At 45.3% G+C, this 72,089-nt stretch overlaps 2 protein-coding genes and 1 long non-coding RNA gene across 3 annotated transcripts; all 3 read left to right on the top strand.

Annotated features, from left to right (window-relative positions):
* The first annotated feature begins 26,249 nt into the window (after nt 1–26,249).
* LOC141041686 (uncharacterized) lies at nt 26,250–27,962 on the top strand. Its single transcript, XR_012202733.1, has 2 exons — nt 26,250–26,440; nt 27,548–27,962. It is a non-coding gene; the product is annotated as an uncharacterized lncRNA (long non-coding RNA).
* A 5,272-nt stretch (nt 27,963–33,234) lies between these two features.
* Nucleotides 33,235–37,975, top strand: LOC109752620 (probable metal-nicotianamine transporter YSL6). Its single transcript, XM_020311521.4, has 7 exons — nt 33,235–33,914; nt 34,507–34,679; nt 34,793–34,890; nt 35,662–35,799; nt 36,036–36,225; nt 36,677–36,809; nt 36,902–37,975. The coding sequence occupies exons 1-7, from the start codon at nt 33,566–33,568 to the stop codon at nt 37,831–37,833; spliced, it is 2,013 nt and encodes a 670-aa protein (XP_020167110.1). The 5' UTR covers nt 33,235–33,565; the 3' UTR covers nt 37,834–37,975.
* Nucleotides 37,976–38,673: 698 nt separating this feature from the next.
* LOC109752618 (probable metal-nicotianamine transporter YSL5) lies at nt 38,674–43,107 on the top strand. The gene is given in 8 exon segments (XM_020311518.4): nt 38,674–38,846; nt 38,849–39,127; nt 39,250–39,422; nt 39,535–39,632; nt 40,331–40,468; nt 40,948–41,137; nt 41,496–41,625; nt 41,809–43,107. Coding segments are annotated over 8 exon segments (2,049 nt in total). The 5' UTR covers nt 38,674–38,749; the 3' UTR covers nt 42,753–43,107.
* The last annotated feature ends 28,982 nt before the right edge of the window (nt 43,108–72,089 follow it).

A 72,089-nucleotide genomic window follows, 5' to 3' on the forward strand; every position in this document is an offset into this window, starting at 1 on the left:
ATTAATTTGCATTCATATCTGGTTCAATAATTGATGTTGTCAAAATTCATCATTTGCAGTGTGCTCGCATTGTGGAAAACTAAACCAGGGAGCCTGTTCAAGAGGGGACTGCCTCTGCAGCACGAGATCGTTTCTCCGGTAACACACCGAAATCCGTTATTTTCGAAAAATTTATCCAATAGTCTGCAAATATCTTTCCTTACGCTAGTCAAATGTTCAAGCTTTCAAATAAACCTCTTTCTATTTTGTCCAAAGAAAAATAATACATCAAACACCGGTTAGATTGTTCCTAACAGGACAAATACATGACTAATTCTGTACAAAAAATTTCAGTGTCCTCAGCAAGAAGCAGGGACCAACCTTTGTGGATACTATGTTTGCAGACACATGATCTCCATCTGCAAATCTGCTGATAGTTGTGACGATTCTCGCGAATTAGTACCAGTAAGTCTATCTTAATTAATATCTTCTACTCCACTCATATGGCACATTCTGATCTTAAAAATACTGCAGCTCATCATAAAATCGAGGACCCCTGAACCGCTCCCGGCTGGTGAATTGCTGATGGTTCGGAGATTTATCAACGACTTCTTCCTGGATCGCTACATCAATCCCACTGGTGATAATGAACATTTCAGCATGCCTTCTCCTGAAACATTGAGTAAGAGTTAGCCGCTAAACATATACGCATGGATCCATTGTTTTCCATCTGATGAGGTCTTCGTATTTCGTACACTATGATTAATTACGTAATGGATATATGTGTGGACAAATCATTGGAATTCAGCTACCATATGTTCAATTGCAATTGTTGCGAAATCTGATGAATGTTCTTCCTGTGGACACTATTTGTTCAATTGAATATTGTGGCAAATTTGCTTTTTGTGTCCCGATTCAAAATGGATATTTTTGTTTATTTCTTCAATTGAATATTGTGGAGAATTTGCTTTTTGCGTGCCGATTCAAAATGTGATTTTTTTTATTTGTTCAATTGAATATTGTGGCGAATTTGCTTTTTGCATGCCGATTCAAAATGGGGTATTTTTGTTTTAACCTGGCAATTGCTCCGCACATGGTTCAACTAAATGAGTGTGTGCGATCCACATCGGAAAGCATACGTCAATCGTAGCGGAACCGTCAGTGATACACAGCAGATCGCAAACGATTTGCAGCACTACTACGTGTGCGTAGGGTCTCCGGAACCGTTTGTGATATCGCGTTATCGCACATGAGAACTCGGAGTAAACCGTGCGCAATGTAAAATACAATTCCAGTCGTAATTTTTTCAGGAACGTGTGGGATCCCAAACGAAAAGCACACTTCACTCTTGCGGCAACCGTCGGTGATACTCAACAAATCACAAACGGTCTATAGCACTTGTATGTGTGTGAAGGGGCTCCTGAACCATTTGTGATAGAATATTATCGCAGACGGTAATTCTTGGGAAACGTGTGTGATGGAGTCTTGCATGGCAGACGGGTTACGCAGAAAGCTCGTGTGCGATGGGGCACAAATCGCACATAGTTCATATGTTGGCCCGTATGCCTTACATACTGTTTCCCAAACAGTTCATTACGACGGACTGTATGGTTTCACTGCGTCATTAGAAACGTTTAATCACCGATACCACACGTGCGAAAGAATTTAGTGTGTGCTGCATCGCACACGATTACATTTTGGAAGGCCTCTGGATCACTGCTCCATATCCCCGACGGTTTCTGGGTCGTGTGGGAAGGACACCCTATCGCCCACACTCACTTGGCGACGGTCCCAAATGTCGTCGTGGAAAGGGGTTAAAAATCGTTTGTATAGCACCAACGCATACCGGTGTTCGATTATGAAATCCTGGTTGCCGTTATACGGATATGAAATATCTGGTGTGTTTTATAAGAAATATCAATTTGATTAGTACATGGATTATCAATAATAGGCTAATTACCATGCTTATTGGGGTTTTCTATTGCGACGGTTACTCAGACAGCACTGTGGGCGATGAACTCAAACAACCCACACGGTTTCTAGAAAGTAGGCGTGTTCGATCAACTAACAATCACACACGGCTTACGGCAAAGAACTGTTTGCGTTAGGCCACCTTGCATAAACGTTTCCACACAAAAAACTGTGTGTGATATACATATGAACGGAAATGTTTTTCTTGGATTCGCCGTGTGGGATGTACATACGAACGGAAACGATTGGGTTTCGATGGCTCACCAGATCACACACGAGCTCATTTTGCCCCATCCTATGTGCCAGGTGGGCCGATCCCCGAGGTTTTTGGGACATATGGGAAGGACCCCCCTATCGCCCACACTCACTTGGCGATGGTTCCAAACGCCATCGCGGAAAGGGGTAAAACCCTTTTTGTATAGCAGGTCTCTGCACCAGTGCATCACGAGAAAGCCGAGCATAAAAATTCTGAATGATTATTTCTCTTGAGAGCTCATGATTGGGGCATGAATATAACATTGACTTAAGCTTCCCCCAAGCTAGAGCGATACTTTCTCCTTCACAAGGCCAAAAATTATATATGTAATTCCAATCACGATGAATTAGATGCATATGATATTATTTTGGTGAAACTCCAGCTTCAAACGATTCCAATTCTAAGATCCAATATCATCGCATAACCTATACCATGTCAATGCTTTTCCCTTCAAAGATAAAGGGACTTCTTCCTAGCTTCATCTCCGGGTAAACCTGTGATGCGATCTTATCTGCTAGGGCTGGTCAAGGACAAAAGGAGATATATATCGTACCAGCTAGACGTCGGGCGAAAGGTATACATGCAAATATTATTGACACTCGTGCGAACGACAAAGTTCAGATTGCACCATCGGATGAAATTGAGCCAAGGTTCAGGACTCCATGCACAAGTCTACAAGACTCCATGCACAAGTCTGCACGTCGATGCAATTAAGATTGAGACGTACATGCTCAATACGTACGTGGGAGGTAGTACTATTAGTTCGTTTTGGCTTCTTGTGATCAGCGTTGCCAGATTTTTAAATTAGTTAATTCCTAGTTAGTTAAGATATGAGAGAGAGTACTTGCTTAAGTCGGTATGGAAACCAAATCATGATCGAGACGGTCTTGCCCTTGTAACGTACGTGTGCCTGCGCGCACCAATAAAAGGAGGCTGCACCTCATGTAATCGGGTAGTTTTTGTTATCTGGATATTTTCCATCGCATGGACAGAGTCAAGTCGGGGTATCTTCCCGTGACAAGTTGATACAAGTTGAGAAGCTGAAATCTTTGTGTGTTTAGGCAAGGAGATTGGAGGCGAGGCCTCTAGTTTGCTGCTGGTTCTTTCAGAACCGTCCACATTCTTCCTACATGGGGTGTGCGTGTTGTTTGATTAGGTTTGCATCTGGTAAATCTAGTTTCTGATTTGTTCGCTGTTGTTTTGCGGCTTGATTGTTTGGAAAGTTAGACGATGAAGGGTTGCATCTGAGATCAGTGTACCGTGAAAGATTGGGAAACTTATTCGCGTCGTCGTTTTTCTGTCGAGTGTCAATAATATTTGCATGTATACCTTTCGCCCAACGTCTAGCTGGTATGATATATATCTCCTTTTGTCCTTGACCAGCCCTAGCAGATATGATCGCATCATCCTCCCTTCCTTGAAGGAAAACCGTCCTCGGTTTCGACCGGTGTCTTGTAGATTTTATTTTAAACACCTCGATGGTACACTTTATATCTTTTGCATCTTTGGGAACAATAGCATAGAACTCGCCCTTATGCATAGAAGTGTACCTATTTGTTTGCCCATGATGAAGAGCGTTAACATCATGCTGCCACGGACGCCCCAAAATAAAATGACAAACATGCAGTGGCATAACGTCGCATTCCACTTTATCCACATAGCCATCAACAGAAAAAGGAACCTTCACCCTGTGAGTGACCTTCACTTTGCCCACATTATTGATCCACTTCATATAGTATGGTTTTGGGTGCTCCCATGTTGGCAAAGAAAGAGACTCCACCACATCCTTGCTAATCATGTTGCTAGCACTGCCACCATCAATTATCAGTTTGCAAACCTTTTCCTTGATGATACACGCAGTTTGAAGAATACTCCGCCGTTGTCCTTGTTCAACAATGGTCTTGTCATCTCGCTGGACCTTATGTGCTAGCAAACTCTCCATATCAGGATCATCTTGAGGATAACATAGTATGGTATCACCATGACCTCTTTCAATTCCATCCTCTAACTTAGGCGTCTCATCTTCAGATTCTGAAATATATTCTGCATCAACAAGTAGAACCCTTCGTTGATTGGAACATTCATGCTTCATGTGTCCACGTCCTCCACACTTGTGGCAAATAATATTACATGATGAGATGAAGACGCATTAGATAAAACCTGAGAAACCTCCTTTGGCGCAGCCGCCACTTTGCTCTGTTCAATGCTTCCCGACTTATAAGAAGGAGTCAGTTTAGCACTAAACCCACCATCAATGGGAGAAGAACCACGTCACCCACTGTTGTAAGTTGGACGAGTCTCTGAAGCTTGCTTCTCCAATACCCAACATTCAGCACGCTCCGCTTGATGAAGCAACTCATGAATATCATTATATTGCATTAAATCAACACGGTCGCGAATCTTTTCTTCTAACCCCTCAAAGAAACGTACCATGGTCGCCTCCGCAGACTCACGCACAGCTGTACGGATCATCAAACTTGCATCTCCTTATAGTACTCATCAACTGATTTCGTACCTTGCACTAGACGACGCAGTCTACTATGAAGTTGGCGAGTGTAGTAAGCAGGCACAAAACGTTCCCTCATGATTCGCTTCATGTCAGCCCATGTCGTTGGTCGCTCATTAGTACGGTTCTTATTATCCCACCATACAAGAGCATACTCTGTAAATTCCATGATGCAACACGAACCTTCTTCTCTTCGGAGTAGTTGTGACCGTCAAAAATCTGATTTACGCGCATCTCCCACTCCAAATATTTCTCCGGGTCAGCACAACGTCCCGAGAATTCAGGTATGGTTATCTTGATTCGACCCAAACCATCATCCTCGTGGGCACCAGTGCCGCCATAGTCACGGCGCTGCCCAGCATGGCGGTGAGCCCCAGCATCATGTCGTGGTCGGTGAGGTAAGCCTCCACGGGCATCGGAATCCTTAGAAAAATCACCATCATCGTCATTTTCGCGGTCATGACGTCGTCGTGGTGAGCGGGGCTGTCGGGGTGCCACATCTCTCGCCTGAAGGCGCTGAACTACTGCGGTGAGCTGATTAAGACTCGCAGTCACCACCTGTAGACTATCAGTGCGCTGTCGGTCGCTGGCAGTCAAACGCTCATTCAACATGTCCTCGACGCCAACAATATTTGCAAACAACTCCTCAACCCTTGTCCCAAGCTTCTTGTTCGCTCCCTTGATCGACATCAGATGGATACGTAAATCATCACTTATATTCAGATCCTTCGAAAGTTCATCGCCCTCCTCATGATCAGATATCTCATGCTACGAGTTCACCATCTTTCAAACAATTGAATCACATAGCCGAGGAAAAAAATTGTACCGTGATCAACCTTGCTCTGAATACCACTTGATTGCAACCTTCGACAGAAAAACGACGGCGCGAATAAGTTTCCCAATCTTTCACGATACACTGATCTCAGATGCAACCCTTCATTGTCTAACTTTCCAAACAATCAAGCCGCAAAACAACAGCGAACAAATCAGAAACTAGATTTACCAGATGCAAACCTAATCAAAAAAACACGCACACCCCCTGTAGGAAGAACGTAGACGGTTCTGAAAGAACCAGCAGCAAACTAGAGGCCTCGCCTCCAATCTCCTCGCCTAAACACACAAAGATTTCAGCTTCTCAACTTGTATCAACTAATCATGGGAAGATACCCCGACTTGACTCTGTCCATGCGATGGAAAATATCCAGATAACAAAAACTACCCGATTACATGAGGCGCAGCCTCCTTTTATTGGTGCGCGTAGGCACATGTACGTTACAAGGGCAAGACCGACTCGATCGTGATTTGGTTTCCAAACCGACTTAAGCAAGGACTCTCTCTCTCATATCTTAACTAACTAGGAATTAACTAATTTAAAAATCCGGCAACACTGATCACAAGAAGCCAAAACAAACTAATAGTACTACCTCCCACGTACGTATTGAGCATGTACGTCTCAATCTTAATTGCATCGACGTGCAGACTTGTGCATGGAGTCTTGTAGACTTGTGCATGGAGTCCTGAACCTTGGCTCAATTTCATTCGATGGTGCAATCTGAACTTTGTCGTTTGCACGAGTGTCAATAATATTTGCATGTATACCTTTCGCCCGACGTCTAGCTGGTACGATATATATCTCCTTTTGTCCTTGACCAGCCCTAGCAGATATGATCGCATCAACCTGCAAGCTTAAATAATCCACAAATTTCATCCACATATATCAAGTGCATATCAGGATGTTCTGTTCCATCTCCTGCATAAGGACTAGCTAGCAGTTGTTCTATCATACCCGAAGGAATTTCATAAACAATATTTTCATTAGGTGCAGTAGGTTGAGAGGAAACTAATTGGGGCTCTGGTAGAGGTGAAGATACCCCGAACAAACCCCTCAAAGGATTGTTCTCCGTAGTAACAAGTGACAATAAATTTCAGCATGTAGTAATAATTTTTTCTTCCTGATTTCCACTTAACAAGAGCGCTTCACTCCCCGGCAACGGCGCCAGAAAAGACCCTTGATGACCCACAAGTATAGGAGATCAATCGCAGTCCTTTCGATAAGTAAGAGTGTCAAACCCAACGAGGAGCAGAAGGAAATGACAAGTAGTTTTCAGCAAGGTATTCTTTGCAAGCACTGAAATTATAAGTAACGGGTAGTTTGATAGCAAGATAATTTGTAACGAGCAAGTAACGGTAACGGTAACAAAAGTTCAGCAAGGTAGCCCAATCCTTTTGAGGCAAAGGACAGGCCAAGACGGTCTCTTATGATAAGCAAAACGTTCTTGAGGGTACATGGGAATTTCATCTAGTCAGTTTCATCATGTTGGTTTGATTTGTGTTCGCTACTTTGATAATTTGATATATGGGTGGACCGGTGCTTAGGTGTTTTTCTTACTTGAACAAACCTCCTACTTATGATTAACCCCCTCTCAAGCATCCGCAACTACGAGAAAAGTATTAAGATAAAATCTAACCATAGCATTAAACTTTGGGATCCAAATCCTTTACGAAGTAGCGCATAAACTAGGGCTTAAGCTTCTGTCACTCTCGCAACCCATCATCTAATAACTACTTTGCAATGCATTCCCTTAGGCCCTAATAAAGTGAAGTGCCATGTAGTCGACATTCACATGACACCACTAAGGGAATCACAACATACATACCATCAAAGTATCAAACACATATCAAGTTCACATGATTACTTGCAACAAGATTTCTCCCGTGACCTCAAGAACAAAAGTAACTACTCACAAATGATAATCATGCTCAAGATCAGAGGGGTATTAAATAGCATAATGGATTAGAACATATAATCTTCCACCAAATAAACCATATAGTAATCAACTACAAGATGTAATCAACACTACTAGTCACCCACAAGCACCAATCTAAGATTCCGGTACAAAGATTGGAACACAAGACATGAACTAGGGTATGAGAGGAGATGGTGTTGTTGAAGATGTTGATGAGATTGCTCTCCCCAAGATGTGAGAGTTGTTGGTGATGATGATGACGATGATTTCCCCCTCCGTGAGGGAAGTTCCCCCGGCGGAATTGCTCCGCCGGAGCGCAAAAGTGCTCCTGCCCAAGTTCCGCCTCGAGACGGCGGCGCTTCGTACCGAAAGTCCTCCCCTTATTTTTTCTAGGTCAAAATGACTTATATACGAGAAGAGGGGCACCAGAGGTGGGCGGAGGAGGGCACAACCCACCAGGGCACGCCTGGGGGCCCTGGCGCGCCCAGGTGGGCCCCCTCTAGTAGTTATTTGCTCCAATAATTCTTATATATTCCATAAAAAATATCCATGAAGTTTCAGATCATTTGGAGTTGTGCAGAATAGTGGCCTGACGTAGCTTTTTCAAGTCCAGAATTTCAGCTGTCGGTATTCTCCCTCTTTGTGTGAACCTTGCATATTACTAGTCAATGTGTACGTGCAACGCATGTTAATTTGGAAGTATATTAAGTGCATGCGGATATTAAGTAGGATATTATTTGGGTGTTATTATGTGATTAGCACTATATTAGGCATGAAATTAACTGCACGCTAAACGTGTTGAGCGCTCGGCATTGAAGCAGTCTAGGTCGTTGGATTGACATGATTTGATGGCCGAGATTAATTGGATCTGCCCCTTTGGGTCTTTTTATAATGGTATAGATGAGATAAAAGGCATTAGAATTACTCCAAAAAGCATTATTATGCATAAAAACATTATAAACAACAGTATGTAAATATGAGGCAAAATGGACGTATCAGGCATCAACGGGCGTTCCGTGAAGGTCATCATTGACGGAGGAATTTGCCACAATTTGGCAAGGGAAGTGCTATGTTCCAAGCTACAATTGGTCAAGAAGAAGCATACTCGTCCCTACAAGGTCCAATGGCTTAGCGACTCCGGCACTATTCAAGTGGAGCGCACGGTGCAAGTTTCCTTCAAGATCGGCGCCCACGAGGACACCTTGGAGTGTGACGTGGTTCCAATTCGTGTTTCATCTTCTCTTGGGAACACCTTGGCAATTCAACCGCGCGTCATCCACAACGGAAGAATAAACCACTATAGCTTCAAGATGAAGGGAAAGGAGTACGTGCTACAACCTATTTCTCCAAGTCAAGTGATCACCGACAAGCAAGCGTCCACCCATCATGGAGAGACTAGCGAGAGAGTGAACCACCACAAAGAGAGTGAGTGCCACAAGCCCAAAATGAGTGACTCTTCACCGAGAGAGAAAAACTTAGTCCTCCTAGCCACCAAAAGAGAGATGAGGGAAGTGTGTGAGAACCCATCGAGTCTCCTCCATTATGTCCTACTATGCAAAGATGAGGTGGCAAAAACTAATCCTTCTGATCCTCTCCCTCTAGTGTTCTCTAACTTGTTACAGGAATTCGCAGATGTCTTCCCCGATGAGATACCTCCGGGTCTTCCTCCTCTACGTGGCATTGAACACCGAATCGACCTCATCCCCGGTGCACCTCTTCCGAACAAGGCTCCATACCGCGTCAACCCCGAAGAAACTAAGGAGATACAAAGGCAAGTACAACAACTCATCGACAACGGCCATGTACATGAAAGATTAAGTCCTTGTGATGTTCCGGTTATTCTTGTGCCTAAGAAAGACGGTAGTTTTCGCATGTGTTCCTATTGTAGACCCATCAATGTTGTCACCGTTCGCTGTAGGCATCCCATTCCACGCCTTGATGATATGCTAGATGAGCTTAGCGGTGCCACCATTTTCTCAAAAATTGATCTTAAAAGTGGCTATTACCAAATATGCATTCAAGAAGGCAATGAATGGAAAACCGCTTTTAAAACTAAATTTGGCTTGTACGAGTGGTTAGTTATGCCTATGGGTTTATCCGAAGCTCCTGGTACTTTCATGCATGTTATGCATTTAGTGCTTCGCCCGTACATTGGAGTGTTTGTTGTGGTCTAGTTTGACGACATACTTGTATTTAGCAAATCCCTCAAAGATCATGTAAATCATCTTAGGGTTGTTTTACAAACTCTTCGAAAAGAACGTCTTTATGCCAATATGGAAAAAATGCATGTTTGGCGTTGACAAGCTTGATTTCTTGGGTTTTGTTCTTTCTTCCAAGGGTGTTCATGTTGACAAGTCCAAAATTGAAGCAATTAAAACTTGGCCACAACCCACTAATTTGCAACAACTGCGTAGCTTCCTTGGTCTAGCGGGTTTTTATCGTCGCTTTGTGAAAGACTTTAGCACTATTGTTGCACCGTTACATCCTTTGAATAAGAAAATGTTGGGGAACGTAGTAATTTCAAAAAAAATCTACGCACACGCAAGATCATGGTGATTCATAGCAACGAGAGGGGAGAGTGTTGTCCACGTACGCTCGTAGACCGAAAGCGGAAGCGTTAACACAACGCGGTTGATGTAGTCGTACGTCTTCACGATCCGACCGATCAAGTACCGAACGCACGACACCTCCGAGTTCAGCACACGTTCAGCTCAATGACGTCCCTCGAACTCCGATCCAGCCGAGTGTTGAGGGAGAGTTTCGTCAGCACGACGGCGTGGCGACGATGATGATGTTCTACCGACGCAGAGCTTCGCCTAAGCTCCGCTACGATATTATCGAGGTGTAATATGGTGGAGGGGGCACCGCACACGGCTAAAAGATCGTTGATCAATTGTGTGTCTAGAGGTGCCCACCTGCCCCCGTATATAAAGGTGCAAGGGGGAGGCCGCCGGCCAAGAAGGAGAGGCGCGCCTAGGAGGAGTCCTACTCCTACCGGGAGTAGGACTCCCCCCCCCTTTTCCATGTTGGACTAGGAGAGAGGGGGAAGAGGTGGAGGGGAGGAAGGAAGGGGGGCGCCGCCCCCCTCTCCTTGTCCTATTCGGACTGGGGGGGAAGGGGCGCGCGGCCCTGCCCTGGCCTCCTCTCCTCTCTTCCACCTAGGCCCACTAAGGCCCATTAAGTTACTGGGGGGTTCCGGTAACCTCCCGGTACTCCGGAAAAATCCCGATTTCACCCGGAACACTTCCGATGTCCAAACATAGGCTTCCAATATGTCAATCTTTATGTCTCAACCATTTCGAGACTCCTCGTCATGTCCGTGATCACATCCGGGACTCCGAACAACCTTCGGTACATCAAAACATATAAACTCATAATGTAACTGTCATCGTAACGTTAAGCGTGCGGACCCTACGGGTTCGAGAACTATGTAGACATGACCGAGACACCTCTCCGGTCAATAACCAATAGCGGAACCTGGATGCTCATATTGGTTCCCACATATTCTACGAAGATCTTTATCGGTCAGACCGCATAACAACATACGTTGTTCCCTTTGTCATCGGTATGTTACTTGCCCGAGATTCAATCGTCGGTATCTCGATACCTAGTTCAATCTCGTTACTGGCAAGTCTCTTTACTCGTTCCGTCATACATCATCCCGCAACTAACTCATTAGTTACAATGCTTGCAAGGCTTATAGTGATGTGCATTACCGAGTGGGCCCAGAGATACCTCTCCGACAATCGGAGTGACAAACCCTAATCTCGAAATACGCCAACCCAACAAGTACCTTTGGAGACACCTGTAGAGCACCTTTATAATCACCCAGTTACGTTGTGACGTTTGGTAGCACACAAAGTGTTCCTCCGGTAAACGGGAGTTGCATAATCTCATAGTCATAGGAACATGTATAAGTCATGAAGAAAGCAATAGCAACATACTAAACGATCGAGTGCTAAGCTAACGGAATGGGTCAAGTCAATCACATCATTCTCCTAATGATGTGATCCCGTTAATCAAATGACAACTCATGTCTATGGCTAGGAAACATAACCGTCTTTGATCAACGAGCTAGTCAAGTAGAGGCATACTAGTGACACTCTGTTTGTCTATGTATTCACACATGTATTATGTTTCCGGTTAATACAATTCTAGCATGAATAATAAACATTTATCATGATATAAGGAAATAAATAATACTTTATTATTGCCTCTAGGGCATATTTCCTTCAGTCTCCCACTTGCACTAGAGTCAATAATCTAGATTACACAGTAATGATTCTTACACCCATGGAGTCTTGGTGCTGATCATGTTTTGCTCGTGGAAGAGGCTTAGTCAATGGATCTGCAACATTTAGATCCGTATGTATCTTGCAAATTTCTATGTCTCCCACCTGGACTAAATCCCGGATGGAATTGAAGCGTCTTTTGATGTGCTTGGTTCTCTTGTGAAATCTGGATTCCTTTGCTAAGGCAATTGCACCAGTATTGTCACAAAAGATTTTCATTGGTCCCGATGCACTAGGTATGACACCTAGATCAGATATGAACTCCTTCATCCAGACTCCTTCATTTGCTGCTTCCGAAGCAGCTATGTACTCCGCTTCACACGTAGATCCCGCCACGACACTTTGCTTAGAACTGCACCAACTGACAGCTCCACCGTTCAATGTAAACACGTATCCGGTTTGCGATTTAGAATCGTCCGGATCAGTGTCAAAGCTTGCATCAACGTAACCATTTACGATGAGCTCTTTGTCACCTCCATAAACGAGAAACATATCCCTAGTCCTTTTCAGGTATTTCAGGATGTTCTTGACCGCTGTCCAGTGATCCACTCCTGGATTACTTTGGTACCTCCCTGCTAAACTTATAGCAAGGCACACATCAGGTCTGGTACACAGCATTGCATACATGATAGAGCCTATGGCTGAAGCATAGGGAACATCTTTCATCTTCTCTCTATCTTCTGCATTGGTCGGGCATTAAGTCTTACTCAATCTCACACCTTGTAGTACAGGCAAGAACCCTTTCTTTGCTTGATCCATTTTGAACTTCTTCAAAACTTTGTCAAGGTATGTGCTTTGTGAAAGTCCAATTAAGCGTCTTGATCTATCTCTATAGATCTTGATGCCTAATATATATGCAGCTTCACCGAGGTCTTTCATTGAAAAAATCTTATTCAAGTATCCCTTTATGCTATCCAGAAATTCTATATCATTTCCAATCAGCAATATGTCATCCACATATAATATTAGAAATGCTACTGAGCTCCCACCACTTTCTTGTAAATACAGGCTTCTCCAAAAGTCTGTATAAAACCAAATGCTTTGATCACACTATCAAAGCGTTTATTCCAACTCCGAGAGGCTTGCACCAGTCCATAAATGGATCGCTGGAGCTTGCACACTTTGTTAGCTCCCTTTGGATCGACAAAACCTTCCGGTTGCATCATATACAACTCTTCTTCCAGAAATCCATTCAGGAATGCAGTTTTGACATCCATTTGCCAAATTTCATAATCATAAAATGCGGCAATTGCTAACATGATTCGGACAGACTTAAGCATCGCTACGGGTGAGAAGGTCTCATCGTAGTCAATCCCTTGAACTTGTCGAAAACCTTTCGCAACAAGTCGAGCTTTATAGACAGTAACATTACCGTCAGCGTCAGTCTTCTTCTTGAAGATCCATTTATTTTCAATGGCTTGCCGATCATCGGGCAAGTCAACCAAAGTCCATACTTTGTTCTCATACATGGATCCCATCTCGGATTTCATGGCCTCAAGCCATTTTGCGGAATCTGGGCTCACCATCGCTTCTTCATAGTTCGTAGGTTCGTCATGGTCTAGTAACATAACCTCCAAAACAGGATTACCGTACCACTCTGGTGCGGATCTTAATCTGGTTGACCTCCGAGGTTCAGTAATAACTTGATCTGAAGTTTCATGATCATTATCATTAACTTCCCCACTAATTGGCGTAGGTGTCGCAGAAACTGGTTTCTGTGATGATCTACTTTCCAATAAGGGAGCAGGTACAGTTACCTCATCAAGTTCTACTTTCCTCCCACTCACTTCTTTCGAGAGAAACTCCTTCTCTAGAAAGGATCCATTCTTAGCAACGAATGTCTTGCCTTCGGATCTGTGATAGAAGGTGTACCCAACAGTCTCCTTTGGGTATCCTATGAAGACACATTTCTCCGATTTAGGTTCGAGTTTATCAGGTTGAAGTTTCTTCACATAAGCATCGCAACCCCAAACTTTAAGATACGACAACTTTGGTTTCTTGCCAAACCATAGTTCATAAGGTGTCGTTTCAACGGATTTTGATGGTGCCCTATTTAGAGTGAATGCAGCCGTCTCTAAAGCATAACCCCAAAACGACAGTGGTAAATCAGTAAGAGACATCATAGATCGCACCATATCTAGTAAAGTACGATTACGATGTTCGGACACACCATTACGCTGTGGTGTTCCGGGTGGCGTCAGTTGCGAAACTATTCCGCATTGTTTCAAATGTAGGCCAAACTCGTAACTCAAATATTCTCCTCCATGATCTGATCGTAGAAAGTTTATTTTCTTGTTACGATGATTTTCAACTTCGCTCTGAAATTCTTTGAACTTTTTAAATGTTTCAGACTTATGTTTCATTAAGTAGATATACCCATCTATGCTCAAATCATCTGTGAAGGTGAGAAAATAACGATATCTGCCACGAGCCTCAATATTCATCGGACCACATACATCTGTATGTATGATTTCCAATAAATCTGTTGCTCTCTCCATAGTTCCGGAGAATGGTGTTTTAGTCATCTTGCCCATGAGGCACGGTTCGCAAGTACCAAGTGATTCATAATCAACTGATTCCAAAAGTCCATCGGTATGGAGTTTCTTCATGCGCTTTACACCGACATGACCTAAACGGCAGTGCCACAAATAAGTTGCACTGTCATTATCAACTCTGCATCTTTTGGCTTCGACATTATGAATATGTGTGCCACTACTATCGAGATTCATTAAAAATAGACCACTCTTCAAGGGTGCATGACCATAAAAGATATTATTCATATAAATAGAACAACCATTATTCTCTGATTTAAATGAATAACCGTCTCGCATTAAACAAGATCCAGATATAATGTTCATGCTCAACGCTGGCACCAAATAACAATTATTTAGGTCTAAAACTAATCCCGAAGGTAGATGTAGAGGTAGCGTGCCGACCGCGATCACATCGACTTTGGAACCATTTCCCACGCGCATTGTCACCTCGTCCTTAGCCAATCTTCGCTTAATCCGTAGCCCCTGTTTCGAGTTGCAAATATTAGCAACAGAACCAGTATCAAATACCCAGGTGCTACTGCGAGCATTAGTAAGGTACACATCAATAACATGTATATCACATATACCTTTGTTAACCTTGCCATCCTTCTTATCCGCCAAATACTTGGGGCAGTTCCGCTTCCAGTGACCAGTCTACTTGCAGTAGAAGCACTCAGTTTCAGGCTTAGGTCCAGACTTGGGTTTCTTCTCCTGAACAGCAACTTGCTTGCTGTTCTTCTTGAAGTTCCCCTTCTTCTTCCCTTTGCCCTTTTTCTTGAAACTAGTGGTCTTACTGACCATCAACACTTGATGCTCCTTTTTGATTTCTACCTCCGCTGCCTTTAGCATTGCGAAGAGCTCGGGAATTGTCTTATTCATCCCTTGCATGTTATAGTTCATCGCGAAGCTCTTGTAGCTTGGTGGCAGTGATTGAAGAATTCTGTCAATGACGCTATCATCCGGAAGATTAACTCCCAGTTGAATCAAGTGATTATTATACCCAGACATTTTGAGTATATGCTCACTGACAGAACTATTCTCTTCCATCTTGCAGCTGTAGAACTTATTGGAGACTTCATATCTCTCAATCCGGGCATTTGCTTGAAATATTAACTTCAACTCCTGGAACATCTCATATGCTCCATGACGTTCAAAACATCGTTGAAGACCCGGTTCTAAGCCGTAAAGCATGGCACACTGAACTATCGAGTAGTCATCAGCTTTGCTCTGCCAGACGTTCATAACTTCTGGTGTTGCTCTTGCAGGAGGCCTGGCACCTAGCGGTGCTTCCAGGACGTAATTCTTCTGTGCAGCAATGAGGATAATCCTCAAGTTACGAACCCAGTCTGTGTAATTTCTACCATCATCTTTCAACTTTGCTTTCTCAAGGAACGCATTAAAATTCAACGGAACAACAGCACAGGCCATTTATCTACAATTAACATAGACAAGCAAGATACTATCAGGTACTAAGTTCATGATAAATTTAAGTTCTATTAATCATATTACTTAAGAACTCCCACTTAGATAGACATCCCTCTAATCATCTAAGTGATTACGTGATCCAAATCAACTAAACCATGTCCAATCATCACGTGAGATGGAGTAGTTTCAATGGTGAACATCACTATGTTGATCATATCTACTATATGATTCACGCTTGACCTTTCGGTCTCCGTGTTCCGAGGCCATATCTGCATATGCTAGGCTCGTCAAGTTTAACCTGAGTATTCCGCGTGTGCAACTGTTTTGCACCCGTTGTATTTGAACGTAGAGCCTATCACACCCGATCATCACGTGGTGTCTCAGCACGAAGAACTTTCGCAACGGTGCATACTCAGGGAGAACACTTTTATCTTGAAATTTTAGTGAGAGATCATCTTATAATGCTACCGTCAATCAAAGCAAGATAAGATGCATAAAAGATAAACATCACATGCAATCAATATCAGTGATATGATATGGCCATCATCATCTTGTGCTTGTGATCTCCATCTCCGAAGCACCATCATGATCACCATCGTCACCGGCTCGACACCTTGATCTCCATCGTAGCATCGTTGTCGTCTCGCCAACTATTGCTTTTATGACTATCTCTACCGCTTAGTGATAAAGTAAAACAATTACATGGCGATTGCATTGCGTACAATAAAGCGACAACCATATGGCTCCTGCCAGTTGCCGATAACTCGGTTACAAAACATGATCATCTCATACAATATAGCATCATGTCTTGACCATATCACATCACAACATGCCCTGCAAAAACAAGTTAGACGTCCTCTACTTTGTTGTTGCAAGTTTTACGTGGTTGCTACGGGCTTAGCAAGAACCGTTCTTACCTACGCATCAAAACCACAACGATAGTTTGTCAAGTTAGTGCTATTTTAACCTTCGCAAGGACCGGGCGTAGCCACACTCGGTTCAACTAAAGTAAGAGACACAGACACCCGCCAGTCACCTTTAAGCAACGAGTGCTCGCAACGGTGAAACCAGTCTCGCGTAAGCGTACGCGTAATGTTGGTCCGGGCCGCTTCATCTCATAATACCGCTGAACCAAAGTATGACATGCTGGTAAGCAGTATGACTTATATCGCCCACAACTCACTTGTGTTCTACTCGTGCATAACATCAACGCATAAAACCTGGCTCTGATACCACTGTTGGGGAACGTAGTAATTTCAAAAAAATTCTACGCACACGCAAGATCATGGTGATGCATAGCAACGAGAGGGGAGAGTGTTGTCCACGTACCCTCGTAGACCGAAAGCGGAAGCGTTAACACAACGCGGTTGATGTAGTCGTACGTCTTCACGATCCGACCGATCAAGTACCGAACGCACGGCACCTCCGAGTTCAGCACACGTTCAGCTCGATGACGTCCCTCGAACTCCGATCTAGCCGAGTGTTGAGGGAGAGTTTCGTCAGCACGACGGCATGGCGACGATGATGATGTTCTACCGACGCAGGGCTTCGCCTAAGCTCCGCTACGATATTATCGAGGTGTAATATGGTGGAGGGGGGCACCGCACACGGCTAAAAGATCGTTGATCAATTGTGTGTCTAGAGGTGCCCCCCTGCCCCCGTATATAAAGGTGCAAGGGGGAGGCCGCCGGCCAAGGAGGAGAGGCGCGCCTAGGAGGAGTCCTACTCCTACCGGGAGTAGGACTCCCCCCCCCCTTTTCCATGTTGGACTAGGAGAGAGGGGGAAGAGGTGGAAGGGAGGAAGGAAGGGGGCGCCCCCCCCCCCTCTCCTTGTCCTATTCGGACTGGGGGGAAGGGGCGCGCGGCCCTGCCCTGGCCTCCTCTCCTCTCTTCCACCTAGGCCCACTAAGGCCCATTAAGTTACCGGGGGGTTCCGGTAACCTCCCGGTACTCCGGAAAAATCCCGATTTCACCCGGAACACTTCCGATGTCCAAACATAGGCTTCCAATATATCAATCTTTATGTCTCGACCATTTCGAGACTCCTCGTCATGTCCTTGATCACATCCGGGACTCCGAACAACCTTAGGTACATCAAAACATATAAACTCATAATGTAACTATCATCGTAACGTTAAGCGTGCGGACTCTATGGGTTCGAGAACTATGTAGACATGACCGAGACACCTCTCCGGTCAATAACCAATAGCGGAACTTGGATGCTCATATTGGTTCCCACATATTCTACGAAGATCTTTATCGGTCAGACCTCATAACAACATACGTTGTTCCCTTTGTCATCGGTATGTTACTTGCCCGAGATTCGATCGTCGGTATCTCGATACCTAGTTCAATCTCGTTACCGGCAAGTCTCTTTACTCGTTCCGTAATACATCATCCCGCAACTAACTCATTAGTTACAATGCTTGCAAGGCTTATAGTGATGTGCATTACCGAGTGGGCCCAGAGATACCTCTCCGACAATCGGAGTGACAAATCCTAATCTCGAAATACGCCAACCCAACAAGTACTTTGGAGACACCTGTAGAGCACCTTTATAATCACCCAGTTACGTTGTGACGTTTGGTAGCACACAAAGTGTTCCTCCGGTAAACGGGAGTTGCATAATCTCATAGTCATAGGAACATGTATAAGTCATGAAGAAAGCAATAGCAACATACTAAACGATCGAGTGCTAAGCTAACGGAATGGGTCAAGTCAATCACATCATTCTCCTAATGATGTGATCCCGTTAATCAAATGACAACTCATGTCTATGGCTAGGAAACATAACCGTCTTTGATCAACGAGCTAGTCAAGTAGAGGCATACTAGTGACACTCTGTTTGTCTATGTATTCACACATGTATTATGTTTTCGGTTAATACAATTCTAGCATGAATAATAAACATTTATCATGATATAAGGAAATAAATAATACTGTATTATTGCCTCTAGGGCATATTTCCTTCATAAAAACGCACCCTTTGTTTGGGGACCATTGCAATCTACCGCATTTGATGAGCTCAAACCTTACTTACACATGCTTTGATTCTTGCTTTGCCTAATTTCAACAAAACTTTGGAGGTCCATTGTGATGCTAGTGGTAATGGAACTGGTGGAGTTTTGATGCAAGAAAAAGCGACCCATTGCATACTTTAGTGAAAAACTTCCCGGTGCTCAACTTAACTATCCCATCTATGACAAAGAATGGTATGCTTTAGTGTGTGTATTGCATGTTTGGGAGCATTATCTTTGCCCACATGAATTTGTCATACATACCGATCATGACACACTTAAGTACCTTAAAGGTCAAACCAAGTTGAATAAACGGCATGCTAAACGGAGTGAATTTATTGAATCTTTCCCTTATGTGATCAAGTACATTAAGGGCAAAGAAAATGTTGTGGCGGATGCTCTTTCCGCAAATGCATGTTAGTTACTCAACTTGAATTGAATGTTGTAGGATTCGAACATATCAAAGACTTGTATGAGCATGATTCTACTTTCGCTACTCCTTATGCTAAGTCTGTGACGCATACATCTTGGGAGAGATATTATATCACAAATGGTTATATAATGAGAACTAACAAACTATGTATCTCCGAGTATTCTCTTTGTTTGTTACTTTTGCAAGAGGCTCATGGAGGAGGACTTATGGGACATTTTGGACGAGACAAGACCTTTGCCATGCTCTCCAAGAACTACTTTTGGCCCAAGATGTTCCGCGATGTCTCACGCTTCACCAACCGGTGCTCTACATTCCGCAAAGCTAAGTCACGATCTCAATCCCATGGTTTACATATGCCACTCCCTATTCCACATCAACCATGGGAAGATATTAGCGTGGATTTTGTGCTTGGATTACCTAGGACTCAAAATGGCAAGGATTACGTATTTGTTGTTGTGGACCAATTCTCTAAAATGGCACATTTCATCCCATGCAATAAGATAGATGATGCTTCACATGTTGCAAATCTTTTTTGTAGGGAAATCTTGAGGTTACACGGAGTGCCAAAGACAATTGTGTCAGACCGCGACGTCAAGTTCCTTAGCTACTTTTTGGAAGACGCTATGCGCCAAGCTCGATATCAAGCTACTATTCTCGACGGCCTATCATCCTCAAACCGATGGCCAAACGGAAGTCACCAACCGGACGCTCCCCACTCTCCTACGCGTGTTGATCAAGAAGAACATTAAGGAGTGGGAGGAGTGCTTACCCATCGCCGAGTTAGCCTACAATCGCGCAAGACACTCTACTACCGGCAAGTCCCCCTTCGAGGTTGTCTACGAGTTCAACCCTTTGTCGCCCTTGGACATCCTTCCTCTACCGCTCCAAGAACGAGTGAACATGGACACTAGTGCAAGAGCCACCTACCTCAAGAAGATGCATGAAGAAACAAGGTCCACGATCGAGCGTCAAGTACACCGCTTCGCCACCAAGCTCAACATCAACAAGTCAACGATGGTGTTCCAGCCGGGCGATCTCGTATGGTTACATCTCTGCAAGGACCGCTTCCCCAAGGAGTGCAAGTCCAAGCTACTTCCGAGAGTCGATGGACCCTTCAAGGTGCTCGCACGCTACAATGATAACGCCTACAAGATCGACATTCCACGTGACAAGTATAATATAAGCGACATCTTCAACGTCAAGGACTTGGCCAAGTACCATGGTGATGAAGATCACGATCCGCAGACGGATCTCTCCCGGGGGGGCAGATGATGCGGAGCATCCCTCGACCATCCCCATGGACGTCCCCTCACCACCACAAGCACTAAGAGGACCAATGACGAGAGCTCGCGCACGTGCCATCGAAACCGAGGTTAACTCCTTCCTCTTCAAACTCCATTTGAATTCACACGAGAGTTGGGTCCTACCTCAAGCGGAAATGTTGTGCATTCTTAGGTACCAAGAAAACGACCGTGACGAGGCTAGGACGGAGACCCAAGCACCTAAGGAGAAGCAGGAGGAGGGAAGCCACGAAATGCGTGAAGGAACGAAGGCTCTAGGCACTTCGGGCGTCCGGCCCCAGCTGCCCGAGCCTTCGACCGCTTCCTGGGCCGGCCCTCTGGTCACCCCGGGTGCCCGGCCAGAGCCTAGGCATTGCCCCAGCCAGCCCTGGGTGCCCGGCCAGAGCCTGGGCATCGTCCCAGCCAGCCCTGGGTGCCCGACCCCTCGCCTGGGTGACAGCCACCCACCCCAGGTGCCCGGCCCCCTTCAGCTCCGAGGCTGCGGCCCTCTGGATAGTCCGAGTGCCCGGTCCCCCGCACCCGGGTGCCCGGACCCCCCTGATGCATCTTCCTCCAGGTGCCTGGGCCCCTTTACCCCGGGTGCCCGGACTCCTCCATTATGCCTGTGTGCATTTTGGGTTAAAAAGACCCTTGTACCCCTTTTCTCTCTTATTTCGTCCCTAGCCTATATAAACTCTTCCCCTAGCTCATTCTTGAGGTTAGCGAAGTACTTGATAGACACTAGAGAGCTTTGCTCCTTGTATCCCCTCCTCTGGGAGATCAAGCCCCCACTTTGGGAAGAATCCTTGTGGATTAATAAGGCCTCCTCTTGGAGAAGATCAGCATCAAAACCTCATCTCCTTGGAGTGAGAAGAACTTTACCCTAGTGCTATTTTCCTTGAATTGTTCTTGTATGCTTGTCGATCTCATGTATGCTACTCTAGTGGATGTTTTATTTGGGTTTGTTTGAGTGATTTCCCCCTTGTGTTCTTGTGTGTTCATCACTTTTCCCCCTCCAAGTGTGAAAAGATTCCCTCTAGGGTTTCACCCTACAAAAGGAAGTATATCTAATCGAATAGCCGTGTCCACAGTAACAAACGCTCGGAGTTGTGTCCCGATCTACTACAACTAGAACTGGATACTTGTGACACTAAATGGATATGATATCTCCGGGATCGCTTTCTCGTAGGGAGTCGAGGAAGGATCTTCGGGTGAGGCTAATACATACTTGTTACTATATGTATGTTACTCTACTCTCTTCTGTTGCTGCAAGATGCTGCAAGATGCTAGTCTTCGATAGGCTAGGCCTTTCCCTCTATTCTGGCAATTCTGCAGTATAGTCCACAAATACAACCCCTTCCCTTTGATACTAATGCATACTTAGCATAGATCTGATGTAAGTCTTGCGAGTACTTTGGATGAGTACTCATGGTTACTTTGCTACCTCTTTTCCCCTCTACCCGATTGTTGCGATCAGGTGACGGAGCCTAGGAGCCAGCTGATCCCGCCCACGACTACTACTACCCCGATAGAGCCTACTACTACGTGGAGACCACCGACGATCAGGAGTAGTTAGGAGGCTCCAAGTCAGGAGGCCTGCGCCTTTTCGGTCTAGATGTCGTTGTTTTGCTCAGCCTTCTTAAGGCAAACTTGTTTAATTATGTTTGTACTCAGATATTGTTGCTTTCGCTGACTTATGTATTCAAGCCTTTGTGGCCCTGGCTTGTAATATAAAACTTTATGTTTGAATTTGTGTCTTGAGTTGTGTTGTGGTATCTTCCCGTGAGTCTCTGATCTTGATCGTGCGCATTTGCATGTATGATTAGTGCACAATTATGTCGGGGGCGTCACAACACCCTGATGAGTGATGTGACCCAGGCATGTCTCGCCCTCAAGGCTCAGGAGTATCCTTGAAAGAGCTGCATTGGACCTTCATTTAGAAGGATGGATTTTTTACTTGAAACAACCTGAAACAACTTATTCATCCCTCCCCTTTGATGATTCGGTCATGTGCATACTGTTTTAATAGTGGGTTTGGATAGGATATTAGGATTTTTTTTTTCAAAATAGGCTTTCGCCCCGCTTTATAGATAAAGCATTGGTCCATACAACAAGCATCCAAGTCTTAGTCGAGAAACGACGGCTGGGGCCACAACACAGATATGCCCAAGAAAGCATAAAAGAAATCAGAAAAAAAGCCACCTAGTGGTAGCCGCCAAGCGGCACTAAGATGACGAAAGCCAACGCGCTGTATCCAGGAGCACATCCACCATGAGGCCGAGACGGTCGCAGTCACGCTGCCTCGACAGCAGGTGCCAGTGCTACAGAAAAGCAAGAATTTGAAGGAGTCAGATGCCTTCCGCGGGAAGACCTTCTCAATCACCATTTTATTACGAGTCGTCCATAATGTACAACACATCGCTGCAAAAATGAGCCAAAAAATGCGACGATGTTGCGACGCCTGCGTACCCTATACTGGAGGAAGTCCACAAGGTTCAGGACCTTCCAGTCGGGACCCAACGCCTCATGTATGAACGTCCACATCACCCTCGCCGCCGTACAGGAGAATGGGATATGGGTCTCCATCTCCTGTACCGCGCAGAGGGGGCACAAGTCGTTCCCCAGGCCGTGTCGCTTAAGTGCCTCTGTCCCCGAGGGGAGGCAATTGTGCAGAAGCTGCCACACAAATATCTTAATCTTTAGGGGGCGGGAGCTTTCCACATTGGTGCTAACCAAGGGGTGGCAGGTGACCGACATAGAGCATGATATGTCGTTCTCACCGAAAACTCCATCATCGGGGCGAGCCTCTAAGAAACAATGCTCGGATACTCTGACAACACTTGTGGTAGAGCAGCCCGCAGTCTAGACCAATCGTCACTCTCTGCTTGCCCAAAGATGCGGCAGAATCGGACATTCCACCGTCCATCGCATAGCGTCGAGGAAACAAGGGAGGATGGGTCCACACAAATCAAGAACATGCCAGGGTAACTCACGCGTATCGGCTTGGTACCCAACCTGGGATCCTACCAGAGTTGGGTCCCATTTCCATTCCCTATGGAGAAGGAAATCCCTAGGCGGATTTCCTCCTTGATCATCTGAATGGAGCGCCAAACCTGTGACCCTCCCATCTAAGAGCATGTCAAAAGAGGCTTGCCCCTAAGTTATTTTGCCTGAATGAGCTGGAGCCATAAGCCTCCCTCACCGTGCAGTATCCACCAAACCCATCTCAGCATTAATGCGACATTCATACGATCGGGAGGCCACAATTCCCAAGCCACCTTGGTCTTTATGATAGGAATTTATGATACATAAATGTGTGCAATTTCTTTCTTGCAGGGAGACAACTATAGAAGTTGACCAAACTTGGTATTTTCAGTGAGATTGATATGCTTTTTTATGACCCACATAATTACATGAATTATTATGCTGCAGAATATCCATTTAGGTCTTCATTTCCTGCACGTACCTTGTGACCGATTGTGAGCGTCCAAAAGAGCTATTGTCAACTCGGTCTTGCGGGAAACAATGGCAACATTGTTTACCCTCAAAAGTATTGATTTTCTTTGCCTTCATGTACAGCGTTTAAGGATGCTAACACCGCTCTGAGCCATTGCCTTGCTGCTTGACCGTGTCGGTAATCTTCAATTGAGCCCACGTTTGTTATTTGGATTACTAGTAAAGGGGTACCAGTGTGATAAGGGCATTTCTAACCGATCCCTAAAAGGCGCACCTAGTCGATCCCTTAAAAAGCTTAACAAAGTATTTTTTACTCCACCTCCCTATTCTCCCTGAAATCTCCCTAAGTTTACTCCATCCCGCCACGGCCGAGTAAAAGTGGTGCCTCTCTCTCTCTCGCCCCTCCCGCGTCGCACTGTCTCCCGCCGACGCAGCCGCCACACCCCGCCGCCGCCATCGATGATCGTCGGCCCGGCTGGAATGGATAGCCCGACCCCTTCCCTCACCCCGTCGGCCACCGGAGCCGACTTTTTGCCGCTGGAAACCACCCAGGCACCGCCTCCGCTGCCGAAGAAGAGTTTGGGTATGAAGAAGACTCACACACGTGTCCAAGCTCCTCCTCCAACCACTCCAATGGTCTTCGGGGTGGCCACCACCTCTCCGACAACACGCCGCACCTACCGAAGGCAAACATGCTCGAAAGCCGATGGCGGCGGCTTAACACTCGCGGAGGGGGCCGCGAAGAAGAAGATGAAGAAGGCCAAAGTGGTGCCTCGTCCTAGGCCGGCGCCTCGTCTTGCAACTCTGGTAGCCCCTGCGGTGACTGCTCCGGCGCGAGCGGCGGCCGCAGTTGGCAACAAGAGTCGCGGCCACCAAGTGCTCGATGAAATGTCAACAAGGTAAAAATAAAAACCTCGAGTCGTGTCGGTATTCGATAGTGATTGTTGGTGATCGGTAATTATTGTTGATAGTGTTTGCTTTGATATTGTAGTTCGAAGATGAACACGGCCGAATTCATCGCGTCGTTGGAGTCCTTGTCCACTGTTGGCCTTGATGAGCTCAATTACGACTCACTTGTGGAGAGATCTTCGAAGCCTCTCTACGGAAAGTTGGTGGTGGCCGAGGGGGTGGTGTTGATGGTGGTGGCCGAGGAGGTGGTGTTGATGGTGCTGGCCGATGGGGTGATGGAGGTGATGATGTTGGTGGTGGTGGCCGAGAGGATGGCGGTGGTGATGGTGGTCGATAGGATGGTGAAGTTAATTTCTTTGCCAACGACATCGTTCCAGTGGTGGTGGCCGAGGAGGTGGCGGTGCATGCCAAATGTTGGCTCGATCCACAACATATACATGCTATATGTTTGGTGATTTTGGATCAAACATTGTGTTTGACGTGATGTATTTTGGGTGAACTTCGTATGTTTTACTTTGAAAAACGGGATGATGAAACTTTGTGTTATGACGGTTATGCTATGCATGTTTTAATTTGAATGTTTTTAAGATATGTGTTGTGTAGTGTTTGAAGTTGGCGCGGCTAGGACGCAAAATCGAGACAATTTTATTTTTACTTCACTAACATTTAGGGGATCGGCTAGGTGCGACCACCGTTAATGAAGTAAAAATTTACTCCACTAACTTTACTCCGCCGTTTACTTCCTTAAATTTTATGGGGTCAGTTAAAAATGCCCTAACCCAGGATAAGGCTAATATATTCTTTCAGCTTGCCCTTTTCTTACCTCGCTGCTCTTGTGGTTTTGAAACAGACCTATTGGCTGCTAGAACGAGACTTCAAATGGCAACACTTTAGAGCAAGCATAATAAGATGATATAGGCAGGTTGTAAGAGTTAAAATATTAGTATATTTTTGCTGAGTTGAAGGAAAGAGAAGAGAAGCGGCCTATTAACAGCCGGCTGCACCACGTGCTCCTAGTCGCTATGTAAGAGAATGAAGTGGGCCATGTATCAATAAAGTAGTACCATCTTCGTGTCAAATTACTTGTCGCTGAAATGGATAAAAATGGACGTATGCAGAACTAAAATACGTCTATATACATTCATGTACGACAAGTAATTTCAAACAGAGGGTATATATATTTATATGGATCTGCTAAAAATCAGTCGACTGAGACAAGTCTCAGTCGACCTGCCAGTCGTCCGATCTATGTTCGCATGAAGATTCGCGCTGGGGCGCTTTGTCCCTCTTTTTGGCCCGTGTAAGGCGTGGGCCGGCCCGTTTCATTTTGTCTGTCGAAGCGTGGCCGCGCGTGAGCGTTTGTGCGGGGGTGGGCTTTTTTGTTTGTTTGTTTTAACTTGTTTTTTTTATCGGGCCGCTGGGAGGGAAGGGAAGCAGGCACCGTGGTAATTAAGAGGGGAAGGGGAAGAGGCCACCGTGGTAAATATGAGGAGGGGGGGTCAGTTAACTGCAGTCATTTCATCCCTCTCCATTCTCCCTCTCCCCAAATCCAAAGAAGTGCTCGTTGCTCCTGCAGTTGTTCCCTCACGAACAGATCCGAGCGCTCCTGCAGGGATGGCCGATGCTGCTGGCCAGGCGAGTCATCCACAAGCTTGCTTGCTTTTTTTTTCATGGCACATCATAGATCTGATTGGGCTTGTATGGGTTCCAGGTTTTTTTGTTTTGTATCAAGTACTATTGGTTTATTAGTTTCAAGCAAGAGAATCGCCCCCCAGTGTGTAGCTCTTTTTTTTATTAGATTTTAATTTTTTTGTGTTCGTGTATATTAAGATGTATGCTGAATTTTTAGTGGTATATGTAGGTTTGCATGTATCCATATAATGTAGATTCGTTTTTTTTTCATGGACATATGTTTGATTACAGTAATCTAGAGTTACTAAAACTATGTTTTTTCATGGACAAAGGTGTTGGATGGTTACTGAAACTATTTTTTCTACTAGGAGTTTGTTTTTCTGTTACTAAATCTTTTTGTGTCTCAGTAGAAGTTGAAATCATGCCCATGGAAAGTAGAGCATGATGAATCTTTTTCAGTGGACCCATTTTTTTACCAGCAGTGTATGTGGCGTCTCGTTTCTTAGATTTTTTAATCCCAACCCATTTACTTGTGTGGCACTTGTTTTTTTTTCAATTTTTTTTTGTAAGTTTCTTCTTAGGAGGCTATATCAAGTTAAGATTTTTTTATAGAACTATTAGTAAAGCCAAGTAGCTATAATAGATTTTTTTCCTGGAACTAGTAGCACCACCATTTCCTATGCTTGTAGGTACTTTTCTAGAGAAGTTTGTTCTTTTCTTAGGGTTCTTTTAGCTGAGAATATTCTGGTCTAGCATTCAGCAAAAGTACTAGTCAACACTTTTATTAGTTCATGCTATGACTTTTTATTTTCTGAACACTTTAGTGGAACAGTGCACTTTTCCTAGCATGATAGCAAAAATTAATCTAGTCATGTGTCAAGGGGAACAGTGCACTTTTGTTATATGTCAATCCTGAAACTGGGATTTACTGCATTAATGAAACTGTTAGTTCTGAAATTTGTTTTTAATTTTGTTTTTATTAGTTTAACTATAACTTAAACCTTTTTTAAAATCTGTTAAATCTGGAAAGGGTTCTACTTTTTGTTGCTAGTTTTAATCTGAAACTGCTTTTTAATTTGTCTTTTTGTTAAACTTTTTTGTGGCACACAGAAAATCCCCAAGAAAGTTGTTGTTGTGCCATTTGAGGAACAGGGTGTTGTGGGTGTTTATGTTGATGGTGGGAAATTCAGAAAAATCCCATACCACACTTGACACTTCTGATGACGGTCGCATTGTGTTGGACAGCAAGAAGTGGAAGGAGTTCATAGCTAGCAGAGGCCTCGCGGTCAATTCAGCAATTCTCATTGGCTTCAAGGAGAGCATGGCCGGCGGTGTTGATGTCTTGCTCGGGATCAAGATTCTAGTCTAGGCACCCTTTGACCAGGGGGAACGAAAGACAATACATCTATGATATGTCAAGACCCGACGAACCTTTTTTTACGCTATGTTAAACTCTTTGTTAGTTAACTCGTATCTCAAGAACCGTCGTTATGTGTTGATATTTAATGCCACTCTATGTTTGTTATGCTTTTCATGGGAAAACTATGTGTATTTTCTATCCATGTTTTAATTTTTTTTGTTTCCCCCCATGATGAAGCATCTATGTTTCAGGCTGTCTTTATATCTTCTTTTTTATGTGCATTTATTGTGTTTTGTAGTTTCATTATTTTTTCAAAACGCTCCCACGAACGAGAGAAACAATTCAGAGATGATGTTCTGAAACGAAAATAACAATGCATATACGTGTTGTTCATTTTTTAAGGGTTTTTTAAAGAAATGCTGGACAATCGTTTAGATTTTGTTTTGCACAATCGTTTTGTTTAAGAATTACTATGATTTTTTTCTTTTCGTAGGGGTTTTGTTTTCCACTACTTTTTACGAAGGGACTTTTTTAACCAACATGGTTTGCAACTAGTCTTATTTGCTTGGTCGGAATGTCACACGAGCACTATAACACTGCCGTTTTCTGCCATGCCCGCTAACACAAATCAAGCATCCGATCTCACAACTACTTTGTGGTTTTTTCTTATTTTTTAAAAATCATATACAATTTATTTCCTTCTTTTGCATTTAATTTTTTGTTTTTACCAAGGATTAAGAAAAAATCAATTTTGTTTGTTGTATCTGATTCTGACAGCGGAGCTCATTTTCTCAAAAAACAAGGAGCATATTAAAGGAGAGAAGAGCAACTTGGGGACCTTTGTTTTCTCGCAGGGGGTGGCGCCGAGAGAGGGGGGCCTAATTGCATGTCCCACACTAGGCACGCAACTGCATGTCTTCCAGCATGGTTGCAACTGGGGACCTTTGTTTTGTCGGAGGGGGCGGCGTCGAGAAAGAGGGGGCCAGTTGCATGTCCCAACACTAGGCACGCAACTGCATGTCTTCTAGTATGGTCGCAATTGCATGTCTTATAACTTGGTTGCAACTCGACTTTTAGTTTTGTTGTACGACGAGAGGGGTAAGTTGCATGCCCCACAACAGGCACGTAACTGCATGTCTTTCTAACTTGGTCGCAACTGGGGACCTTTGTTTTGTCGGAGCGAACGGCGTCGAGAGAGAGGGGCCCAGTTGCATGTCTCACACTAGGCACGCAACTGCATGTCTTACAGCATGGTCGCAATTGCATGTCTTATAACTTGGTTGCAACTCGACTTTCATTTTTATTGTACGGGGAGAGGGGCTAGTTGCATGCCCCACAACAGGCACGCAACTGCATGTATTTCTAACTTGGTCGCAACTGGGGGACCTTTGTTTTGTCGAAGGGGGTGGCGTCGAGAGAGAGGGGCTCAATTGCATGCTCAACTATACGCACGCAACCGCATGTCTTTCCAGCATGGTCGGAATTGCATGTCTTATAACTTGGTCGCAACTCGACTTTCATTCTTTTTTGTACGGGGAGAGGGGCTAGTTGCATGTCCCACACTAGGCACACAACTGCATGTCTTCTAACATGGTCGCAATTGGGGGACCTTTGTTTTGTCGAAGGGAGCGGCCTCGAGAGAGAGAGGGGGCCAGTTGCATGTCCACACTAGACACACAACTTCATGTCTTCTAACTTGGTCGCAACTAGGGACATTTGTTTTGTCGTAGGGGGCGACATCGAGAGAGAGGAGGCCAGTTGCATGTCCCACACTAGGCACGCAACTGCATGCCTTCCAGCATGGTCGCAACTGGGGAGACATTTGTTTTGTCGGAGGGGGCGGCGTTGAGAGAGAGAGAGAGAGAGGGTCAGTTGCATGTCCCACACTAGGCACGCAACTGCATGTCTACCAGCATGGTCGCAACTGCATGTCTTTATAACTTTGTTTGCAACTCGACTTCCATTTTTGTTGTACGGGGGGAGGCGCCGGTTGCATGTCCCACAACAGGCACGCAACATCATGTCTTTTAACTTGGTCACAACTAGGGACCTTTGTTTTGTCGAAGGTGGTTGCGTCGAGAGAGAGGGGTTCCAGTTACATGCTCAACTACAAACACGCAACTGCATTTCTTTCTAGCATGGTCGCAATTGCATGTCTTATAACTTGGTCGTAACTCGACTTTCATTGTGTGTTGTATGGGGAGAGGGCCAGTTGCATGTCCCACACTAGGCATGCAACTTAATGTCTTCTAACTTGGTCGCAACTGGGGAACCTTTGTTTTGTCGGAGGGGCGACATCGAGAGAGAGGGGGCCAATTGCATGTCCACACTAGGCACGCAACTGTATGTCTTTTAACTTGGTCGCAACTAAGGACCTTTGTTTTGTCGGAGGGGACTAGGATTGCATGTCTTCAACGCGACTGCAACTGAGTGATGTTTTTGTTAGGAGAGGGCATTTGCATATCTTTTCACTAGACACAGTGTCGCCACGACTATAACTGCATGTTGTTGTTACTACTACTACTACAACTATTATTATTTATCATATTTTATATTTTTATGCTTATTTTATTTCCTTGTTGCATTTTGAGTTATTTTTTCTTTTCTAAACACATGGTGAACATTTTTTAAAATACATGATGCTTTTTAGGAACATTTTTTCCAACACATGATGGATAATTTTAAGAATAAACAAGTACGTTTTCCAAAATATTATGATAAATGTAAACAAATTGCTTCCATTTCTTTTTTACAGTGAGCCGATAACTAATTTTTCAAAGGAAATAAACATTTAACAGACAAGAGGAAAAACAGAAAAACAAACAAAAACAACAAAAAACGGATGGAAGGAAAATCATGCAAACTTACTAGCTACTGGGCCGACGAGTGTGCCAGAACGAGCAACATCTCCAGAAAGCAGAAACTCTCGATAGAGTCAAAAAAATCACTGGCCGAAAAGCACAGAGCGACCGGAAAAAGACAAAGGCATTAGACGCATAGTAAGGCCGGCCCAACAACACTAGAAAAATAGCAGACTAAATGACAAATTAAAAATGGGCTGGGTTGTTGTTGGATGATGTCATCTGACTGAGACTTCGCGAAGTCTCACTCAACTAAGATCTAGAGAGACCCATATTTATATCTAACTATTGTACCTGTCAATTATAAACTTGACTATATTTGACATGTCAACACCATATAACCAGCAGCTGGTTATAGTATTAACCATGCTCTTGCACCTCACAGTTGATCAGCCTCGAAACTGAGCTGATCAAGGCTCTGGAGGAAACAGGTTATGATCCAAACCATGTTACTTGTAAGGATACTACCTACATAGTACTCCAGATAATTTTCACTGGAGTATGTCCAAAGGAGTACATGAGACATTGGGTCTAGATAATTCTTTGGTATACTTTCTATATGTGCATTGTTTGACTCCCCAGTAGTATAAAATAAGGAATCTGTATGATCTTCAAGGGGATTTCTTAATCAATTTTTGTTAGAGCACCGCCTTAACTATCCCTATGTTTCGTATTCGAACCGAAATGAAAACACTATGATAGAAAATGAAAATCAGTATCAACATCTACATTCCTTTTATGTTATTAGTAATCATATACTTTCAAAAGGTATAATAGTAAAACATGTGTAAATCGCCTAATATACATGTGAATAGTATTTATTTAATTTTTCTATTCTAACCGGTTCTCCTCAACACCCTGATATAATACACGCCTCCACTACTGAGAGTATTACAGCTGCTAAATTACACCAGAGTTCAAAACTATGTATTCCATCCAACATAAAGTGGATACCGGATTAACTTTATTTTTTTCGTGAGGAAGAATACCAGTTTTAAAAACTCGGTCTCGCATGACGAGGATTTTTAGCAGATTAATTAACACTACCAAAGCAGACAACAACCATTTTGCTCAACATAACAAACTAAACAGCTAAAGGTTTATTTTCCATTTTTAAAGCCAGGGATCCTTGGGCCAAAGGAGAATGCATGGTCTGCAAGGCAGTGATGAGCATTTTCCTTAAGATCAGACATATGAACTCACTTTCTAAAAAAAATGCATTTTAAACACGTTTTAAAATGTAAAAAAATTCAAAAAATAATAATAATGCATACATCTTGTAACATGTGTGCGTGGCACAAAGTTTCGTGAGAAAAAACTATTTCTGTTTTGCCTCCACACAAAAAATCCAGTGCTTCTAAATAGTGTTTCACGACACATTTTTTTTTGCACCGGCCAATGAAAAAGTTATTTTTTTTCGTCAAACTTTCTGCATGCACATAGAATGTGAAGATGTATTTAGAAGTATCAAATGCCCATGGTTCATCGATGCACTTATCCTACCAGTACTCGCTACTTAACCAAAGTACTAGTAGTGCAACAGCTGAACAAACTTACACTACGGCCAGCTGTTCCTTGGTCAAACGTGTTGGCATGGTACTCCCTCCGTTAGGTGCGGGTGCGACGAACTCGTGCTCAGCTTAAAAATCAGGGTCAAACTCAAACACACAGTCTCCTGCTGCTGGTGGTACTGCACCCTGTGATTCACGTTGGCAACAAACCAAATCATTAGTAGTAGTAGTACATTTGTGGATGGCATTAGACCCAGCCCCACAAAATATAATACACGTCTCCCGCTGGTTCAAGCGACCGTACGTTTTTTTTTGAGAAACAAGCGACCGTACGTGTGTGGTTACACTTACATACGGGCCCACAAAATCTCAATCACGGCCCGAGTTTTTTGAGCTTGTTTATACCCTGCGTGGTTGATTAGCGTAGCAGCAACACGCAAGCGGTAGAACTGTGTGGCCACTGTTAACTACGGAACATAGATGGGCCGTCCTTCCTTTGGAGTGGTAGTATAAAAAAACTTGGGACACGAGACCCACCAGACAGCGAGCGGCCGGCCAACACCACCCGCATGTTACGGGGACGGCAGTGAAAGCGTGCGCCTTTGCACCACTCGGAAGCCGGAAGCGAACCTCACGCCACCGCACCGGATCCCGGTGCCCAACGGCCAACACCACACGCGAAACTGTCAGGCACAGCTCGTTCTCTTCTCCCTCCGAGTCATTTTTCTTTTGAGCAAACTCCCTCTGAGTCATGGCCCCAGCAGTCAGCAGATCCACCGACGCGTGCGACGAGCCAGCACGGTTGGCCGTTTTCACACTCCCACAGAAGATCTCGAGGTCCCCAAGTTCGAGCAAGATTCACCGCGCTCGTACTATTCCGCTCCTTTCGACGGCCATGACAGGCGGGCCCGGAACCTTTACCGTGGTGGGCTCAACCGCTCAACCGGCACGTTTGGGCCCCGCGTGGATCGCCGGCACGTCTCTCTCGCTCGGCTTGAACGCCTTTTAGACGAAATCAAACTCTGTATAAAATCAAAATCAAACTCTGAACGTCTGAAACGGGTGAAACGAAGAATCCAACTCGGGACACAGGTGGGTCCGCACTCGGGATAGGGTGCCACGGCCCGAAAGAAAAGGTCACGGAATCTAGGCCCCACATGTCATGGACCCCGTATCACACCAGGTGTCTGTGCTTTGCGGTGGCCATATCCGAAACCAGTTGTTAGTTTAGCAGTAAATCGGCTCTTAAATACACCCTCCCCGCCTCCGCACAGTCCTCACCTCCTCCCTCGTCGGCGTCGCCTCTCCCTCTCCCACACGAAACCAGCTATCCCCCGAATCCGTGAGATCCGAGGAGGGTCGCCTCGCCTCGGCACTAGCATCCGCGGCGTCGAAGATGGGATCGGAGGCGGACATGACCGGGCCCCTCCTCGCCGGCGGCAGCGGCGTCGCGCCGGCGGCGGAGGCGGAGGTGGTGCCGCCGTGGCGGGAGCAGCTCACGGTGCGGGGCATAGTGGTCAGCGCCATCCTCGGGGTGCTCTTCTGCCTCATCACGCACAAGCTCAACCTCACGGTCGGGATCATCCCCTCGCTCAACGTCGCCGCCGGGCTGCTCGGCTACTTCCTCGTGCGGACCTGGACGGCCGCGCTCGAGAGGTTCGGCATCGTCTCCAAGCCCTTCACCAAGCAGGAGAACACCGTCATCCAGACCTGCGTCGTCGCCTGCTACGGCCTCGCCTTCAGCGGTACGTCTTCTTCTCAACGTTACTTAGTACTCCCTCCGTCCCAAAATTCTTGTCTTACATTTGTCTAAATACAGATGTATCTAGTTATGTTTTAGTGTTAGATACATCCGTATCTAGACAAATCTAAGACAAGAATTTTGGGACGGAGGGAGTAGATTGCTTTGCTTGACTTGTTAGGTGGGAAGATGCGATTCTGCCGTGTGACTTTGGGTTGCTTATTACTTACGTTTGGTTAGACCAGTTAACTAGAAGCCTTCCTGAATTGTGGAACTATGATTCTCATTTGTTGTTTCAGAAGTACGGGGTATCTATTTTGACGCAGTGAATGCCAAATTTGCATCATGAATATCGGGTTATAGTGTTGCATTTGTACTTGTGGAGTCGGAGGATTGCCGAATGATAGTTTGCCCCCTTTTCGTCGAGCTCATACTATGCCAACTATTATGTATCTTGATGCAGGGAATGTTAAATTTTCCATCATAAATACCAGGTTTTGGTGTTGCATTGTGAGTGGGAGGGGTTGCTATGATTGCTTGCAATTGCACCCTTGTCATTGAGCTCACAATATCAATTGATGTTTCTGTTGATGCAGGTGGCTTTGGGTCGTATATGCTTGCAATGGATCAGAAAACTTATGAGCTCATCGGGACTGATTATCCTGGTAACAGGGCGGTGGATGTTAAGAATCCTTCACTGAGTTGGATGATCGGATTCATGTTTGTTGTTAGCTTTCTTGGTCTATTTAGTCTTGTTGCGCTGCGCAAGGTATTCACTCATCTTATGTTTACCTGACCACCTTTTCTTTTTGATTAAGTGGGATAACTTGGACGTGTCTAATATGAACCTTGTAAACTGAAGTCTTTTTTTGTTTTTGCTAGGTGATGGTAATTGATTACAAGCTGACCTATCCTAGTGGAACTGCAACAGCTATGTTGATAAATAGCTTTCACACTACTTCTGGAGCTGAGCTTGCAGAGTAAGAAACATACATTTGCTCGTTACTTTAGTGGAAAAATAAATTAGCTTGCAGAGATAGTTCAAGGTGCATTGTTTCTTCTTGTTGAGTATGTTGTCCTTAAATTTCCTTTCTTCCCTGTGACACAATCAGATATTCATATGCATGACACTGTTAACTGAAATGTAGTCCGCTGATGTAATAAATTGGGCTTTTGCACGAAACTATGCTGTAAAACAAATGCAAAATTAATAGTCCCAAACTAATAAAAAGAATGTACCTATGGTAGTTTTACTGCTATATCAGGTAATCCAAGTTTAGCATATATATTTCCTATTGCTATGAGTATTTTTGGCACCATCTTTCTAACCATCAATGCAACTTCTTTTAGTTATATAAGATCGATGGCACCTTTTCTCTGTACAGAAACATAAGTACTATTTGCCACAGTAATCTAACCAGCATTTAGGTGATATTGTATATGGACTGAACTTTACTGAGGAGATGTGCTAGGTAGTTTTGTCTTTTTTTTTCCTTGTAAAGCACAAATAGGAAATGCCAATCGTAAGTTTTATTTATGTATAATAGCTTATTAGGCTTGGAAAGAGAGTGCACATGAAATGTTTAACTTATGCACGGAGGGTGGAGCTGAAGATAGAAAATGACAGTTCCTCTTGTCTGTACAGCTAGTTATGCAGCATATACTTGTTAAATTGCAATGTCCTTTGATTCCTTTGTAGCAGTGTTCCAAGTTTCTTTGTATTTATACTGAACTTCTATTTATGGTTGCAGAAAACAAGTTAGCTGTCTTGGAAAGTATTTAAGCATAAGTTTTATCTGGAATTGCTTTAAGTGGTTCTTCAGTGGTGTTGGGGATTCTTGTGGCTTCGATAATTTCCCTTCTCTCGGACTTGCAGCATTTAAGAACACGTAAGATTGCTTTTAATTTGTTTTTGTCATTTCCTCTAAGGTTTACTAGTCGTAAGTGAAAATGCATATTCATTTTAGTTTTGAGCGCGGAAAGAAATTTGCGTTCTTTGCCCCCTTGGCGGCCTTTAACCACCCCTCTCACTGCTATAACTTAGTTATCATGTGGAATTTCTCATCATCTAAGATGGATTATCCTTTAGGCCATACTAAAAGTTTACCTATTCCATATTTTGTAGGTTTTATTTTGACTTCAGTCCAACCTATATTGGGTGTGGTCTAATATGCCCACACATTGTTAATTGCTCTACACTTCTTGGAGCCATCATATCTTGGGGTTTTCTCTGGCCGTATATATCCACAAAAGCTGGGGAATGGTACCCAGCTGGCCTCGGAAGCAATGATTTCAAAGGACTGTATGGATACAAGGTATACTGATTTAAGATTTTGTTTGTTCATTACATCTATAACAACATTTAATTACATACTGCAGGCTGCAGCTTGACAATCCACCTGTGATTTTTGTAGTAGATCTAGAACTAGATTATGATCACTTGTTACAAACTGTGGCTTGTTTCCACTCGATAATAATTAGCCAAGTAAATCTGTATATGCTGTTGAAGTAAACATGGAGTAATACTAATGACTCCCTTGCTGTTATGCATTTCATTAGCTGGCATTGTGATGGAAGCATTAAAAATTTATTCAATATTCAGATTGTTCGAAAAAATTTAGTTCTTAGCGAATTATAATATATAGATGGCAGCTCGTTTAACTCTGAAACTATTCTTTGTTCACAGACTCACCACTCTTTACTCATCAACTCTTCACAAGCTTATGTTTCGCGAAAACTAAATTGTCTCTCCATCCCATTTTCCAGGTTTTCATCTCTGTATCTGTGATACTTGGTGATGGTATCTATAACCTCATCAAGATCATTTATGCTACTATCAAGGAAATAATGAATGCACGATCAAAGCAAGGAAGGCTTCCCCTTGTCCGGGCTCAGGATGGTAATGTTCTTGTTGTACGCTTTACACCTACCAGGCTACCAGTATATCACATGTCATGCATCTCATCTTGTTCATGTCTTACTATTTTGCAGATGATGAAAGTTCTGAATTATCTTCTGAAGAGAAGCTTCTGAATGACGTATTTGTAAAGGACAGTATCCCTCCCTGGTTAGCAGGATCTGGTTATGTGGGGCTTGCAGCAATCTCAACTGCAACTGTACCAATGATGTTCCCACAGCTCAAGTGGTACCTTGTCCTTTCTGCCTATGTTGTTGCACCCCTACTCGCCTTCTGCAACTCATACGGCACTGGCCTAACAGACTGGAACCTTGCATCCACATACGGAAAGATTGGCCTTTTCATTTTTGCCTCATGGGTTGGCCAGCATGGTGGTGTGATCGCCGGCTTAGCAGCTTGCGGTGTCATGATGTCCATAGTATCCACAGCTGCTGATCTCATGCAGGACTTCAAGACTGGTTACTTTACCCTCTCTTCACCAAGGTCCATGTTTGTGTCACAATTGATTGGGACTGCTCTTGGCTGTGTCATTGCTCCTCTCACCTTTTGGCTTTACTGGTCGGCCTTTGATGTTGGCAATCCTGATGGCATGTTCAAAGCTCCATACGCTGTCATCTTCCGTGAGATGGCAATTTTGGGAGTCGAAGGATTCTCGGCCCTCCCCCAACACTGCCTAGCAATCTGCTCTTTCTTCTTCTTTGCAGCCATAGCGATCAACCTCCTGAGGGACGTCACTCCAGACAGCGTGTCCAAATTCATCCCACTCCCAATGGCCATGGCTGTTCCCTTCTACATTGGAGCGTATTTTGCGATTGACATGTTTGTTGGGACGGTCATCCTGTTTGTCTGGGAGAAGATTAACCGCAAGGAGTCGGAGGACTTTGCAGGCGCGGTTGCTTCGGGTTTGATCTGTGGTGACGGCATCTGGAGCGTCCCTTCTGCAATACTCTCTATCATGAGGATTGACCCGCCGATGTGCATGTACTTCAAGCCATCTCTTGCCTAGGGCGTAAATAGGCTGTAGCTAGAATGTTTGTTTTATTGGGATGCCACAAATAGAAGAGAACCACATCGTGTACATATTTATTTCACGCACGTGTAAATCAATACTGCGGCAAAAATAGCAGCAGCTCTGTTCATTCTGTTGATATCTCGACCCCTCTCTGTTGTCTTGCGTTTTTTTATGTTTCCAATGCTGCAGTTTTCACTTTTTGCTTGCTTGAGCTAGTGTTTGCGCGGTACGGCTCTGGGAATTTGCATATGCTTGGGCGCTTTGCCTCAAAAAAATAAAAATAAAATGCTTGTGCGCTTTGCCAAGCTGGGCAGGAAAGTAGGAAATCCACTATTCGATGGCTCTGTTCTGAAAACAATTCCAGAACTTGCTTGATTATCCTCGAACTAAGAGCATGATTGGTTTGATATTAAAAATTGGCATGCCAAAATTTGACAGATGCCGGTTAGTGCTTGGTTGGTTACCATGTTACCTGTCAACCTCACAATAAGTTGTTAATTTTTGGCAACTTGTGATATTGCCATTCTTTTATAACTTTTGATATTACCAATTGTTGGTTTGCGAAGTATTGGCAATGCCAAATGTTGGCAGCAAACCAATTATCCTCTAAATCTCACATGCCTAAAAAGTTCGTACACAGTTATAGTGATCAAAGCTCCACAAATTTGAAGAAGTTTAGTATCATGTGATGGTTCGAATTGTGGGCACATTTGAAAACAAACTTTAGTATCTTGTGATGATTTCTTAATAAAGTATACGTAATTGCTGACGCCAACCAAGCGGATACGATGATTTCTTGTAACGATTTGCTTGTGCAGTTTGACTTTGGTTGAGCATACAGATCACGAGTCCACTTTGCTGCATGAGAAATAGTTCCAAAAAATCCAAATGAGAATGAGAACAGCACCCGATGCTGAAATCCAAACCCTTGGCGCCACCACGTCATACCCCCCACTCCTCGCCGGAGGCCCAGCCGCCGGCGCCCGGGCCCTCCTACCCTCCGCCTCCGTGCCGCCACCGCCATGGCGGGAGCAGCTCACCCTCCGGGGCGTCGCCGTCGCGGCGGCGCTGGGCTCGCTGCTCTGCCTGGTGATCCACCGCCTCAACCTCACCGTCGGGGTCATCCCGGCCCTCAACGTCGCCTCCGGCCTCCTCGCCTTCTTCCTCACCACCGCCTGGCGGGCCGCCGCCGGGAGGCTAGGGTTCGGCCGCAGGAGCCCGTTCACCAGGCAGGAGAACACCGTCATCCAGACCTGCGCCATCGCGTGCGGCGGCCTCGCGTTCAGCGGTCAGGATCTCTCTACTACTCCAGTAGCTCTTTGCAGTGTTAAGTGTTAGCTGCAACATGTCGCCGCGAATTTCTCGAGCATTTAGTTTAAGGAACGTCCCTCACTTTCTTGTTCTTGGTAGGGTGCTCGGCATCGTACATCTTCGCGATGGATAGGAGGACGTATGAGCTCGTCGGGCCTGACTATCCGGGTAACCGAGTGGAAGACGTCAAAGATCCCTCGCTTGGTTGGATGATCGGTTTCCTGTATCTCATTGCTCTTCTCGGGCCATTTGCTATTGTCATGCTACGAAAGGTATATTCTCTTGTATGGAAATGTTGCAAACATGGATTCTGGAAAATTTTACCCTTGGCTACAAAGCTAAAGTCCGCGTTTATGTTATTGTTTCTTAAGTAAAGTGCTGCAGGTATTGGTGGTTGATTACAAGCTTGCATTTCCTGGTGGGACAGCTACAGCTCTGATGATTAATAGCTTGCATGGAGAAAAAGAGGCTGATGTTACAGGGTATGGCAATTAGTACTTAGCTAAGTTTCGAGAATATGGACACGGTGTCTTTTTTATGCATAATTACATGCCTTTCAACCGTACTCCAGACAACAAGAATTTTGGCTGCACTGGATAACCAATCCCGAGAATATGCATGACATGTTCTTGATGATGCCAGATTAACAATCTTCCCACCCGGCCTCCCAGTGAGTGACAGATACACAATCATGCAAACTTGCGTGATCGTGTCTGTTGTCACCAGATATGACTATGCATATGTTCTAAACTCTGAAGGAAAAACACTTATGCTAAAATGGAGCCTGTGGGAAGTAGAGATGCATGAGCGATGGAAATAATTCATCTTTCCATACAGTTTTAGCACCTCCACTATCACTTCCATGGCATCAGTGCCAAAAGGACAGATGTGCAGAAACCTGGTGGTTTATAGAGAATTCAGATGTGTGAAACTTAGCCAATCCATTTTCATCGAGCCAGCTAATGGCCACAAACATTTCGTATTAAGTTTGACCATTTGGTGCATTATAAGAACCTCTAGGTTCCGGAACAGAATTCTTAGCACAAGTGACACTACACTATATATGAGACTATTGCTAATTTTCTATGCATGTTTGTAGTATTCATACACCACTTTAATTTCTGTATAAGTATATACCCTTTTTCACACGTTTCTGCATTTTTATTGTATTGCCTTGCAGAAAGAAAGTCCGTTGCCTTGTAAAGTACATGAGCCTGAGTTTTGCCTGGAGCTTCTTTAAGTGGTTCTTTAGTGGTGTTGGTGACTCTTGTGGTTTTGACAATTTCCCAACATTTGGAGTTGCAGCTTTTAAGAACACGTAAGTCATCAATGCCCCAATCACCCCCCCTCCCCACCCCCTCTTCTGTACGCGCGTTGATGCTGACACACTTAACATTGTGGTTGCAATGAACGTGGGCTGATTACTTGGGATGAGCTGTGGATGATGAATGTGAACTTCATATGTGATTGCTAAATCATCTACTCAGCATTTTGTGTTAACTAAGATTTTCATTATCATTGGGGAGGATCTGAGATCCGTAGACAAGTAATATACATTATAACTGACGGGCTCACTTTCATTCTTTCCCCCAAATTATGCATCTTCCTATTACCGTGCTAGTGAGATTTTTAAAATACATAAGAATAGAAGTTACACCATTAATGACTAGTTTGCCACACGTCATGCTTTTTACCTATTCAAACTTGAGCTTGACTATAAGTTGTATGATATATATTATCTGTGATCAAGTTAAGAATGCCCAGTTGTCTGAAGTTATGTTTATCACATTCTGGCAGGTTTTATTTCAACTTCAATCCCAGTTATGTTGGGTATGGTCTTATTTCTCCCCATATTGTTAACTGCTCAGTTTTTCTTGGGTCAGTCATATCATGGGGTTTTCTTTGGCCATTTATCGCTAAGCAATCTGGTGATTGGTACCCAGATAACCTTAGTAGCAGTGACTTCAGAGGCCTATATGGTTACAAGGTACTTTCTATATATAAAGGTGGATTTTATCATATCTGTAATATTCTTTATATTAACAGATTCATTTGGTTGATGACAGTTTTCTCTTTGGTTGCAATTCCACTAAATTGACCCCGCAATTATCTTCAAATTCATTCGAAGCATTTCTTTTGAAGAGATTCTTTTTGCAAACAACTGTCCTTTTGACTGTAGTCAGTGTCATGGAAGTAACATGGGATGCACGTGGATTTTTTTTTATTTTTTTGATGTTTAGGATAATCATTTGTAATATGAAAATAATGTAACATGTTCCCACAAAAAAAATGTAACATGGCCATGGTTGATTTTCTTCATATCATAAAGATGTTTATCCCTGCAGGTTTTTGTAGCCATTTCCATCATACTTGGAGATGGCCTCTACAACTTGGTAAAAATCTTTGTTGTCATTGCAAGAGAAATCTGTATTGTGCAATTAAAAAAAGGTGATCAGCCTGTTCAAGCTCTTCAAGGTAACATCGGCAATTCTTGCTGTACAACACGTTTACCATTTTATGACTTGAATTTGTTGCCTAAGAGCATTGATTGTACGGAATACAGGTCAATCAGTAATTCATTTCCTTGTAGTACAATTGTGTTAGTTACTGTATTTGCTTGCAAGATATCATCTTGAATCATTTCTTTATATTCTTCAGATAATAAGAACTCTAGACAATCAAGGGATGATGAGCTTCAAATTGAGATGTTCTTCAAAGATAGGATACCCACACGGTTTGCTGTTTCTGGTTACATTGTACTTGCAGCAATATCCACCGCAGCTGTGCCCACCATATTTCCCCAGCTGAAGTGGTATCTTGTGCTTGTCTGCTACTTACTTGCTCCGGCCATTGCCTTCTGCAACTCCTACGGGATGGGCCTCACAAACTTGAACCTTGCACCCACCTATGGCAAGATTGCCCTCTTTATATTCGCCTCGCTTGTCGGCAGCAGCGATGGTGGCGTCATTGCCGGCCTTGCAGCATGTGGCATAATCATGTCCATTGCCTGCTCTGCGGCAGATCTGATGCAGGACTTCAAGTGCGGCTACCTCACCCTCTCTTCACCACGCTCAATGTTCATCTCCCAGCTAACTGGCGTCGTGCTCGGATGCGTCATTGCTCCGCTCACACTGTGGCTCTTCTGGGTGGCCTTCGATATCGGCGACCCTGATGGCGAGTACAAGGCTCCGTTCGCCATCATCTTCAGGGAGATGGCCATTCTTGGGGTCGAAGGTGTTGCCGCTCTGCCCCAGCACTGCCTCGAGATCTGTTGTGCATTCTTCTTGGCCGCGTTGGCCATCAATCTCCTTAGGGATGTGACGCCCGCCAGTGCGTCGAGGTTTATCCCCATACCGATGGCGATGGCTGTGCCGTTCTACATTGGTGCTTTCTTCGGCGTGGACATGTTGATTGGGACGGTAATCTTGTTCGTGTGGCAGAAGTTGAACCGGAGGGGTGCTGATGATTATGCGGTGGCAGTGGCGTCCGGGCTGATCTGTGGGGATGGGATATGGAGCATTCCATCTGCTGTTCTGTCCATCCTGAGAATTGATCCACCGGTCTGCATGGCCTTCAGGCCGTCCTCTGCCTTTTCCAGGTGAGAAGATGGACCCAAGGCTCATTCTAGGACATGGATTTGTGCCATTGAGTGATGAATCTCTGTAATTTCATACGTACAGATGTGCATCATTTTACTCCTGTACAAAGGAAAACGAACCACAGCACTTTGGAGCCATATTGCTCCTAACCAACTGTACCAAACGTCGCGTTACACACATCCACTGTCTTCCATCTGTCTTTCGGGGCTTCCATGTTTCACTAGTCATTATGCCGAAAGTATCCTTGTTCATATGTATATTTGTTTTATCTTTTTTTTGTGGGTAGTATATTTGTTTTATCTCAAGTCAAACTTTGTATAACTTTGATTAAGTTTATAGAATATATTTTCATATGGTACTCCCTCCATGTCAATATAGTGCATATTAGTTTTGTCCTAAGTGAAACTTTGTAAACTTTCACCAAGTGTATAGAGAAAATTATCGATATTTACAATATCAAATCAATGATATTGGATCCATCATAAAACATAGCATTGCATTGTATTGATTTGGTATTCTAGATGTTAATTATTTTTTCTACAAACTTGGTCAAGTCTAAATAAAATTGACTTTGAAAAATCCAATAGACGTTACATTTTACTTTTTTAATCGAAATGTTAGAATTCCTGCATTCATTAAGAAGGAAAGAGTTGCTCAGTTAATTAAGAAAAACCGAGCATGATTCATCGTCATCACTCATCCCCTAGAGGCGTAACCGCCATCCCTAAATCCCGAGGATACGTCTCCGACTTTGCTATAGGCAATAGTCGACCCAACCCACATCGCAGAGGCCGCGTGGGGCTATATAAAGATCCATGCAAGACTCAGCCACCCGCTACCAGACAACGCAGCTCCGACTCTAACAAAGAGTTGCGAAGGAGAACTAGGCATGTCTGGTGCCGCATAAGATCACCGAACGAACCACCTGTTGCTTGTCATCGTACGTCACCGGGGCCCGCTACTGCAGCTTCGACTTCACATCAACAAACCAGCTAAGAAAATCCCACGGACACGCCAAAGAAGAGCCGACTACCACAACCATTGTCGCGGCTTCGACATCGCTCCAGCATCATCGTTGCCACAGAAGCCTTGACACCAACACCGACGTCGAGAACAACCTCGTCGCCCACACAACACGAGGCCAAACGTGCTCGATGTCGGTTCTATATCCGGCATATCTCGTAGTAGGGGTCCTAAGCTAGGCGTCTTGGAGCAATGGTAACACGGACACGGGATTCTACCCAGGTTCGGGCTCTCTCGAAGAGATAATACCCTACGTCCTGCTTTTGATAGTGTTCATTTGGGGTGTATTACAGGATACATGTATCTACCACGAGATTGTTCTAATGAATATGAGATCATCTATTGACTAGATTGGCCTCAGTTTATATAATACACTACATGCCTAGGGTTTAGGAGAGTCCTCGGCTTGGGCAGGGCCGAGTCGGCAAAATCCAGGGCCCTGTGCGAAACTAAAAAGTGGGGCCCTATCTCACTAAAAAATGAACTTACGAGCAACTATAATGTATATATATCTTGTAGATTTTTTTATAATGTATATAATATAATGTCTTACATAACAATTGGACATATAAAAAATCATATCTCCTGGAGATCATGCGTCAATGTTTCGCAATTAGACGAACTGTCTAACCCACCTAGTTTTGGGCCCTGTCCGGTTGAACTGCTACACTATGATAACCGAGGAGGTAAGAACCGATCTCTGACGAAGTAACGATCCTTGCCAAAAGTTAATTAGGAAATTAGGAATTAGGAGTAGGAACCGAAATTAATCAGAAAGGAGGACTCGCTAAGCACCTGGAGGTTGGAGTTGGTTACGGATCGTTCTGACAAGGCGACGAGTTTGAAATTTTGAAGAGGAATCTAGGAAAGCAACAGCGGCAGCGGCCTGAATAGGATCGATCTGATGAGGCGGAGGCGACGAGACGATCCCGTTTCCTGTAGCGAAGCCAACACGACTAGTCTCCAAATTAAGAGACGAAACGATCACGATGGACTTCTGTAGCGATCCCATTATTATTATTATTGACCGACGGTAGCGTTTCCATATTATCGATATTTGGGGCCCTGTGCTGGCGGCACATTTGGTACTACTATATGTAGGAGATATGCCCTAGAGGCAATAATAAATGATATTATTTATCTCCGAGTTCATAATTATGTTTATGTTCCATGCTATAACTGCTATGGTTCTCGAGTCTGCAATAACCACGAGGCTCGGAGGAAGACTCATATGCACGTGTGGAATAATAAACGGTAAAATGTATTCCTAGTCTGGCCTCTAAGACTAGCTCAAGTGTTGCATGATGGTTATGTTTTCCTGATCATGGGCATGTCTATGTCAGCAACCTTGAGGGCATAATGTTAAGAGAACATTTGTGTTGAATCGACCCGGCATGATGTTATGCTATGAGATTCATTCGTCACAAGTTTATTGGTACATAACACAGAGATGGTTAACGTTTGCATGATTCCTTAGACCATGAGAGTATCGAGTTTCTTCATGCTTGCTTCATGAACTTTGGGGTTTGTTAAACGTCATCCGTAAATGGGTGGCTATTACGGCGGCTTACGGGTTCATGGAAAAGTGTGTCAAGTAACTTGATAGCTCAAGATTGGGATTTGCTCCTCCGACGATGGAGAGATATCTCTGGGCCCTCTCGGTGTTACGGTATCCATCATCGTCTGGCCAGACACTTTGTGATTTGATCACGGGGATGCCGGAACACGATAACGAGAAAAGAGAACAATACCAGTAACGAGGTAACTAGCATAGTGGACAAGTTGTTGATCCACGGGAATGCCAACATGTCTCACCTCGGGTATTTGTAACATATTGCGAAGCAACAGGAATAGCACATGGCAACTGGAGGTTCACTCGAATATTTATTCGTGTGGGTATAGGGGTCAATATGGGTGTCCACGGCTCCGATGTTGATCATTGATCGGAAGGGGTTCCGGGTCATGTCTATACTTCACCGAACCTATAGGGTCACACGCTTAAGGGTCATCTATCTGCTGAATACTAGACAGGGAGTCTGAGAGAAAATCACCGAAAAAGTTTCGGACACCGAAAAGTTTCGGACAGCGGAATCGTACCGCAGAGAGAGGTCATCGGATAAGTTTCGATGATACCGAAAAGTTGTTTCGGGATACACCATTAAGTCAAATTGGTTTCGGCACATGCCTGATAATTCTTGGAGGATGCCAGAATCATTCTGGAAGCTTTTTGGAATTTTCTGAGATAAAAACCGGAAATGTTCTGGAGCTGCCGGAGCCACTTCAGATGCGTTTCGCAGATGAAAATCACTAAAACCGGAATTGTTTCGGAACGCGTTGAAAATCATTTTAGTGGGTATTGGAAATGTTCTTAGCCCACATAAATATTTTCAGTTCGATCAGACGCTGAAAAATGTCGTCGTGAATAGTGAAAATCAGCTTTATGGTTACTTTATGGAAAGCCACCTTTTGGGGCTTTGCTCCAAAAGATCTTGGGGATGACATGGATGGATAGGAGCCATTTTTTGGGCCCCTCATGGGGGTGTGGCCGGCCACATGGGGTATCCCCCCTTGGGGACCCTCTTGTTCCTTGGTTTCACTCCTAGGTCCTTGTGGAAGGACTTCATTCATGTGCATTTTGGGTTTTTTGTGAAACTACCCTACCCCCTTGGGATTTCCTATAAATAGAGGTGGAGGGGCAGCCCTCCACACTCATCCCTTGCTCTCATACACATGCCATGCATTATCTGGCTTCTTCTCTCCCTCCCACGAAAAGAGTTTCGTAGAGCCGTAAGGCTGTCCGGGTTCCGGCAGGAACTAGTTCTGGACGGCGTAGCCCTGCCGGATAGATGACACCGTATGTGTGCAACTCTGTAGAGAGATCGTAGTTTCGGTCTTAGTTCGTGAGTGCCTCCCGAAGGGCTGTCCGTGTGACCGTCCGAGTTTCGAAGGTCCTCCCGAAGGGCTGTCCGAGTGACTGTTCGAGTTTCGAAGGTCCTCCCGAAGGGCTGTCCGCGACACCGTCCGGGGGGGCTGTTCGACCGCCTCCTGGAGGGCTGTCTGAGGAGCAGATGAGGGTATACATCCTCGCGGTTGGGAGGTTGTAAATCCTAGCTGCGGGGATCTGCACCGCCGATCGTCATTGACTCTACTTCCCGCTGCGCTACGAGTCGGTAACGAAAAAGATCAAACCATGTATGCAGTCTCCATAGTGGTCCTGGGCTGGTGCGTAGGTCAGAAATTTTTTGTTTTCTGCTGCGTTACCCTACACTATAGGCCCGACCTTGGGCTTGGGCGCCAAGTTTTGTGGAAACCTCCTTGTATACGGCATGGGCTGCCCGAAGTGGCTCATGAATGAACCTCCATGGGGGCCTCGGCCCGATCCACCTGGTCGGGAGATGACGTGGTGAGTACCCCCTAGTCGAGGACACCGTCAGTAGCCCCCTGAACCGGTCTTCAAGTTGGGGATGCTCCTCGATTCTTCCGAACTGTTCTTCATCTTCGGTCGTCAGTCTTGAAAACTGGTTCAACAAATCTTCTGATCTTCGATCTTGTGGATTGCCGAAGTGAATCCGAAGAGTTTACACATCGGGCATCCAAGGAGCCCTTTAAGTCTTCGGCCTTTATCAATGCCTTGTTAGTTTTTACGCCACACCTCGGGTTTTAAGTGTTTCCCGTGTGGTGGTGTTCTCTCGCGTCCGAGCTCCAACGCTGGATTCTATCCAAGCTCCAACGCCGGACTCTATCCAAGCTCCAACGCCGGACTCTATCCAAGCTCCAATGCCGGACTGCATCCGAGGTGTCCTCCTGCGTCCGAGATACAATGCCGGACTGCATCCGAGGTGTCTATTTGCAGCCGAGCTCCAACGCTAGTCGACATCTGAGGTGTCATAGATTACCTCGGTCTTGAAAAAGTTGAAGGGGCTCAGCCGAGCTTAATGCCGGAAGGGTTCTCTATGGAGCCAACCACTCATAGCCGAGCTTTATGCCGGACTGCTTCTAGGGTGGTAAACCACCTCAGGTGTGGGCTAATTTTTGTGGAATTTAGTTCCGATCGGTGCAATTTATTTGCTGACGAGATGTGTAGCCAGTAGCCCTCAAGGTGTGTGTCGGCCTAAAATCCGAGATGCGCCTGAAGGAAAACATGAAACCGCTGATCCTAGTAGCCCCTGAGACTCAGGTCGATTCGCGAAATTGGCCTGAGGATCAACTCCTAGCTCGGCAGCATACGTAAGAACGGAAACACGGTGTGCATAGTCCTCGAGACTCAGGTTGGGTGCGGCCGACCAACCCGAGGATCGTAAGCTCCTCGAAAACTGTTTGGCACTTTGAATCTTCTGCATTGAATAGGCAATACAGTAGCCCCCGAGCCACTGGTCGGGTGGCAACACCAGATCAGGGGATCGATGTAACCCGTTAATGGCTTTTAAGTGAGAAGTGTGAAGCCCAGTAGCCCTCGAGCCTTAATTTGGGCAAGGGTGGCTGAACTAAGGATCGATGATATCCAGAGTAAATTGACTTTAACCACAATTCACGTGTAATGATTCTATGTATCCAAGTACTTTACATCATTAATGCCCGGATCCGCATTATACAAAACTTTGTTGACCGACCATCGACTTCAACCTCCTCGGCCAGCAGCCGAGGAGTGTTTGTCCTACTTTATAAAGCCTTTATAAGGGCGAAGATTTATGGCAAACAAGTCAATCCGGCCATATGGTTTTATAAACGAAGGTACGCGAAGAGATATGTTATATTACTTTTTAACGTAAGAAACATCTTTTGGGAAAAATAGTTCCTTTATAAGTGTAAGTGCATCTAGTGCCCCTTAGTGATTTTGGTGTATTGAAGACTTATATGTTAAGGGACTAACGTGTTTGTGAGTATACACAGGTTCTATAAGTCTATGAGGAGTTTGATATTTACGAAGAAAGTCGTGTTGGGGAACGAAGCATGCAAATTCAAAAATTTCCTACGCTCACGCAAGATCTATCTAGGAGATGCATAGCAAGGAGAGGGGGAGAGTGTGTCCAGGTACCCTCGAAGACCGAAAGCAGAAGCGTTTGACAACGCGGTTGATGTAGTTGAACTTCTTCTCGTTCCGACCGATCAAGCATCGAACGTACGACACCTCCGAGTTCTGCACACGTTTAGCTCGATGACGTCCCTCGAACTCTTGATCCAGCAAAGTGACGAGGAGAGTTCTGTCAGCACGATGGCATGGTGACGGTGATGGTGAAGTGATCCGCGCAGGGCTTCGCCTAAGCACTACGTGAATATGACCAGAGGCATAAACTGTGGAGGGGGGCGCCGCACACGGCTAACAATGTTTGTTGTGTGTTCTAGCGGTGCCCCCCTCATATTTATATATAGGTTGGAGGGGAGGAGAGGCAGCCAAGGGGGCGCCCCAAGTAGGAGGAATCCTACTTGGGGTCCTCCCAATTTGGCCTCCCCCTTTCCTATTCCTATTCGGAGTAGGAAGGGAAGAGGGGGAATCCTATTCCCTTTTCCCTTTCCTTCTTCCCCTTTTCTTCTCCAATTTGGCCAGCCCATATGGGGGGGGTGGCTGGTGTGTTTCCCCTCTTGGCCCATCAGGCCCATATAGCTTGCCGGGGGTTGCCCGGAACCCCTTCCGGTGACCCGATACGTACCCGGTACCCCCAGAACACTTCCAATGTTCCAATACTATCATCCTATATATGAATCTTTACCTCTCGACCATTTCGAGACTCCTCGTCACACTACAAAAAAATACACTTCCGTGATGATACGTGTTTGTCACAGTAGGTCACGTTTTCTGTCATGCATGTACATCCATGACGATTTTATGACAGAATCAAGATAGTCATACCTGTGCTGTCGTAGAAGTGTTCCATGACATTACCAAAATTATCATCATGAAAGTGTCCAATTCCATGATGATAAATGTCGCGTCATGTAAGTGCTTTCGTCAAGGGTGACCGACACGTGGCATCCACCGTAACGGGTCACTGTTAAGCTATCGGGTCCGGTTTTGGATCCGATAACCCGCTAACAGCACGGACTAATGAGGATTTTCCATGTGTAAAATTCTCATTGGCCGGAGGAAACACGTGTTGGCTCACCGTTGGGACAGATGTCATCCATTCATTGGACAGGACGCGCCTATGATACGTCGACACGTGACAGGGCCTAACAGAGGCCCATATAGGTTAAAAAGGCCGGCCCAGTCAAAGGCCCGTAGTACTTAATCAGGTACTAGTGGGCCAGCCCAATAACGGCCTGTTTAATAAAGTCCTATTTACGGCCTGAAGCCAGATCTGGCCCGTTAATTGTTCGCCGAATATTTGGGCTCAATTATGGCCCAGTGACTTTCGGTCTGTTAGAGGCCCGATGTAGACATGGACCCATTTCAGCCCGGTGTGTCTTTCGGCCTGGGAATGGCCCGTGCTGCCCATGGGCCATATATGGTCCGATGCAACATCCGGACCACTAATGGCCCGTGATAAAGGTGGCAACAGTTTAGCCCAACGTGACTTTGGGTCTGTTAAAGGCCTGTCGTATAATTCGGCCCGTTGATGCCTGTACTAAGCTTTCGGCCTGTTAAAGGCCCATGATACCAGTGGGCCAACTAAGGCCCGAGATATGTTTTGGCCCGGTAACGGCCCGTCATATAACTGGGCCAAAAAAGGCCCGGTCTACATTTCAGCCTGCTGAAGGCCCGTCGACGACTAGTGAAAATTGAGGCCCAACATGCATTTTGGCCTGCTAATGGCCCATGGTTTCTTCTGGGCCGTAACAGGCTAGTAGAATATTCAGCCTGTTAATGGCCCAACGCTACATGGGCCAAACTAACCGCTGGGTCCACAAAAGGCCCAACTAAAATTTGGGCCGAATATAGGCCGGAGTAAGTTGTGGGCCTGGCGCAAAGTGTGAAGGCCCCAATGGCAGGTTTTGCACGTGTATAAACAAAGATGATAACCGTGTTGTCAATTCCATCCAATTTCAAATTAGAAAATAAAGAGTAAGTTGAAAATATCAATAGCATAATTTGGCATTGTTCATAATGTGGGGAGCTTCACCACACTACTGGATTACCATGTCAACATAACAAGCATAGATGAAGGGCAAAGACAATCACTGTATCTATTTTGGTTAATGTGCATGGCATGTTGTTCATATCATCAGCCACATCAGTAAGATAAAATAGGAGATGACAAGGTGCAAATTGAAGGAAATATGCCCTAGAGGCAATAATAAAGTTGTTATTTATATTTCCTCATATCATGATAAATGTTTATTATTCATGCTAGAATTGTATTAACCGGAAACTTAGTACATGTGTGAATACATAGATAAACAAAGTGTCACTAGTATGCCTCTACTTGACTAGCTCGTTGAATCAAACATGGTTAAGATTCCTAGCCATAGACATGAGTTGTCATTTGATTAACGGGATCACATCATTAGAGAATGATGTGATTGACTTGACCCATTCCGTTAGCTTAGCACTTGATCGTTTAGTATGTTGCTATTGCTTTCTTCATGACTTATACATGTTCCTATGACTATGAGATTATGCAACTCCCGAATACCGGAGGAACACTTTGTGTGCTATCAAACGTCACAACGTAACTGGGTGACTATAAAGATGCTCTACAGGTGTCTCCGATGGTGTTTGTTGAGTTGGCATAGATCGAGATTAGGATTTGTCACTCCGATTGTCGGAGAGGTATCTCTGGGCCCTCTCGGTAATGCACATCACTATAAGCCTTGCAAGCAATGTGACTAATGAGTTAGTTGCGGGATGATGCATTACGGAACGAGTAAAGAGACTTGCCGGTAACGAGATTGAACTAGGTATCGAGGTACCGACGATCGAATCTCGGGCAAGTAACATACCGATGAAAAAGGGAACAACGTTTGTTGTTATGCGGTTTGACCGATAAAGATCTTCGTAGAATATGTGGGAGCCAATATGAACATCCAGGTTCCGCTATTGGTTATTGACCGGAGACGTGTCTCGGTCATGTCTACATAGTTCTCGAACCCGTAGGGTTCGCACGCTTAACGTTCGGTGACGATCAGTATTATGAGTTTACGTGTTTTGATGTACTGAAGGTAGTTCGGAGTCCCGAATATGATCATGGACATGACGAGGAGTCTCGAAATGGTCGAGACATAAAGATCAATATATTGGATGACTATGTTTGGACATCGGAAAGGTTTCGAGAGAGTTCGGGCATATATCGGAGTACCGGGGGGTTACCGGAACCCCCCGGGGAGTGGGCCTTAATGGGCCATAGTGGAAAGGAGGAGGAGGCGGCCAAGGTGGGGGCGCCCCCGAAGCCCAATCTGAATTGGGAAGGGGGCCGACCCCCTTTCCTTCTCTCCTTCTCCCCCTTCCTTCCCTCTCCTACTCCAACTTGGGAAGGGGGAATCCTACTCCCACCGGGAGTAGGACTCCCCCCTTGGGCGCGCCTAGGAGGCCGGCCCTCTCCCCCTCCTCCACTCCTTTATATACGGGGGAGGGGGGCACCCCATAGACACACAAGTTGATCATTGATCTCTTAGCCGTGTGCGGTGCCCCCCTCCACCATAATCCACCTCGGTCATATCGTTGCAGTGCTTAGGCGAAGCCCTGCGCCGGTAGCTTCATCAACACCGTCATCATGCCGTCCTGCTGACGATGCTCTCCCTCGACACTGCTGGATTGTGAGTTCGTGGGACGTCTCCGAGCCGAACGTATGCAGATCGCGGAGGTGCCGTACTTTCAGTACTAGGATCGGTCGATCGTGAAGACGTACGACTACATCAACCGCGTTGTCATAACGCTTCCGCTTACGGTCTACGAGGGTACGTAGACAACACTCTCCCCTCTCGTTGCTATGCATCACCATGATCTTGCATGTGCGTAGGATTTTTTTTGAAATTACTATGTTCCCCAACAGTGGCATCCGAGCCAGGTTTATGCGTAGATGTTATATGCACGAGTAGAACACATGTAAGTTGTGGGCGATAATAGTCATACTGCTTACCAGCATTTCATACTTTGATTCGGCGGTATTGTTGGATGAAGCGGCCCGGACCTACATTACGCGTACGCTTACACGCGAATGGTTCTACCGACGTGCTTCACACACAGGTGGCTGCCGGGTGTCAGTTTCTCCATCTTTAGTTGAATTGAGTATGGCTACGCCCGGTCCTTGTTGAAGGTTAAAACAACACATACTTGACGAAAAATCGTTGTGGTTTTGATGCGTAGGTAAGAACGGTTCTTGCTCAGCCCGTAGCAGCCACGTAAAACTTGCAACAACAAAGTAGAGGACGTCTAACTTGTTTTTGCAGGGCATGTTGTGATGTGATATGGTCAAGACATGATGCTAAATTTTATTGTATGAGATGATCATGTTTTGTAACAGAGTTATCGGCAACTGGCAGGAGCCATAGGGTTGTCGCTTTATTGTATGAAATGCAATCGCCATGTAATTGCTTTACTTTATCACTAAGCGGTAGCGATAGTCGTAGAAGCAATAGTTGGCGAGACGACAACGATGCTACGATGGAGATCAAGGTATCAAGCCGGTGATGATGGTGATCATGACGGTGCTTTGGAGATGGAGATCAAAGGCACAAGATGATGATGGCCATATCATATCACTTATTTTGATTGCATGTGATGTTTATCCTTTATGCATCTTATTTTTCTTAGTTCGGCGGTAGCATTATAAGATGATCTCTCACTAAATTTCAAGGTACAAGTGTTCTCCCTGAGTATGCACCGTTGCGAAAGTTCGTCGTGCCGAGACACCACGTGATGATCGGGTGTGATAAGCTCTACGTTCACATACAATGGGTGCAAGCCAGTTTTGCACACGCAGAATACTCGGGTTAAACTTGACGAGCCTAGCATATGCAGATATGGCCTCGGAACACTGAGATCGAAAGGTCGAGCGTGCATCATATAGTAGATATGATCAACATAGTGATGTTCACCATTGAAAACTACTCCATCTCACGTGATGATCGGACATGGTTTGGTTGATTTGGATCACGTGATCACTTAGATGATTAGAGGGATGTCTATCTAAGTGGGAGTTCTTAAGTAATTTGATTAATTGAAATTTAATTTATCATGAACTTACTACCTGATAGTATTTTGCATGTCTATGTTGTTGTAGATAGATGGCCCGTGCTGTTGTTCCGCTGAATTTTAATGCGTTCCTAGAGAAAGCTAAGTTGGAAGATGATGGTAGCAACTACACGGACTGGGTCCGTAACTTGAGGATTATCCTCACTGCTGCATAGAAGAATTACTTCCTGGAAGCACCGCTAGGTGCCAAACCCGCTGCAGGAGCAACACCAGATGTTATGAACATCTGGTAGAGCAAATATGATGACTACTCGATAGTTCAGTGTGCCATGCTTTACGGCTTAGAACCGGGACTTCAAGGACGTTTTGAACGTCATGGAGCATATGAGATGTTCCAAGAGTTGAAGTTAATATTTCAAGCGAATGCCCAGATTGAGAGATATGAAGTCTCCAATAAGTTCTACAGCTGCAAGATGGAGGAGAATAGTTCTGTCAGTGAGCATATACTCAAAATGTCTGGGTATAACAATCACTTGATTCAACTGGGAGTTAATCTTCCTGATGATAGTGTCATCGATAGAATTCTTCAATCACTGCCACCAAGCTAGAAGAGCTTCGTGATGAACTATAACATGCAAGGGATGGATAAGACAATTCCCGAGCTCTTCGCAATGCTAAAGGCCGCGGAGGTAGATATCAAGAAGGAGCATCAAGTGTTGATGTTCAACAAGACCACCAGTTTCAAGAAAAAGGGTAAAGGAAAGAAGGGGAACTTCAAGAAGAACGGCAAGCAAGTTGCTGCTCAAGTGAAGAAGCCCAAATCTGGACCTAAGCCTGAGACTGAGTGCTTCTACTGCAAAGGGACTGGTCACTGGAAGCGAAACTGCCCCAAGTATTTGGCGGATAAGAAGGATGGCAAGATGAACAAAGGTATATGTGATATACATGTTATTGATGTGTACCTTACTAATGCTCGCTGTAGCACCTGGGTATTTGATACTGGTTCTGTTGCTAATATTTGCAACTCGAAACATGGACTACGGATTAAGCGAAGATTGGCTAAGGACGAGGTGACGATGCGCGTGGGAAATGGTTCCAAAGTCGATGTGATCGCGGTCGGCACGCTACCTCTACATCTACCTTCGGGATTAGTTTTAGACCTGAATAATTGTTATTTGGTGCCAGTGTTAAGCATGAACATTATATCTGGATCTTGTTTGATGCGATATGGTTATTCATTTAAATCAGAGAATAATGGTTGTTCTATTTATATGAGCAATATCTTTTATGGTCATGCACCCTTGAAGAGTGGTCTATTCTTGTTGAATCTCGATAGTAGTGACACACATATTCATAATATTGAAGCCAAAAGATGCAGAGTTGATAATGATAGTGCTACATATTTGTGGCACTGCCGTTTAGGTCATATTGATGTAAAGCGCATAAAGAAAGTCCATTCTGATGGACTTTGGAATCACTTGATTATGAATCACTTGGTACTTGCGAACCATGACTCATGGGCAAGATGACTAAAACTCCGTTCTCTGGAACAATGGAGCAAGCAACAGATTTGTTGGAAATCATACATATTGATGTATGTGGTCCGATGAATGTTGAGGCTCGCGGCGGGTATTGTTATTTTCTCACCTTCTGTGACGCCCCCGATTCAATCGTACACTAATCATGCACGCAAACGTGTACGATCAAGATCAGGGACTCACGGGAAGATATCACAACACAACTCTAAAACATAAATAAGTCATACAAGCATCATAATACAAGCCAGGGGCCTCGAGGGCTCGAATACAAGTGCTCGATCATAGACGAGTCAGCAGAAGCAACAATATCTGAGTACAGACATAAGTTAAACAAGTTTGCCTTAAGAAGGCTAGCACAAACTGGGATACAGATCGAAAGAGGCGAGGCCTCCTGCCTCGGATCCTCCTAAACTACTCCTGGTCGTCGTCAGCGGCCTGCACGTAGTAGTAGGCACCTCCGGTGTAGTAAGAGTCGTCGTCGACGGTGGCTTCTAGCTCCTGGGCTCCAGCATCTGGTTGCGACAACCAGGTAGAAGGGAAAGGGGGGAAAGAGGGAGAAAAGCAACCGTGAGTACTCATCCAAAGTACTCGCAAGCAAGGATCTACACTACATATGCATGGGTATATGTGTAAAGGGCCATATCAGTGGACTGAACTACAGAATGCCAGAATAAGGGGGGGATAGCTAATCCTGTCGAAGACTACGCTTCTGGCCACCTCCATCTTGCAGCATGTAGAAGAGAGTAGATGGTAAGTTCACCAAGTAGCATCGCATAGCATAATCCTACCCGGCGATCCCCTCCTCGTCGCCCTGTTAGAGAGCAATCACTGGGTTATATCTAGCACTTGGAAGGGTGTGTTTTATTAAGTATCCAGTTCTAGTTGTCATAAGGTCAAGGTACAACTCCGGGTCGTCCTTTTACCGAGGGACACAGCTATTCGAATAGATAAACTTCCCTGCAGGGGTGCACCACATAACCCAACACGCTTGATCCCATTTGGCCGGACACACTTTCCTGGGTCATGCCGGCCTCGGAAGATCAACACGTCGCAGCCCTACCTAGGCACAACAGAGAGGTCAGCACGCCGGTCTAAATCCTATAGCGCAGGGGTCTGGGCCCATCGCCCATTGCACACCTGCACGTTGCGAGGGCGGCCGGAAGCAGACCTAGCCTAGCAGGCGTTCCAGTCCAATCCGGCGCGCGCCGCTCCGTCGCTGACGTCATGAAGGCTTCGGCTGATACCACGACGCCGAGTGCCCATAACTGTTCCCGCGTAGTTGGTTAGTGCGTATAGACCAAATGGCCAGACTCAGATCAAATACAAAGAACTCGTTAAGCGTGTTATTTTTAAGTATCCGCGGACGCCGACCAGGGCCAGGCCCACCTCTCTCCTAGGTGGTCTCAACCTGCCCTGTCGCTCCACCACAAAGTAACAGTCGGGGGCCGTCAGGAACCTAGGCCCACCTCTACCGGGATGGAGCCACCTGTCCTTTCAGCCCCCTCATCAGAATCACTTGCGGGTACTCAACGAGCTGACCCGACTTTAGTCACCACATGTGTCATGTATATAAAGTATATAGTATATACCCGTGATCACCTCCCGAAGTGATCACGGCCCAGTAGTATAGCATGGCAGACGGACAAGAGTGTAGGGCCACTGATGGAACACTAGCATCCTATACTAAGCAGTAGGATAGCAGGTAAGGGTAACAACTGTAGCAACAATGACAGGCTATGCAACAGAATAGGATTAACCGAAAGCAACAACATGCTACACTACTCTAATGCAAGCAGTATAGAGAAGAATATGCGATATCTGGTGATCAAGGGGGGGGGGGGGCTTGCCTGGTTGCTCTAGCAAGGGGGGGTCATCGTCGATGTAGTCGATCACAAGGGCAGCATCGGCCTCGGGGTCTACCAGAGAGAAGAGGGGGAAGAAATAATAAATATAAAGCAAACAAAGCATAATATGGCAATATGATGTGCCGGGTGTGACCTAACGTATGGCTACACGATATAGGTGAAGGGGGAATTCAACCGGGAATGTTTTCCCGGTTCCGGACCTGTGTCAGACAGATGACCGGAGGAGGAATGTTCCATGTTCAGCATGCTAGGGGCATGTGACAGATGAATGGACCGCATATTCGAATTCGTCTTGTTGTTCTGAGCAACTTTCATATATAAAGTTTTTTGATCCGAGCTACGATTTATTTTCTATGATTTTTCAAAGGTTCAACAATATTCTGAAATTTGTTTTAATTACTAAATTCGTCAGAAAATGAATTGTGACGTCATCCTGGCGTCAGCCCTGCATCAGCGGTCAACAGACCAGTTGACTGGTCAACAGGGCCCACGCGGGGCCCACAGGCAGTGACTGGGCGCTGCCCAGTCAGCATCTGACTGGGTCAACGGGACCCATGGGCCCAATGGCAGTGGCTGTGGGGGGAGTCCACGTGGCCAGCCATGTCAACAATGCCAGAAACGGCGCCGGAGTTGTCTCTGGCGACCATATTCAACGGCGGCGCGCTCGGGAACGGCCGGAAATCGGCCACAAGGGGTCGCTCGGCCCGCGCGTAGGCTCGTTTGAGCGAGCGTCGAGCCGCGCATCCAACGGTGCTGATGGGAGGGCCCGGGGGCGGCCGGAGCATCGCTGGCGACGAGCAAGGCGGTGGTGGCGTTCGGTGGCGCAAGGAGAAGTGGGTTGTGGGGGCTCTTTCGGCGCGGAATCTGGTGCATTCGAACGCGGGCATCGCACCGTGTCGAACGGCGGCAACTGTGGCCGTTGAAACGGCCCGCAGCGTCGGCTGTGAAGTCTAACGACGGTGGCCGGAGCTCGAGCACGCGTGGAAGCTAACTACGGTGCACGGGGAGGAGAAGGGAGAGGGGGGGGGGTTGAAGCGGCTGCTCACCGGGCCCTGCAGGTGTGCACAAGTGGGCTCGGGGAAGGCTTGCCGGAGTCAGATTCGCCAGCGAGGTCGACAGCACCCAAGGAGGAAGAAGAAGGCCGGCTCGGCGATGGAGGGGCTTCCGGCTCCTGCCCGTGGTCGTCGACGACGATCCTGACGGCCGTGAAGCTCCGGGACGCGCTGAAGAGGGTTGGGAGCAGCGGTCGCCGTGGTGGGCGCCGGTGGGCGGAGACAGGGGCGCTCGATGGAGAGGGGATCTGGTGGGGAGTGAGAGAGAGGAGGACAGGGGGAAGTGGGCGAGTGGGGAGGGAGCCCGAGGCGTCGGGGCTACCCTTATCCCCTCGCCGGCGATGTGGCAGCGCGGGGCGCCGCGCCGGGTCCGGCGGGAACGAGCGGGAGTGTCTTGGCCGGTCGAACAGAAGGGGAGGAGGGGATTGAGTGCGGGGAGGAGGCACTGGGCCGGCTGGCCGAGGTGGGCCGAGGCCCAAGGGGAGGCCAGGGGCTGTGGCCCTTTTCCTCTTAAAAAAAAACAGAGATGGGTAAGAAAATATTGGGCATGCCATTTACTTAGGAAAAATATGGGAAGTGACCCTTTTATTCCCTAGTGATCTTAGACAGTGCCACAAATATTTTGGAGACCAGAAGAATTCATTTGGTATTTTTCATAAATAGGATAGCATTTAAAAATGTTGAATTGGTGCTGTTATAATTGGTAATGCTCATCTTTGCACAAAAGTGATGTTGTGTTCCTTAACAAATAATTGTTATGGAATTTTTGACAAACGATGAATATTTTTCCAGCAACTTTTGAGCAACTTCAAACTTCACTTGGATTTGAATTGGCTGGAATTTCAAATGGGATATTGAACAAAGGTGATTAAGCACTGTTTGGAAAAATGATTAGCTTAATCACAGAGGGTTACTGTAGCATGACACTGGGGGTGTTACAAATCTCCTCCACTACAAGAAATCTCGTCCCGAGATTTAAGTGGGGAAGTAAAGAGTAACTTCGGGAGAACTGGCCCTTATAGGTTTAATTATGTGGTGAACAATTCAGGGAATGAGGCGGAAGTATCTCTCGAGTTGAAACTTAATAAAACATCGAGAGCAAAGTATGAAGGTACCATGAGAAGTTTTAACGGGCAGGCAATCATTCGATGCCTAATCAAAAGGTGAAAGGGGTTCAGAGCAACAACAACAAAAGTTATAGCGTCTGATACTAGAATAGATCACTAGGAAGGTGGCTCATGAATTACATACGAAGGCAAGTGAAAAAGATACTTCGGAATCAAGGATGTACCGGAGTCAGGTTTCGATCCTGTGGAACTGTGGGTTATGGGCCCACCATGTGGTTCAAAAGTAGGAAGGACGCCGACATACTGCACGGTCATGGTAGTAAGGCATGTCAGAGGATAGTCTATCAGTTATGTTGGCAACAACGTTGGTACCAAGGGCGAGGGACGAAGAGAACCATTTTCCTGCTCGTTAATTCGAGCCGGACCAATAGGCAAGGTTCTCGTCCATCGGTGATACGGAAATGTCATCAACAATAGTAACAGGTTCTTACTGACAGAGTTGTACACCGAGGTGCTTACAAAAGCAGTGACTTATTACTACTTAGATCATATAAATCACCAGAAAGGTTAAACAAAACAATGCAAAGGAAAATGTGATCATCAGATTAAATAGAACAATGGAAAGGAAAATGCGTTTAAACACATTATTCAGGGGTATATCCTTCCCAAGGACAAACAGAGCATGATATCCACGACATGATATAATGTGGAAAACCATTTAGGAAAGGGGGGAGAAATTTCATGACATTACCCATACAACGGTGTTTGGATAATTTGATAAAGAAAATTCAGCATGGTGCTTCAGATGTTCTTATTGAAAATCGGAGTACCACATACATGCTTCGAGATAGCATTGACATGATCTTCAGGCAAAGGTCAGACTCTAGATACACAAAGGACTTATTAGGAACAACTTATATAATAAGTCTTACAATTTCCTCATGGAAGAATGGTTAACCTTGCTAAAGAGGAAACTATAATAATAGGTCCTCCGGCCAGGTGTGCTAGGCATGACATCACCTTAATGGGCCATATAACGACAAAATGTTGTAACTCTTGGGAATATGATCCAACCATCATATCTGACCAAGATTCAGATCTAATTGGGGTCAGGATACCTCAGACTCAGGATGCTTGAAAAGAAAAGGTGCAACACCAATTGACGAATTGACGTTGCAAGATTCTCGGGAAATGGCGTCCAGAAGCAAGGCTCTGAAACAAGGGTTCATCATTAAACCAAGGAGAGGATGATGAGGTGGCTGATGGGCTAATGACAATTCATCGAGATTCCCAAAAGATGGATTTCCACAATTATGTGAACAAGGAGAGAACATTCGTCAGATCAAATGATATAAGGATGTATGCTCGAGGAAAACATACACAATCCAACATTGGTTGAAATGTGCGCCCGAAATATGGGCTGGGTTGCACGATCAATGTTTCGACTGGTGATTCAATAACCGATAGGCTAAGAATGAACTATCGATCATTAATTTCAAAGCAATAGGGTTGCTAGAAGAGCAGAATCCAAACATCACCGTGCACTTGTTGGTACCCCGGTTAGAACCAACACGGGGACCAAGAAAGAATGATGATGGGGAGAAGCATCACTATACCAAGAATTCTTAAGAGGTGGAGCAATCTCAAGACATTCCTGACATAAAAGATGGTAATACTCCAAGGTAAAGAAGAACTAAGGCTGGATAGCAAGGATCTCAAGGTACAACACAAAACACGAACAAGTTTGTGTTGAACGGAAGGCAATAAAGTGGTCAATGATAAAACAAATCATCGGGGGCAAGGATGGTATTTCTCATCATGAATTCAAGTGCTATCCTGGAAGAGCTCAGAATGCCGATGATGATCACGACACATTTGTCGAGAGATTTCATGAAGATGTAATCGATTGGCGATGACATCAAGTCAAAGGAATGATGAAGCAAAAGGATATTGGAACCACGGGTATGACACAAATTCGAAATCAAGCTTGCTGCTCAAGGTGAAATGGTATTATGGGGAAGATCGATGTAAGCTTTGCTCACCGTCGAAAGTTGTGCTCTGGGAAGAAGGACCGGGTGGCACAGTTTAAAATTTAGCACGATAATGATATAGCCAATCAGGCTAGGAGTGATGTGTTTGGGTACAAACTCGTAAGTAAAGAAGATTACTAAAGTTGTTGAACCGTAGTGCAGACTCGGTTCAGTTATCGGTGTCTTTGAGTGTTTAATAACTGAGAGCCCGTGAAAAATTGGAATCAGTGAGAATGTAGTACTTGATGAAGAACTCATAAGAAGTTATGATGTTTTGTGTTTATCTCGAGATACCAGGGGGTAATACTCGACGATAGATTAAAGTAAAGGTTGGACAGGTGCAATGATCTGCAGAGGACAAGTGGTTTAACTTGTCTGAGAAATTGAATCAAGGGGAATAGTATGGTCAGAACCACATTTGTAAATGATCAAACCACGGATACAAGAACTTATAACAAGGGGGTAACTATTTTACGAGAAGCTTCCATGATAAGATTTACATCGTGTCCATGGGCATGAACACAAAGTTCAAGGTCGACTCCCACTTCTTTAATGCATAACCTTTCATTCACTTCTCGCCTTCAACGAAGTTGTGTGTTGAAATTTTATCTAACATAACACCAGTAGAGTATGACCCGTAGTAGTTTCCGGGTTCACACAGATTAGAGAAGGCATATGTCCAACCCATCGGGGCCTCTTAGGAACATATACCACAAACTTCGAGAGTAATTATCACTAGCTCGAAAGCAGAGCATGGTTGAGAAAGTAGAGTATACCATTTTGCAAAGACATTATGTATCCTAGGAAAGGCTCACAAGGTTATTGAATATGAAGGACATTGTCGGATAAAATCCAACAAAGGATCTGGTGGTCCACAAAAGGATCTGATGTGAGTATCGGCACACAACCAGAGGAAGAATCAATGCAAAGACATTGGATTATAGAAACAACTGAATAACTTAGAGCTCAATTGTAAAGGAATTATGATTTACAAAGCGAAGGATTAGAAGCAGACGCTCTGATCAAGGATGGATAAGTTCAATAGACTTAGGGGCACAATCGACGACAATTTGATTGGCGAGAACTAGCTCATGTTTAAAATGACGTCTGAGTCGGAAGGATGAATTCTAGGATCTGTTTGAGGATTGCGAGCATTCGCAACAAATTGAATTAACGGACTCAAAATGATAATGACAATGGATGTCAACAAGATTACTAGACTTAAGATTAATCATAATGCAAGTAAGCAAGAATTTCAAGAGCAAAACGGCTCCTGAGGATTTTCGGAAGATCGAATGGTATTTTGAACACTTTTGTGAAATACTTGAATCAACTGGGGATGAGCGGATACTCGGTAAGTGCGAGAATTATCTGTAGGGGTATTCAGGTGACAAAGAACAGCAAGGCAGTAAGCTCAAAGGATTCTCGAAACAACAGAGAGAATTTCGGGGTATCTTGTAATAAAAGATCAACTGGGAAACATTGTATGAATGGCGAGTATACGTGGTTATCCATAGGAGTTTATCGATGGAAGGGAATTGCAAAAGCGATGAACACAAGTTCTCGGGTTAACAACGGAGAGTGTCTTCAGGGTCTTCACGTGCAACAGACGATCATCAGTAATAAGGGGCTCTCCGGGTGAAAGTGATAACGAGATCCTAATGTTAGATTTAGCAAAACTCATTTAACCCGAATAGGAGAGAGTTCAGAGTCCCAGAGTAAAGGTCGAGGAGTAAAAGATCCTAGTACCACCCAATGGCCACGTGGGCCCGTAAGCCGCACAGCCATGTTAGTAAAAACTTTTTCAAAGACTAGACTCGACTTCGGCCAAGGAGTTGGAAAGGGGGATTCCTACAGGCAGTTGGCTCTGATACCAACTTGTGACGCCCCCGATTCAATCGTACACTAATCATGCACGCAAACGTGTACGATCAAGATCAGGGACTCACGGGAAGATATCACAACACAACTCTAAAACATAAATAAGTCATACAAGCATCATAATACAAGCCAGGGGCCTCGAGGGCTCGAATACAAGTGCTCGATCATAGACGAGTCAGCGGAAGCAACAATATCTGAGTACAGACATAATTTAAACAAGTTTGCCTTAAGAAGGCTAGCACAAACTGGGATACAGATCGAAAGAGGCGCAGGCCTCCTGCCTGGGATCCTCCTAAACTACTCCTGGTCGTCGTCAGCGGCCTGCACGTAGTAGTAGGCACCTCCGGTGTAGTAAGAGTCGTCGTCGACGGTGGATTCTGGCTCCTGGGCTCCAGCATCTGGTTGCGACAACCAGGTAGAAGGGAAAGGGGGAAAAGAGGGAGAAAAGCAACCGTGAGTACTCATCCAAAGTACTCGCAAGCAAGGATCTACACTACATATGCATGGGTATATGTGTAAAGGGCCATATCGGTGGACTGAACTGCAGAATGCCAGAATAAGGGGGGGATAGCTAATCCTGTTGAAGACTACGCTTCTGGCCACCTCCATCTTGCAGCATGCAGAAGAGAGTAGATGGTAAGTTCACCAAGTAGCATCGCATAGCATAATCCTACCCGGCGATCCCCTCCTCGTCGCCCTATTAGAGAGCGATCACCGGGTTATATTTGACACTTGGAAGGGTGTGTTTTATTAAGTATCCAGTTCTAGTTGTCATAAGGTCAAGGTACAACTCCGGGTCGTCCTTTTACCGAGGGACACGGCTATTCGAATAGATAAACTTCCCTGCAGGGTGGACCACATAACCCAACACGCTTGATCCCATTTGGCCGGACACACTTTCCTGGGTCATGCCCGGCCTCGGAAGATCAACACATCGCAGCCCTACCTAGGCACAACAGAGAGGTCAGCACGCCGGTCTAAATCCTATAGCGCAGGGGTCTGGGCCCATCGCCCATTGCACACCTGCACGTTGCGAGGGCGGCCAGAAGCAGACCTAGTCTAGCAGGCGTTCCAGTCCAATCCGGCGCGCGCCGCTCCGTCGCTGATGTCACGAAGGCTTCGGCTGATACCACGACGCCGAGTGCCCATAACTGTTCCCGCGTAGTTGGTTAGTGCGTATAGACCAAATGGCCAGCCTCAGATCAAATACCAAGAACTCGTTAAGCGTGTTATTTTTAAGTATCCGCGGACGCCGACCAGGGCCTGGCCCACCTCTCTCCTAGGTGGTCTCAACCTGCCCTGTCGCTCCGCCACAAAGTAACAGTCGGGGGCCATCAGGAACCCAGGCCCACCTCTACCGGGATGGATCCACCTGTCCTTTCAGCCCCCTCATCAGAATCACTTGCGGGTACTCAACGAGCTGACCCTACTTTAGTCACCACATGTGTCATGTATATAAAGTATATAGTATATACCCGTGATCACCTCCCGAAGTGATCACGGCCCAATAGTATAGCATGGCAGACGGACAAGAGTGTAGGGCCACTGATGGAACACTAGCATCCTATACTAAGCAGTAGGATAGCAGGTAAGGGTAACAACTGTAGCAACAATGACAGGCTATGCAACAGAATAGGATTAACCGAAAGCAGTAACATGCTACACTACTCTAATGCAAGCAGTATAGAGAAGAATAGGCGATATCTGGTGATCAAGGGGGGGCTTGCCTAGTTGCTCTGGCAAGGAGGGGTCATCGTCGACGTAGTCGATCACAAGGGCAGCATCGGCCTCGGGGTCTACCAGAGAGAAGAGGGGGAAGAAACAATAAATATAAAGCAAACAAAGCATCACAAAGCATAACATGGCAATATGATGTGCCGGGCGTGACCTAACGTATGGCTACACGATATAGGTGAAGGGGGAATTCAACCGGGAATGTTTTCCCGGTTTCGGACCTGTGTCAGACAGATGACCGGAGGAGGAATGTTCCATGTTCAGCATGCTAGGGGCATGTGACAGATGAACGGACCACATATTCGGATTTGTTTCGTCATTCTGAGCAACTTTCATATATAAAGTTTTTCGATCCGAGCTACGATTTATTTTCTATGATTTTTCAAAGGTTCAGCAATATTCTGAAATTTGTTTTAATTACTAAATTCGTCAGAAAATGAATTGTGACGTCATCTTGGCGTCAGCCCTGCATCAGCGGTTAACAGACCAGTTGACTGGTCAATAGGGCCCACGCGGGGCCCACAGGCAGTGACTGGGCGCTGCCCAGTCAGCATCTGACTGGGTCAACGGGACCCATGGGCCCAATGGCAGTGGCTGTGGGGCGGAGTCCACGTGGTCAACCACGTCAGCAACGCCGGAAACGGCGCCGGAGTTGTCTCCGGCGACCATATTCAACGGCGGCGCGCTCGGGAACGGCCGGAAATCGGCCACAAGGGGTAGCTCGGCCCGCGAGTAGGCTCGTTTGAGCGAGCGTCAAGCCGCGCATCCAACGGTGCTGATGGGAGGGCTCGGGGGCGGCCGGAGCATCGGCGGCGACGAGCAAGGCGGCGGTGGTGTTCGGTGGCTCAAGGAGAAGTGGGTTGTGGGGGCTCTTTCGACGCGGAATCTGGTGCATTCGAACGCGGGCATCGCACCGTGTCGAACGGCGGCAAAGGTGGCCGTTGAAACGGCCCGCTGCGTCGGCTGCGAAGTCTAACGACGGTGGCCGGAGCTCGAGCACGCGTGGAAGCTAACTACGGTGCACGGGGAGGAGAAGGGAGAGGGGGGGGTGGGTCGAAGCGGCTGCTCACCGGGCCCTGCAGGTGTGCACAAGTGGGCTCGAGGAAGGCTTGCCGGAGTCAGATTCGTTAGCGAGGTCGACAGCGCCCGAGGAGGAAGAAGAAGGCCGGCTCGGCGATGGAGGGGCTTCTGGCTCCTGCCCGTGGTCGTGGACGACGATCCTGACGGCCGTGAAGCTCCGGGACGCGCTGAAGAGGGTTGGGAGCAGCGGTCGCCGTGGTGGGCGCCGGTGGGCGGAGACAGGGGCGCTCGGTGGAGGGGGGATCTGGTGGGGAGTGAGAGAGAGGAGGACAGGGGGAAGTGGGCGAGTGGGGAGGGAGCCCGAGGCGTCGGGGCTACCCTTATCCCCTCGCCGGTGACATAGCAGCGCGGGGCACCGTGCCGGGTCCGGCGGGAACGAGCGGGAGTGTCTCGGTCGGTCGAACAGAAGGGGAGGAGGGGATTGAGTGCGGGGAGGAGGCACTGGGCCGGCTGGCCGAGGTGGGCCGAGGCCCAAGGGGAGGCCAGGGGCTCTGGCCCTTTTCCTCTTTAAAAAAAAACAGAGATGGGTAAGAAAATATTGGGCATGCTATTTACTTAGGAAAAATATGGGAAGTGACCCTTTTATTCCCTAGTGATCTTAGACAGTGCCACAAATATTTTGGAGACCAGAAGAATTCATTTGGTATTTTTCATAAATAGGATAGCATTTAAAAATGTTGAATTGGTGCTGTTATAATTGGTAATGCTTCTTTGCACAAAAGTGATGTTGTGTTCCTTAACAAATAATTGTTATGGAATTTTTGACAAATGATGAACATTTTTGCAGCAACTTTTGAGCAACTTCAAACTTCACTTGAATTTGAATTGGCTGGAATTTCAAATGGGATATTGAACAAAGGTGATTAAGCACTGTTTGGAAAAATGATTAGCTTAATCATAGAGGGTTACTGTAGCATGACACTGGGGGTGTTACACCTTCACAGATGATTTGAGCAGATATGGGTATATCTACTTGATGAAACATAAGTCTGAAACATTTGAAAAGTTTAAAGAATTTCAGAGTGAAGTGGAAAATCATCGTAACAAGAAAATAAAGTTTCTACGATCTGATCGTGGAGGAGAATATTTGAGTTACGAGTTTGGTCTTCATTTGAAACGATGCAGAATATTTTCGCAACTCACGCCACCCGGAACACCACAGCGTAATGGTGTGTCTGAACGGCGTAATTGTACTTTACTAGATATGGTGCGATCTATGATGTCTCTTACTGATTTACCGCTATCGTTTTGGGGTTATGCTTTAGAGACGGCTGCATTCACGTTAAATAGGGCACCATCTAAATCCGTTGAGACGACACCTTATGAACTGCGGTTTGGCAAGAAACCAAAGTTGTCGTTTCTTAAAGTTTGTGGCTGTGATGCTTATGTGAAAAAGCTTCAACCTGATAAGCTCAATCCCAAATCGGAGAAATGTGTCTTCATAGGATACCCAAAAGAGACTGTTGGGTACACCTTCTATCACAGATCCGAAGGCAAGACATTCGTTGCTAAGAATGGATCCTTTCTAGAGAAGGAGTTTCTCTCGAAAGAAGTGAGTGGGAGGAAAGTAGAACTTGATGAGGTAACTGTACCTGCTCCCTTATTGGAAAGTAGTCCATCACAGAAATCAGTTCCTGTGACTTCTACACCAATTAGTGAGGAAGCTAATGATGATGATCATGTAACTTCAGATCAAGTTACTACTGGACCTCGTAGGTCAACCAGAGTAAGATCTGCACCAGAGTGGTACGGTAATCCTGTTCTGGAGGTCATGTTACTTGACCATGACGAACCTATGAACTATGAGGAAGCGATGATGAGCCCAGGTTCCGCGAAATGGCTTGAGGCCATGAAATATGAGATGGGATCCATGTATGAGAACAAAGTGTGGACTTTGGTTGACTTGCCCGATGATCGGCAAGCCTTCGAGAATAAATGGATCTTCAAGAAGAAGACTGACGCTGACGGTAATGTTATTGTCTACAAAGCTCGACTTGTTGCGAAAGGTTTTCGACAAGTTCAAGGAGTTGACTATGATGAGACATTCTCACCCGTAGCGATGCTTAAGTCCGTCCGAATCATGTTAGCAATTGCTGCATTTTATGATTATGAAATTTGGCAAATGGATGTAAAGACTGCATTCCTGAATGGATTTCTGGAAGAAGAGTTGTATATGATGCAACGTGAAGGTTTTTATCGATCCAAAGGATGCTAACAAAGTGTGCAAGCTCCAGCGATCCATTTATGGACTGGTGAAAGCATCTCGGAGTTGGAATAAACGTTTTGATGGTGTGATCAAAGCATATGGTTTTATACAGACTTTTGGAGAAGCCTGTATTTACCAAAAAGTGAGTGGGAGCTCTGTAGCATTTCTAATATTATATGTGGATGCCATATTGTTGATTGGAAATGATATAGAATTTCTGGATAGCATATAAGGATACTTGAACAAGAGTTTTTCAATGAAAGACCTTGGTGAAGCTGCTTATATATTGGGCATCAAGATCTATAGAGATAGATCGAGACGCTTAATTGGACTTTCACAAAGAACATACCTTGATAAAGTTTTGAAGAAGTTCAAAATGGATCAAGCAAAGAAAGGGTTCTTGCCTGTGTTACAAGGTGTGAAATTGAGTAGGACTCAATGCCCGACCACTGCAGAAGATAGAGAGAAAATGAAAGGTGTTCACTATGCTTCAGCCATAGGCTCTATCATGTATGCAATGCTGTGTACCAGACCTGATGTGTGACTTGCTATTAGTTTAGCAGGGAGGTACCAAAGTAATCCAAGAGTGGATCACTGGACATCAGTCAAGAACATCCTGAAATACCTGAAAAGGACTAAGGATATGTTTCTCATTTATGGAGGTGACAAAGAGCTCATCATAAATGGTTACGTCGATGCAAGCTTTGACACTGATCCGGATGACTCTAAGTCACAAACCGGATACGTATTTATATTGAACGGTGGAGCTGTCAGTTGGTGCAGTTCTAAGCAAAGCATCATGGCGGGATCTACGTGTGAAGCGGAGTACATAGCTGCTTCGGAAGCAGCAAATGAAGGAGTCTGGATGAAGGAGTTCATATCCGATCTAGGTGTCATACCTAGTGCATCGGGTCCAATGAAAATCTTTTGTGACAATACTAGTGCAATTGCCTTGGCAAAGGAATCCAGATTTCACAAGAGAACCAAGCACATCAAGAGATGCTTCAATTCCATCCGCGATCAAGTCAAGGAGGGAGACATAGAGATTTGCAAGATACATACGGATCTGAATGTTGCAGACCTGTTGACTAAGCCTCTTTCATGAGCAAAACATGATCAGCACCAAGACTCCAGGGGTGTTAGAATTATTACTGTGTAATCTAGATTATTGACTTTAGTGCAAGTGGGAGACTGAAGGAAATATGACCTAGAGGCAATAATAAAGTTGTTATTTATATTTCCTTATATCATGATAAATATTTATTATTCATGCTAGAATTGTATTAACCGAAAACTTAGTACATGTGTGAATACATAGACAAACATAGTGTCACTAGTATGCCTCTACTTGACTAGCTCGTTGAATCAAAGATGGTTAAGTTTACTAGCCATAGACATGAGTTGTCATTTGATTAACGGGATAACATCATTAGAGAATGATGTGATTGACTTGACCCATTCCGTTAGCTTAGCACTTGATCATTTAGTATGTTTCTATTGCTTTCTTCATGACTTATTCATGTTCCTATGACTATGAGATTATGCAACTCCCGAATACCGGAGGAACACTTTGTGTGCTATCAAACATAACAACGTAACTGGGTGATTATAAAGATGCTCTACAGGTGTCTCCGATGGTGTTTGTTGAGTTGGCATAGATCGAGATTAGGATTTCTCACTCCGATTGTCGGAGAGGTATCTCTGGTCCCTCTCGGTAATGCACATCACTCTAAGCCTTGCAAGCAATGTGACTAATGAGTTAGTTGCGGGATGATGCATTACGGAACGAGTAAAGAGACTTGCCGGTAATGAGATTGAACTAGGTATTGAGATACCGATGATCTAATCTCGGGCAAGTAACATACCGATGACAAAGGGAACAACGTATGTTGTTATGCGGTTTGACCGATAAAGATCTTCATAGAATATGTGGGAGCCATTATGAACATCCATGTTCCGCTATTGGTTATTGACCGGAGACGTATCTCGGTCATGTCTACATAGTTCTCGAACCCGTAGGGTCCGCACGCTTAACGTTCGGTGACGATTGGTATTATGAGTTTATGTGTTTTGATGCACCGAAGGTAGTTCGGAGTCCCGGATATGATCACGGACATGACGAGGAGTCTCGAAATGGTCGAGACTTAAAGATCGATATATTGGATGACTATGTTTGGACATCGGAAAGGTTTCAGGAGAGTTCGGGCATATACCGGAGTACCGGGGGGTTACCGGAACCCCCCGGGGACTCAATGGGCCTTAATGGGCCATAGTGGAAAGGAGGAGGAGGCGGCCAAGGTGGGGGCGCCCCCCAAGCCCAATCCGAATTGGGAAGGGGGCCGACCCCCCTTTCCTTCTCTCCTTCTCCTCCTTCCTTCGCTCTCCTACTCCAACTTGGGAAGGGGGAATCCTACTCCCACCGGGAGTAGGACTCCCCCCTTGGGCGCGCCTAGGAGGCCGGCCCTCTCCCCCTCCTCCACTCCTTTATATACGGGGGAGGGGGGCACCCCATAGACACACAAGTTGATCATTGATCTCTTAGCCGTGTGCGGTGCCCCCCTCCAGCATAATCCACCTCGGTCATATCGTTGCAGTGCTTAGGCGAAGCCCTGCGCCGGTAGCTTCATCAACACCGTCATCACGCCGTCGTGCTGACGAAGCCCTCCCTCGACACTCTGCTGGATCGTGAGTTCATGGGACGTCACCGAGCCGAACGTGTGCAGATCGTGGAGGTGCCGTACTTTCGGTACTAGGATCGGTCGATCGTGAAGACGTACGACTACATCAACCGCGTTGTCATAACGCTTCCGCTTACGGTCTACGAGGGTACATAGACAACACTCTCCCCTCTCGTTGCTATGCATCACCATGATCTTGCGTGTGCGTAGGATTTTTTTTTGAAATTACTATGTTCCCCAACACAAATGTGGGCTGCTTCACCATACACTAGATTATAGATCCACAAAAACAAGTATACATATAGGGAGTATTGAGTAATGTGCATGGTATGAATAAGGAATTTGGTTTTACAAGGAAAACTTGGAACTTATGGTACTTGCGAACATGCATTTTGATAGAAACAACAAACTAAACAGCAGTAAAGATAGGGAGTATGAGCAAATTAAACAACAGTTGAGGATAAAGGCTTTAGAAGGGCTGACATACATTAACAGTTAACACCAGCTTTATAATGCCCTTCTCCATGTCAAGGGAAGGATAACTCAAGAATTTTAGCACAAAATCTTCTTCATAAGCATTGCCTGTACTCTACATTTTGTAGAGAGTAATTATAGATATGATAATACTGGAAGGGATAGAGGATAATGAACATAAGATGCAGATTGATGCTACATAGTCAACTACCAATCCCTGGAAGTACAAGCGTTACATGACAAAATGTACTGACAAGAGGAATGGGCTACACTTCTACACTGGCATTGTCTGTGTATTCAACTTTTTGGTAAGATTAAATATAGATGTGATATTTTTTAGTAAATGGTGGGCGAGGGAGATAAGATGCAGAATGCTACACAATGAACCGATCCCTCTTCCCATAATACAAGAGTGTTTTGAACACTGTTGTACTGTACAAAACATTTTTATATTATGGGACGGAGGGAGTAGTTGTTAATGTAAGTACAGTGATAGACGACGTTCAATCCTTACAAGAGGACTGCAGAGCTAAACCTCTTCAAAAGCATTGGGTTGATTCTAAATTTATGTAAGGGTCCATACAGATCTTATAATGTCCACCAAATGGATGATAACGAGGCTAACATGTGCAGTGATCCTACA

Source organism: Aegilops tauschii, chromosome 2, assembly GCF_002575655.3.
Source record: "Aegilops tauschii subsp. strangulata cultivar AL8/78 chromosome 2, Aet v6.0, whole genome shotgun sequence".
NCBI classification, from domain to species: domain Eukaryota; kingdom Viridiplantae; phylum Streptophyta; class Magnoliopsida; order Poales; family Poaceae; genus Aegilops; species Aegilops tauschii.

Coding starts and splice junctions, on each gene's coding strand:
- LOC109752620 (XM_020311521.4), top strand. CDS start 33,566: ATGGGATCGGAGGCGGACATGACCGGGCCCCTCCTCGCCGGCGGCAGC. Junction 34,680..34,792: donor GTCTTGTTGCGCTGCGCAAG/GTATTCACTCAT, acceptor TGTTTTTGCTAG/GTGATGGTAATTGATTACAA. Junction 36,810..36,901: donor CCTTGTCCGGGCTCAGGATG/GTAATGTTCTTG, acceptor ACTATTTTGCAG/ATGATGAAAGTTCTGAATTA.